General features: G+C 39.6%; 2 protein-coding genes across 2 annotated transcripts; both read left to right on the forward strand.

The window, feature by feature from the left end:
- The first annotated feature begins 16842 nt into the window (after nt 1-16842).
- tfpia (tissue factor pathway inhibitor a) lies at nt 16843-36036 on the forward strand. Its single transcript, XM_078795273.1, has 8 exons — nt 16843-16912; nt 17012-17201; nt 25086-25289; nt 31680-31856; nt 33831-33899; nt 34459-34521; nt 35386-35574; nt 35663-36036. The coding sequence occupies exons 2-8, from the start codon at nt 17120-17122 to the stop codon at nt 35728-35730; spliced, it is 852 nt and encodes a 283-aa protein (XP_078651399.1). The 5' UTR covers nt 16843-16912; nt 17012-17119; the 3' UTR covers nt 35731-36036.
- Nucleotides 36037-38596: 2560 nt separating this feature from the next.
- calcrla (calcitonin receptor-like a) lies at nt 38597-60702 on the forward strand. Its single transcript, XM_058082515.2, has 13 exons — nt 38597-38764; nt 52395-52500; nt 53761-53914; nt 54013-54123; nt 54371-54483; nt 54682-54773; nt 54862-54988; nt 55126-55279; nt 55351-55411; nt 55577-55643; nt 56376-56594; nt 57954-57995; nt 58527-60702. Exons 2-13 carry the CDS (start codon nt 52420-52422, stop codon nt 58746-58748), a joined length of 1443 nt encoding a protein of 480 aa, XP_057938498.2. The 5' UTR covers nt 38597-38764; nt 52395-52419; the 3' UTR covers nt 58749-60702.
- The last annotated feature ends 246 nt before the right edge of the window (nt 60703-60948 follow it).

The raw sequence follows: 60948 nt of genomic DNA on the forward strand, positions 1-60948 counted from the left end.
AACAATTTATTTCATTGAAGCTTAAAACGGGTTAAAATATTGTACATTATTGTCATGAAATGACAAATATGTTAATGAATTTATTGTGTATGTTTTCGTTGTTCCCATGGCGGAACTAAATATTCTTGTTTGTGCTGCTAAGTGGCAGCATTAAGTGAAGGACAAAAGAGGAAGTTATAAACGCACAGCACGTATTTTGCACGTACTGTCTAAGTGGGAAGCTAACAGTCATCCGGATTTCCAAGACTTTAAGGACCTCTTTTCACGACCAGCAGCCAACGAGGTATATATTTTAAGTTGTTAATTAGTCTTATGATATTAAGTTTCATTTGCATATGTTCGATATAACGGGATCATTTGTGACATGTACCGTTTGTATCCGGTTGAATGCCGTTCTCACGACGTGAAGGCATGGATGTATGAGAAACAAGCTCATATATTAAATGCCCGTTTCAAAGAACCGACCTGTGTCTGTTGTCGTGTAGAGAGCTACATTACTAAAACAAAATTACTTGTGTTATTCTGTGTCTATTTCCTCCTTCCAAATAGAACTCAACGTGTTCTTAAATTATTCTACTAACCTGTACGTGAATTGCACACTCCCCACGAAATGCTGCAACCCATTAATCTCTGCAGATGACTTGCTAATAAAAGAACCGTGTGCAAGATATCAGCTGACCTTGTGTCAGAGGTGTGGGAAGGTTAACGCAGACAAACTGATCATGCATTACTCAGTCACAGGTCATTCAGGAAAAGGCGAGGCAAAGCAAAACACTGTTGATTGGACTTCTGAGTAGTGATGAATGGAGGAACCACTGTAAAAGGACAGTCCAATATTTGTCATGATTCATTTTGTGAACCAGTTATGACCTCAGTTGCTGGAATGTCTTCAATATGTACTGATGAAGTTGTTAATGGAAATGCAATTTTTGGGAGAATAGGTAAAAAGCTTTTTGTCTATAAGATTTTAAAATGCATTACAGTATATCAGATTAAGATCCTGTATTGTCAGGGGTTCTCCACATGTAACAAGGTGGGTTTGGCCCTTATCAAAATATTGTATTTTTACTGTGAGAGAGAGAGAGAGACATGCCTTTATTAGTCCCACAATGGGATTTTTTTTTAATTCTGCATAACTTTATATGTTATATTTCCAATTGTAGGGGTGTAGGGGTAAATAATAATTCCTGATGTGTTCTCTCTATGTTGTGTCAAAATATGGAGCTTAAATGTCAGTGTGTACCCCTATGGCACTAATCAATGCAACATATTCCCATTACAGGTTGACGGCACGTCTGACAACTTCCCTTTTTCTTTTTGGTCACCGTGTGAGATGGAGGTAACATTGTGGCAAAATGTGTGTTTCTTCTTGAATTTTTTTGTAATTACTCTTTTCGCATCATTTTCATCTGTGCAGGTGCACATTAAATGGCCACATATTAACTGGACAATTACTTTGTGCTGACTTTGTCAGATATGCAATGTTTGTTTCCATACACTACATATAATAAATTGTTAATGCAGCAAGGGACACATTAAATGGCTGCATTTTGACTGGAGAATTGCTTTGTGCTGATTTCGTCAGGTGCTGCAATAAAAAAAGAGCAACTATGAAGCAACCCTGGTGTGCCATATTAAATTAGAACACATTACCCAGCGCAGAGAAAAACATCACCAGTTGGAAATGTTGCCGTTTGTACTCGATAGCATAGGAATTATTGATACTTCAAATATTTCAACTTAAATATGTCACATCTCTTTCATGGAAATGCATTGCTACAAATGCATTGCAAACCATGAAACTTCACAGGGCATTATTTTACCATCACAACAGTTTCTCAATATACTCCAAATCAAAATTTTGAGACAATAATAAAGTATGAGATGAGCACATCTCATCATTATCCAGTCTTGTTTCAAGAAAATGCTCATAATATATTCAATCTTCACACTCTGTGATTGGCCGGTCACACACAGCGACTGCCTCTCTCGAGACTGATTCTGCAAGTGGCAGCCAGAGGAGCACAGCAGTGTCTCATACACGTACACATACATTGTCACAATGCATTGTCTTCTTCAGCTCGCCTCTACTTTTGGTTTATATCTAAAGTTACATGGTAAACTTGTTATGTAACATGCACGGTGAACAGCGCTGTGCAGACACTCAACAACTCAACTGGGGTTGCATTGCCGCTTTTTCCCCCTTGAAATAAGTTTTTGTCTTATTCTATGAAGTTATCATAAAACAGGCATGCTACCTACAATATAAGAATATTGTACATTTTCAGACAGTGGTGACGGCAACCTGCATTGACTAGCCCCAACATTAGAGACACTTGGACAGTAGCACAAGCACGGCATCAAGCATTCTGCATATAGGTGGGTGAACAGATACACATACAGATAGTGGTGTACTCGCTTATCCCTAGTCTGGAATTATTAGCCTTTTTCGCCACAATAGGTGTGTCTACCCAAGTTTTTTTATACATACGTAGGTAGTCCCTCAAAAAACATGTAATGAACACATTTGCACTACCGATGGTGTCTCAAGATTGTCTGCACATAGTAAACATGGACCTACGTTACCACTCCTTGAGTTAATTTATTATCGACTCCTATACTCACAAAATTAGAAAGTGGGGTTCGGTTCGTCGTGTGACCAATCAAAGCAAAGTTGGCGTGCCTGGAGGTGGGCACAGATTAGGAATAGGTACAGATTCTGGATGCTATAAAGCAAAAAAAATGTGCATAATAGGTCCCCTTTAACATTTTTATTAGGAGTATATAAAAAGTATTTGATGAAAACATTCCTCTCAACCTGTTATTTTTCTGATTTTGTCTGCTTGTTGGGAAGGCAGCATGTTGAGGGAAAACAGAAAAAAATGGCTCACATTAAACCCTTAGTGCCAGTGGGAGAGAGGGATGTTGGCACAAGGCTCTGAAGTGCAGGACTGCTGCAATACCCTGGACTATGAGCAGCATCCTGACACCGCTGCCTCCAACAACCTCAGACACTGATTCCTGAGAGTGTGTGTGTGTGTGTGTGTGTGTGTGTGTGTGCAGTGAGGTATTGAAAGGGACACACAATGACAAAGTAAAAGAATATGTGCATGTCTTTGGGGACATTGGTGTTAATGAGATAAAAAGAATTGGCAAAAGGGATATTTCTTTGTAATCAAACATGTTTGCACAAGTGTCCTGATAAATTGCATCATATTCTCAAGTAGCAGGAAAATCAAAACAAATGTGGTAGAGAAAGTCATCAGATTAGAAAGTATGACTGAGCTCTCACAGCTACTGTTATAATTCCTACAAAACACACCAATACACAGTTGAAATGTGCATTTTGTAAATATATTTTTCATTACATTTGTTTCAAAACTACACATACAGGTTTCCGAAGGCAGTGGTTGGTTGGACTGTGAGACCCACAGTTAGTTAATGCAATCACTGCTCTTACAAGTTAATAATAATCTTCACCTTCAGGGAAATTGACGTAATGCAGCAGTATAGAAAGACGTGTTCGGTGTGAGCGCTGTTACTGAGGGCTGAGAGAAAAAGGCGGAACGTTGTGACTCATGCAATTAGACTTCAAATCTTGATATGTAGTGATAGACTTGTGGTTTCTTTGACACAATCCGCTGGCGCTGTTACCAGGCTTTGTTTACCTCAGTACCTGGTTCACAGTCACCCTTTTGACTTTGGCTGCTTCTGATACTCTACAGGTGCTGCTATAACTTTTATTTCTTTCATTACACAACACCAACAAGGGATGGTTAGTCAGTAGAGGGTGCTGGGTCCCCATCCATGTTCAGACAGAAAAAGAAGAAATGCAAAGGGTACAGGCAGGATCAACATTTTGTGTTGTGGGACAATTATCATCGTGTAGTCCACATCACATATGATCCACATTTTGCCAAGAAAGGTTAAAGGGCACCTGTTATGCTTTTTCCACTTTTATGGTCTCTAAATGTAGTTAGATTGTTGTTTTATCGTGTTAAACGATGCCAAGGTTTTGGCTAATGAGGTTTGCACATTTGGAAGTGAGCCCTAAAAGAAGTTTGGGATGGCTCAAAGTTGGCAGCACAAACCAGAAGTGTTTCTACACACTCGGCAGTGTGACCAACCACAATCGTGAATGTGCAGTGATTCATTGTCAAATGTATAGAGTATGTTCTTTTAAACACAGTGGAGAAAATACAGTATTCCTTCCCTTAGTTGTTTTTTGCACTCCTCATTGTAATTCTTAATATGGTGGCACCTAATGTTTGCAGGAATGTAAACTGGGTTTTAATGTGATGCATTTCATGTTTGATTTGCAGATGTGTGTTAGTGAGGCGTCTGCATCTCATCATTCATGCATTCATTCATTCTACCGCTTTTCGCTAACGAGGGTCGCGGGGGTACTGGAGCCTATCCCAGCTGTCTTCGGGCGAGAGGCGGGGTACACCCTGGACTGGTGGCCAGCCAATCACAGGGCACATATAGACAAACAACCATTCACACTCACATTCATACAATTTGGAGTGGCCAATTAACCTAGCATGTTTTTGGAATGTGGGAGGAAACCGGAGTGCCTGGAGAAAACTCACGCATGCACGGGGAGAACATGCAAACTCCACATAGAGATGGCCGAGGGTGGACTTGAACCCTGGTCTCCTAGTTCTGAGGTCTGCGCACTAACCACTAGAGCGCCGTGCCGCCCTTGCATCTCATCAAATTATTTCAAAAAGAGATATCTAAAATAACAAAAGAAGATAGAGCAGACAGCAGCATACAGTTCTGTTTGTTTTTATTTCATTTTATGTTTACCCTCCAACCACACGAAGATACTCATAGAACATGAACAGTAATTGCAGCAAAGCGTTTGTGCGTCTGTTTTTGTATGGACTCTGTGTGAAAGTCCCTTTTGCCTCCTTTGTTACCCAACATACAGCCATTCTTTTGTTGTGGGTCTAGTTCACTTTTTCTTTTATTGTGTCCAGACTTTATGCACTGCATTTGGCTAAATTAATTCTGCAGTGTCTAGACAAGGTGTATATGCATGCAGGATGCGTTTGTGGTGCGTGATTAAACTAGCAGGACAGTGTTTAGACAGGTCTCCGAGAAATTCGATATAAAGGCATAGACTTTGTTTTGGGTTTGAATTACTCTAAAGCCGGAATAGGCCTTTGGCTGCTTTTGAGCTCCTGCCAGAACAAATGCGAGCTTTATTATGAAGGCCAGATTGATTTTATGCATAAAAAGTATAATAAAATAAAGTCAACTAGAGTGATTTAGAGACGTTTACACCATTTAAACAATAGTAATACAAATGCTCAAACTCCTCAAAGTAGCAGTGATGTTTGGTGTTAGTTTTCTGCAGAGATGTTTTTGTATAGTGTGCACTGTCAAACATTGTAGCATTCAATCTGCCTGTAACATCATGTAACATCTGCAACATCATGTCCTGTTTCTCACTCTATACTGTACATGTTTCAACTTAAGGAGAGTCTGCCTAAAAGCAGATAAAAATGGGAGGCCTTCAGCAACAGTATCAAACTGCGACTATGTCGCAGAGTGTATCCGACAACAGTCGCAAGGAATCACCTCTCTGTCTCTGCAATGCGTGTTGACTCAGAGCCGGTGAATCAGGCCCCGCCTCTCCGTCCTGAGTTGAAGTGCTGGGTACCTATTTTTGAACACTTTATCTCCATGTTGAATTTGTTAGATATTGGACAAATGAATTCAAACTTGTGGTGGGGGAAATCATCAATTTTTTGTAGCATCACGATGCGGACATTGACAATTATTAGTTGATTCATTCATGTCAATAATTCATGCTGAAAAAAAAGTTCCGCCTCAACAGTTTATGGTTTGTGCACCTAAGTGTAAGATACTACCAGAATGGCTGAGTATAACAGGATGTAAACTCACTTTGGCTTTCACATAACTGAAGGTAAAAATGAGCCAGACAATCTGCAAGCTTCATCATTTAAACGTAAAATATTTTGGGAACACCACAAATACGAGAAACCACATAACATGTTTCCACCAGAATGTGAACGAAAAACAGCAAACTGAAATTTCTGCCAACCAGAGGACCAATGAGCAGGTGATAATTAATTTTCCCCCACAATTTTTATTGTGAAGGATTTGCGGCCACCTTCAGATGTTGAGAACCTGGGCTTATGTCACCGTTACAGCGCACTTCATTACTGATGACTGGATGCTCGCATCAAGTTTAATACAAGTTAATTTTTTACATACTGCTACAAGCACACTTCACTTTTCACCCAAAAGAAGTGCCCATGCCACAAGTAGATCCCAGGTTACCTGGGCAAAAGCGAGGTATCCTAAGTGCTCAAACATACAGTATGGACTAGTTATGTATTAGAGGTGGATGGCCTCACTCACTGTTGTTCCTGTAACAATGAATAGACAACCCACAAGCGCCTGCACAATGTGTTGTGCATGTGTGTCTGTTCTTGTGCTTACGTACGTTTCTTTTGCCATATCAGTCCAATGTGTTCCCTATGCCTTATTGTATAGTAGCGAAGCAACTCCAGCTTTCTTGTGACCCTGAACACGTTAACGGAACAAAAAGTTAATTCGTGCTAGGGCACCAACCACTGCGGCCAAGAAAGTAACAAGGTTTTCAAGTGTGGGTGGGTTTAGTCAACAGGAATGTGAGCTGCTCATTCACTGGCCATTGAGCCCCAAAGCATTAATAAGACTGAAATCAGTGAAATAATGAAGCATGCCTGTCACTTACAACAAATAACTAATAACTGGCAAGATTTTGCATCCTGCTACTGTGCTTGTACACAAATATGTGTGTAAGTATATCAAAAAGAAAATATGTGCCTGGTTGTATCAATAAGTCAAAGAGCCTCGAGTACTTGGAGTACTCTTATAATTAACGACATTGGCCATAGTAACAAAATGGGTCCTTAGGTTTGGCCCAAACCTGGCAATGGCTCTTGAGCAAATGTGAACATCAACAATATTGCCTTTGGACTGCCCTTAATCACATGTAGGTCAACTAATTTGATACATGTAAATACAGTACGTCTCGACTGATACAAGTCATGTTGAGTCTGTGCTGTTTCTTGTCCGTGATCATAATGGTTGCATACTGTCAAACAAATCAAATATGCCAGCACAGAATGGTTCTAGGTGATGTCTGCAAGTCTGTACAAGCACTACACACAATTCTGAAGAGTCAGGTTTGCACCACTACCAAGACAACCAAAGTAGGTGAACTTGTGTTTTCATGGCAATGGCAAGTATGATCTTGAGAAGACAGTTGGCAGATACTACATATTGTTGCAGTCATTTTAACACATTTTTCATCATCTGATAATTGCCTTTCAAGATCATGCAATATCCATCCCTGCACTACTAATACTCTGAAGTAATTATCAAATAAATTGCTTTAAAAAAAAAAGGGACCGCACCTTGATACATTACATCATACCTTCAATGTGTACTGAAGAAATCACGGAAATCTTCAGATCTTTACTGTGACAAATCTTGAGAACGAAGGACACAGAATAACTTCTCTTCTGGAATGAACTTCAGAAATCTCAGCAGACTTCTCCTGCGTCTTTGAGGTCATGATATTGTGGAAAATGAGCTCACAGGAAATTGCAGCCAGCTTTGCTGCAGAATTGGTCATTGTTACTTTCTTGAACTTTTTCAACACAGATGACGGAGTGGCCACAGAGGTACTGTTTCCCTGAACAACGTGAGTAAGGGCGGTGCTTGAATTATCTTACAGACAAGCACATTCTTGTCTGACAGCCCTCACACATTCACAACCAAGCACAGGAACACACACACACACACATAGTATATGCCTATGCAATTCACTGTTGTTTTACATTGCGGCAAAATGTCATTTGTGATCTGTCCACTACATTTTGCTGCAGCCTTTTCATTTGTGTAGTGAAGCTGTGTGATAAAGTACTGTATATTTGTGTAGTGCTGAACTGAACCTCGTCTGAGCCTCCTTTACTTGAAAGGCAATGCCATGAATGTTACAGAAAACTGGTAATGATACTACTATATTGGGAACCTGCTGTTTGTGTTGATAGTTGTATATTGTCTTTAAAGAAACTGTCTTTGTAGAAACCATCATGACCTCATCCCAGCATCAACAAATCATGATAGCTCATGCTCTCTTAAGAAAATAATCTCACAGCAATGTGCAGTAATGGTCATAGTTTACTCAGGGTGTGCTTCACTTGACTCATACTGCCACCTTAGTTTTTTTTCTATGATTTCTAAATCTTTATTTACCAAAGGAAGAAAAACTGGATATCTATCTGTTCATAAATATTTGTGGAATAGTTAGAACCTCTAATTTACATAATTTGTTCTTGATCTGACATACAAAGACACAAAAAGTGCATTGGAGGGGGTAGGATCTGGTTTAAAATCTATGTATTCTGTTTTCATTCACTGACCTGTGGCATGGTGGTGTATGTGGTAATAATTTTGTTTATTTCAAACATTAAAGGACATCACATGTTCACCCTCTGAAAAAACAAGTCATATAGTATTCTAATGTGATTGTCATTTACTGATACATAAAAAAAGAATATAAGAATATTTGTGGAAAGTTCTAGGTAGTTACTTACCATTTGAATCCAAAAAGACAAAACACCCAACTTCTCTCCGCATACAACAAACACCCAAGTGTTGTTACTGTAAAACAACCCTGGTATAAAAAAAACCCTGGTACAAGACCATCCATTGTGTCTGTATATGCAGTCACCATACTGCATAATACTGTATAATTCATCAATGCAAAGAACAGCTGATGTGTCAGTCTGTGATTGACTCATGGATTCAATAATGTACTCTGGTCAGCTGGGATAGGCTCCACACCCAGTGACCCAGAATGTGAGGATGGAGGAGGTGCAGTGTTGCTGTCAAACAGTTTTACAGCCAAGACATAATATTAACGTGTCCCCGTATCCCACGTAGCTCTGCTATGATTTTGAAAACAATATCACAGCCAGTTATAGACATTTGTTCTGATGTTGGCATCAAAACACCAGTAAAGAGGTCTCTGTGATCGTAAACAAGACTTTCCCTCAGTGAACTCCATATTGTCTTCTGTGCTATAAACCCAAACATTATAAGTACTGAAGTACATTTTATCCAGCATTCATCTTGTGTCAGTGTGGTTCTGAATAGCCTAATGAATTCATTACATTGTGAAATGAGGCAAAAAGAGGATGGCAGTTCAAATACAGAATATGTCACAACCACATGTCCCATGGAGGCTGAAGAGGTGATGAAGAATGATGAAGAGTTAGGATAATGGCCTTCAGATATGCATTTAGTTTAGTATTTAGTATGTGGAAACTCTGAGGTGTAGTGTGTTTTAAGCTTCCTTCTTTTCAGACAACATGAGCGCATATTTATGTATATAATAAGCAGAGACATCTTTCGCTTTAAAGGTGAGCAATTATGCAAATTTTCACTAACCCCCACAAAAAGCTTTCTAGATCTTCTAGCATCTACACCTATTCCAGCTGTATTTTCTAGGATTTCCAAAACGGTCGGTTTTAATTTATTCCACCCACGGCGTGCCTCCAGGCACAACCGCTTCGCTGTGATTCAGCTTGTACAGCAAACAGCTTGTACATCTTATATCCGGCCATGCCCATATAAGGAAATTTGGCTCACTGTGATGTCACAGTGAGATGGTGCTACAAAAAACTCTCTGAAACTGAGCGTTAAGAACCTACTTCTTTCAGGGCTCACTTCAAAATGCACAAACCTCATTATTTGAAACTCCGGCATCGTTTTACATGATAATAAACCATTCTAACACTTATAGGTCAGAAAATGTTAAAAACCATAATGGGTCAAACTTTGTTCTCTTTTCAATGAAGGTAAAAGTTACATTCTTGCCAATACATATTTCACCATTTTGTTAATAGAAATGAAACACTAAATAAAACAAAGCCTTCACTGATTCAATATTTAATGAAAGTGTGAGGGAAGGAAAAACATTTGATCCTTCTGAAGCATTAATTGACTCGTTCATGGTCTAATGCATGTGCTGTTCATGGTCACAGGGTAAGCTGGAACATTTCCCGGGTGACCTTGGACAAGAGGACACAAACATGCATGTGAGGAAACAGTAATGCCTGCAGCGAATCGTAAAAGAGCTAACATTCAAATCCAGAGCCACCCAATAATGCCCAGTTCTGATTTTTATGTTAAAATCCAATTTTTGATTTGCTCGTTTATATTAACAAAAATAAAAAAAGGGCAACGTAAAAGCAAAGCGTCTGGGGAATGAGACATACTCAAAAGCACATTGTCATACGCATTGCTGTGTGTTTACACAAGTAAATGTTGCTCAAATATTAGGCTAAAGTTATTATTGTCATCTGAAAATGATTTCCAAAAAGTGTCAGTGAAGCAGCTTCCATCACTCCTGGCTCTAATATTGGCCTACATGCTCCTGGGTGTAGATGTCCTGTTGCACACTCCTTGTACTAACTACAAATGGGCCAAGGAGAGCACAAATTGAGGCAATATTACTTCAGTGAACACACGGAGGAAGCGTGTAATGTCGTGCTTTTGTGCAAGTGCGTCACAGACGATTTGTCAAGTCTTTTGACAAGTCACATTTTTGTGGTAATGTGAAAAACTATATTAAAGATCAGATTTTAACCAAAAATCTGAATTGGGCATCATAATCGCAATAAGGCTGATACAGCAGACGTGTAACAGATGTCACTGCATCCATCCATCCATTTTCTATGTGGCTTATCCTATGTTGCTGCCTGTTCCTCACAAACTGCCATAGTCAAAGTCTTGCGGTCTTCTTTCTTAATTTCTGAAGTGAAATAATTTGTTCAAGAAAATGTTGACTCCAGTTAAATGTGCCAAGACCTGGGCCATATCTTTGTTTTTGTAAATATATTGAACGATGTTTGTGCGCACTTGCCAGATGCATTATGTTGACTAAGAACTCAAGCCAGTGAAATGAATCAAATTTCCCATTATTAATTCCAGAGATTAGAGTGGAAGTGGTATGTTCCTCACCAAATATGTTTTTGTTGTTGAAGTTGCATTTTACAAAGAAAATCTAAAAAAAAAGTTGCTCTGTTGGCATGTTGCTGTGTTGTTTAGCCAAATGTAAGACTTGAGATGTGTGTTTTTCTTTTACTAAAGGCTTTAGTACAGTGTAACTTACTTTGAAATATTATTTAAGTTCATCAACATTTAATTTTTACTATAATAAACACGACAGGGACCGGGAGGACTGAGATATTGGACACATTTATTAGACAAGTTGCTCTACTGACCCCCAAGTTGTGCTACTGCCCTGCAAATTTCAGTTAATGGTTGGGTAACTTATTCGCATAAAAATGCAAGAAATAATATTATGCACCGTATAATCACTGGAATCAGAGAGATCCTCAAAGAACAGATGAAGTGAAAGCATAAGAGGATGGAGACAAAGATTTGTTAATGCAGACATTTATGAATGCCTTTTAGACATATTTTAATAATTGTCAACGATGATGTACTGCTGGTTGAAGCTGAATCACTTTGCAGCTAAGTCTGCATTTTAATGGCATAGTATTGTGTAAATCAGAAATGGGACCACACTTTATTTGATTGGTATTATGATCCTGCTGTGCTGGTGTAATGTGGTTCTGCCACACAAAATTGTCTGGAGCGGTTGTGTTGTGGCTGTGTTGTTATGGTAATTACTCAACATCAATCAACATGTCCAAACTACTCGAATAATGTCAGCAAAAGCAATCGTGACTGATTTTAGGACAGTGCTTCTCAAGTAGTGAGGGTGAACTGTCAGTGAACAGTGAACTGTCGGGGGGGGGGGGGGGGGGGCTGATAGGCAGGACTTTCAATTTTAGTACAGACTTGTGTGAGCTGGTGTGATTGTGTGTGCGCGACTTGGGCTCGATGAGTATATTTTCGGCTTTAATGTAAGGACAAGTTTTACAGTGCCCGGTGCCAATGTGCAATTTCCAAGTGAAAAATATGACTAACACATTTATTTTTTAACGTTGCCCATCTTAGCTGCACATTCTCCACACACAGAACATCCCTCTGTGACCTTCCTTCAAAGTAAGACCACTGTTTGCAGTTTGTTAGACTTAGTCGCAATGTGTGCAGAAGCTGTTCATCCCATTAGAAAAGTTAGCAACTTTCTTACCAATAAATACATGGGCCTTATTTGAGACAAGTGTATTTCATTACTTTTTGGCTCATTATGTGGTGGATTTATATGGTAAATTATATTATATAGATTAGCTGTGTGAAGTTGGTGATTCCTGCAATAAATATAACGATAATGTGTCAACCTTTTGGACTGTATTTTTCTCAAAAGCACCACATTCAGTACTACAAGCAGTTTTCCAATTTATATCATGAGCCAAACCACCCAAAAAAAGCCGAAAAAAATTCAGTGTCAGATGCATGATCGTGCCTGCTGTAATAAAAAAATGCATTGTGTAGTTATGAAACAAGTTTAAGATTGCAAGGTGCACACTGCAACATATTGTAGCAACCCTGCTGTGTTCTTGTCGGCATGTTGTGTTCCAGAATGTCTGACTGTTTCGGGTGGCTGTGAATGCACCAGGGGTGTAGGCGTGTCGTTCAGGGGAACCAGGAAGGAATAATTTGTGTAGTCACTTGCAGTAGCCATTATTGTGTGCAACAAAAAGGTTGTAATTGACCACAGTCGTGTGACAGTATTGAGAGGGGAGTAATATTTTATGTATGGCTCATGTGCCCATACACACTCTTGTGCTTGGGTGCAAGTATACCTAATGTCCTAACCAGTCAATGCAGGTTATATGTATTGAGTTTGTGAGTGTTGCAGCACCGCGCAATCACGCATGTTAGGGAACACGTTTACCAAATAACTTTAGATACAAACCAAAATAGAGGTGAGCTGAAGAAAACCTAATAAAGTGGAGGAATTGCGACAAACACTGAGCCATTTCCATCTTCCCAATTGCAATGCTGAGCCACTGCCACCATCTCGGTAGAGGCGGTCACTGTGTGGGACTGGCCAATCACAGAGCGTGAAGAATGAATACGTAATGAGCATTTACTTTAAACACAAATACGGATAATGACGAAATGTACTTGTTTCATACCCGGCAAAAATGCATTATCTGTAACGCACACTCGTTTATAAGTATCCGGCTCATCCCTAATGGTGCAAGGTGATAGATGGTGGGTGTTTTGGCCTTTCAACACTAGACACCCTCATCAAATACAGAGTGATTAAGCCTGGATGGAGCGGGTTGCAGTGAGCTTGGCAGTGTTGATGATAGGTCCACTAATAGCCAATGACACCTCCAGAGAGTTCATCAGCAACACCAGGCGTCCAAGAGAGGCACCCCCTGCTTTGAGTCCAGCAAGGGTCCTTACGCCTTTCTTTCAGCCATTTCAGGGACTGATCTTATTGTCTTTCGCAGTGCCTGTCCATGAATGTCAAGGTCTTTCATGAGCCTGGGGGTAGAGGAAGCCACAGAACCTCTGCATCCTACGTCAGCTGGATAGACCTTGCCATCAGCTGTCCGGCTATCATTCTTCGAGCCACACTGGGGAAAACACAAGCAGGGACGATTTTTTTCTACCAGATATACTGTATTATACGGATCTTAGAATAATCATAATATGGGTCAAGCCAAAATTCAAGGCTAGCTAAACAGCAATCGTTGGTCACTCACCTTGTATCTTGCAGGCTAGAAATCACTGCCAGTCAAACAACATACCTGTTGTGGCTGACTTTTTCGTGTGATATTATTCTCATCACAACACAATATCAGTCATCCATCCATCCATCCATCCATTTTTCCTCCGCTTATCCGGGTCCGGGTCACAGGGGCAGCAGTCTTAGTAGGGAAGCCCAGACTTCCCGTTCCCCGGCCACCTCCTCCAGCTCCACCGGGAGGACACCAAGGCGTTCCCAGGCCAGCTGTGAGACATAATCCCTCCAGTGTGTCCTAGGTCTGCCCCGGGGCCTTTTCCCGGAACACCTCGCCAGGGAGGCGTCCGGGAGGCAACACCTCAACTGACTCCTCTTGATGTGAAGGAGAAGCGGCTCTACTCTGAGCCCCTCCCGGATGACTGAGCTCCTCACCCTATCTCTTAGGGTGAGTCCAGCTCCCCTACGGAGGAAACTCATTTCAGCCGCCTGTATCCGTGATCTCATTCTTTCGGTCATGACCCAAAGCTCATGACCATAGGTGAGGGTGGGAAATTGAGAGCTTTGCTCTCCGGCTCGACTCTCTTTTCACCACGACAGTCCGGTACGGCGACCGCATTACTGCCGAGGCTGCACCAATCCGTCTGTCGACCTCACGCTCCCACTTTCCCTCACTCGTGAACAAGACCCCAAGATACTTAAACTCCTCCACCTGGGGCAGGACCTCATTCCCGACCCAGAGGGAGCACTCCACCCTTTTCCGACTGAGAACCATAGCCTCTGATTTGGAGGTACTGAGTCTCATCCCAGACGCTTCACACTCAGATGCAAACCGTCCCAGTAAACGCTGAAGGTCACAGCCCAAAGAGGCCATAAGAACCACATCATCTGCAAATAGCAGAGATGAAATTCTAAGGCCAGACTTCCTCAACACCTTGGCTGCGCGTAGAAATTCTGTCCATGAAAATTGTGAACAGAATCGGTGACAAAGGGCAGCCTTGGCGGAGGCCAACATTTACTGGAAACAGGCTTGACTTACTACTGGCAATGTGAACCAGACTCCTGCCCCGTTTGTACAAGGACCGGATAGCACGTAGTAGCACGCCACCAATCCCGTACTCCCGGAGCACCCCCCAAAGGAAGCTACGAGGGACACGGTCGAATGCCTTTTCCAGGTCTACAAAGCACATGTAGACTGGTTGGGCAAACTCCCATGCACCCTCAAGCACCCTTGTGAGGGTGTAGAGCTGGTCCAGTGTTCCACGACCAGGACGAAAACCGCATTGGACCTCTTGTATCAGAGGTTCGACCAACGCTCGTACCCTTCTCTCCAGCACCCTGGAATAGACTTTCCCAGGGAGGCCGAGGAGTGTGATCCCCCTATAGTTGAAACACACCCTCCGGTCACCCTTCTTGAAAAGGGGGACCACCACCCCGATCTGCCAATCCAAAGGTACTGTTCCCGACTTCCATGCAATGTTGAAGAGACGTGTCAGCCAAGACAGTCCCTCAACATCCAGAGCCTTGAGGAATTCTGGGCGGAACTCATCCACCCCTGGAGCTTTGCCACTGAGGAGCGTTTTAACCACCTTGCTGAGATACCTCAGCCACGGTGATGGCACTGTCCACGTATGTGTCCTCAGACTCTGCTTCCTCTATGGGAGGTATGTCAGTGGGATTGAGAAGAAGTATTCCTTCCACTGTCCGACTACATCCCCAGTCGAGGTCAGCAGGCCCCCGTCTCCACTGTAAACAGTGTGGACTGGGCACTGCTTCCCTTTTCTGAGGTGCCGGATGGTTTGCCAGAACTAATCTTCGAGGCCGACCGAAAGTGGTGCTCTATGGCCTCACCGAATTCCTCCCACACCTGTGTTTTTGCCTCGACAACCGCCAAAGCTGCGAACCATTTGGCCTGATGGTACCTGCCAGCTGCTTCCGGAGTCCCACAAGCCATCAATGCTCGATAGGACTCCTTCTTCAGCTTGACGGCGGCCCTGACCTCTGGTGTCCACCATCTGGTTCGGGGCCTGTCGCCACGATATCAGTCATATTGTTGTGAATATTACACTTTGTTCACTTTGCTGTGCATTTATGGGTCTGTTTGGTTGAGTCCGCTCCTTGGTGTGACATCACAGCTAAAATGGCGGGGGTTGAGAAACTTGTAAAAATAGGGACATTTGTACGGCATCTCCTGGGTGTGCCTCCTCATCTGCTGGGACAAGGAGCTGAGAAGGGCTCCTTGTCCCAGTGTAAATCGCAACTTCGTTTACCACTTATTTTATTGTTGTTATGGTTGTTTTTCCGAATTTAATTCTTCATTTTGAAATGTTTTTTTCCAAACATTTTTTGGTGACAGCAGCACTCTAATTAAAGCAAACAAAAGAGAAGACCATTCGCTCAAATACAGCCAGCAGATGGTTAAAGTCATTTGAAAGTGTTTGACTGTGTCCATGACTGTGTCCTCATTAGGGGGTATGCTGGAGCCTATCCCAGGTGACTTGGGGCGAGCGACAGGGTACACACTGGACTGGACTGGTCGCCAGCCAATTGCAGGGAACACATAAACAAAATACCCATTCACACTCACAATCATACCTACAGACAATTTAGAGTCTCCAGTTAACCTAACATGCATATTTTCGGAATGTGGGAGGAAACTGGAGTTCCCGGACAAAAACCCACACACGCACAGAAAGAACATGCAAACTCCACACAGAGATGCCATCACAGAGACTCAAACCCAGATCTTGCTGATCTTCTGACTGTGTGGCCAACATGGTAACCACAACGCCACTATGCGGCACATTAAAAATGTGTCATGTTATATGTTACATCAAATAAAAAATGTGTGATGTTCCAGGACACAAACAAACTTTCACACTCATATTCACACTTATGGGCTATACAGACTCTTCAATTAGCTTAACATGCATATTTTTGAATATACATCAAATGTAACTATTAATAAAGTTAATAAAGTTAATAATTCAATTTTAATGTAACACATTATATCTGCTATTCGGCCTTCAAAATAACTTTTAATGGCAACATTTTTTCTGTAAATAAGATAGGTTACTTGACTTGCTGTCATTTCGGGGAAGCCGCTTCCTGGGGTTGTCACGTGACTGAAATAGGACAATCACTCACTTAGCACAAAGCTGTATAGGGCATATTTTAAGATATTTGTGGTGTGTACGTATTTTTGAGACGGTAAAGTATTATTGTCATGTATGTATTAATACAGTATCTATTCCTCTTCCGAAAGGAAACGACCGTTAATTTTTTATTGCACTATCTTGGTGCTTGCAGGTTGGCACGGCTCCATCAACCGGAAGTACGCGCCCACAAGTTGAAGGGGACAAGTTTTCCGAACGTCCAAAGTGTCAGTTTGGACCAGGCTGCCCTGCTATCACCAGCATGTTTCTGTCCAACGAGTGTTGCGTTTTATCTGTCTTTTGGCTCCCCTGCCTTTTTGGGACCTTCGGCAAAGCCAAACAAGGTAAGAAGAAAAAGAACGGACTTTTAATTTTAACCGCTGCATCATGTGGAGCCAATGTTATGTTTACGTCCTGGAAGTTGCGCATAAAGTGTCTCCAAGTACAAACTACTTTCTTGTGATTTTGCAAAATCACAAAATAATGGAACGATTTTGAACATTTTCAACGAGTACAGGAAACACTGCCACTGTGTTTACATATAATTGTATCACAATCAGTCATCATGATCCTATACATAATGACGTTTACTCGACTGTATAGTGTCAATTTCAATGCATTTATGATAATTTAAAATGTGTCTCATTGACACAAAATCCACATTTATATGGGGCAGACGATTCTGTACACTTTACTAACAGTGGCGGCATAAACATTGAGTCGCAATATATATAGAGACATGCAATTATATAGATGTTCGCTTGCAGTTCAGGCATAAGGACATAGACAACAGGAAAATGGGTTCATTTCGGCTGCTTTTACAATAAGCAACAGTCGTTGGCACTGTCAAAAGGGGATACAAAATATACAATAAGCATGCATGAATGCTTCTCTGTCAGTTTAATTTTTAGGTTAATGTCTTCTTCCATCACCCACATAAAATGCTGTTTTATGAAATATGATCAGATCTGTCCCTGCATGACTTTCACCTCTGAGCAATGTTGGAGTGCAGTGTAGTGGTTCTCATTTGGGTGTGACACAAGTGTTGTGATACAGGTGATGGATGAGCAGCATGAATGTGAGTTGAGTCATATTTATTGTGGCCATATCAGTTTATTTTCTAACCTTTGATTACTCTCAACTGCTGTCTCTTTGTGAGTGTTTCTTTCAACGGTTCTAAAAATTGTGAATCACAACTTTGCGTACATTGAGATTTATGTATTTGAGTCTTTGAGTCTTTGAGTTTGAGTCTTTGCTGTTTTTCTCCGATTTGATCAGAAAGCTATTGCTTGCTCAGATGGACTGCTGTTTAGTGTAGCAGCCTACTATGCTTGCATAGGAGCCACATTTATGCCTACTTCAGATGCATCCAGGGTCACCTTGAGAAAAACTTAATTGTCTTCTTCAGTTATTGTATTCTTACATTATAAAAGAGTGGAGTAGACTACACGGTCACACCCAGTTCTAATATAGTGGTACATTAGTTTTCGTATGCCACCGGATTTGGTGGTTTGTTGTTTTGATTAATTGGTTAGACCAAATTAATATGAAACATATTCAAATACTCTGTTTTCATGGATGACATAGGAAATTAAAAAATATTCACCTTTGAGAGGCTGAAATCAGAGGTTAAAAAAATATTCATATAGTTCTGAATTACTTGGATAATGGATTAATCATTTAATTGTTGCATTTAATCTTGGTTTTCACCAAAAACCTGTCTTGATTTTTGTACAATGTTTCATATTGCGCCGAACAAACTAGTCTCTTTGCCATTCAATCCATGTAATCGAGTGCCCAAACAAAGCATCTACATGTTGGGGACTCACTCTCTGTGAAGAATGGATAGTGGTACTTTTAGGGTTGGTACACTATGGATATAATCTGGCCAGGGAATCCTTTAATCATCTTTCTTCAGTGTGTATCTCTGTGTCTGTTTCCTTTCTTCCTGTTAAAGCAGGATCTATTAAGCATTGGATTCCCTGTTGACATACGGAGCTGTGGGTTTTCTTTCCCAGAACGATTCAACATCTTGACCCTTTTAAACTGGGGTTTGATGAAAACGGACTCATGCCTGTATCTGTAACTTAGTGAGGAGTGAAGTTTACTTTGTAAGTGATTTAACTCCTGTACCATTCGTAGCTTGGAATTGCTTTTAAGCACTCACTAGTGTGACCAACTACAGCGGAGTGGGCATGCCTGGAGTTGGGTCGTGGATGGAATACATTAAAACAGACCATCTCTGGGAGCCACGAAATCCAAAGAAATACAACTGAACAGCTGCACATTCTGGAAGAACTAGAAAGCTTTATGTGTGGGTGTTTTTTGTAGCTGCTCTATAGGAATCCCCAACTCAATACAAAGGGTCGAAAACTGAGCATAATGGGTCCGCTTTAAAGTAATGAAGACACTGCCCTGTCACATAGCTTAATGACTCATTGGAATTTGCTTTTCTGATAGTGGTATCTTTTCTCAGTCTTCCGGGGCTTTGGAAGACATTTGACACAAGCTATCAACTGAAAGCAGTTTCCTGTCCGAGCTATTATGGGAATAATTCAGAGCTTTGTTGCAAAAGCTATGGTCTTTACAATGAGCTCTGTGGTTTGCATGGTGGTGCCCTGCTGAATTTGTAAGTGCACCCTCTTTCCAAAAAATATGAAAGGTACATATTTTTTTTTAAATAACAGACACAATGTAAAAAAAAAACATCGTGAAAAAGTAAAATTGAGCTAATGTAGGGCTGTCTTTGACCGACGATTTTCATAGTCAAATCTGATTTGTTAGCTCATGCCCATCCCTACAAATAAACTCATCTCATTTACAATTTTTTCCACCTCAAACAAAAGGGCTCAAACACTCAGATACTTTATAAACATAGTAGGTGCGCAAAAAAAGTATCTTAATTTATTTGGTGACTGTTAGAATAAAATGTAGATGAATGAATGTAGCATTAGAATGTATTGGAATGTAGCATTAGAATGTAGAATGAATATAGCATTAGTTATGAACCTGACAGTGACAGAGATAATTAGATGAACAAAGTGCACATCAAATTGGAACAACATGGCTTGAAAAACGACAGCTTGCCAAAACTCGCAGTTAGCAGCCTAATTTCTTGGATGGAAATCCACAGTGGGGATGTAAAATGAAGCTGGCATCACAACCTTACCTGTTTTAAATGATACACCGCGTTGGTTGTTGTGGTGTGCTTTGCAAGAAGCTATTGACACTTTTGGTTAGTTTGTTGTTTGCTCTGCTTTCTCTGCCGCCGCTGGACCATTCTGTGGTAGACTTGAGGTGCTAATACGTCTTTACAGTATGCCGCGGCACGCAGTCGGAGGAAAAACAGTTCCATCAACTCAATATTTTTTTGCTTATTATTTATAAGGGTATAAGTCGTTTTCTTTTCATTGGAGGAATTCATACTGCTATACCGAAATATAAAAATGATTGCCCAAAAAAATAGCAAAGTGGCCCTGCATCCTTTCATTTTTCAGTACGGACACGCCTGGTTTATGTGGTCTGCTTGTTCCTCATCCTTTCTCATATTCCCCTTATTGTATTAATGTCAAATATTTTGCTTTCCAGATTTTATTTAAAAGTGCTTGAGAGCAGCTCCCTGCTATTGAAATCACATGTCTACTGGTTTGGTATCGCAGAGATCTAGTCAATTGTCATAATTAATGGTTTACATACTGTACATTTTCAAAAGTACAAAAGAGTCACAAGCACGTGTTTTTTTGTGGGGGGGCATGAGGTTATTATGATAAGTTATGTAACCCAAATGTACATGGAGCAATTTGTGGATTAACTGTAATGCTAAATTATTATTAAAATGTGATTTAAAACCCTTTTCTGTATTTTTTGAGTGGGTGGCAAGGCGATAGAATTATTAAATACTATGCCTTTGAAGTACACACAGTAAACATAGCATGGTGTATGGCCACATCATTTATTTCCTGACACACACAAATTCAGAACCAGAGCTGCTGCTGAGAAACTGTTTATTTGCTGAAATCTTTGAATTTTTGATATGACAGCTCCTGATAATACGCTGACTGAAGACACAGTCTAGCTGTGTCTGAATATATGCAGTTATTAAAAATTTGAGCCATTAATGTTGTTTGTAAAACGAATCACATTTGTAGGTTTCACTAAGAAAAAGGGACATCACACCAACCAAGGAGAAAAGGTGCAACAGTTTATTTGTGGTTACGGTCTTTTGTTTGGTTTAAAAATATATATTTCTAAACTGTTTCGGTTTTGTTTGGTACAGTCAGTTTATCATTTGGAGACATGGGGACATTTTCCTTGTGAGTCATTGAACTGGAGTTTCTTCAAAAACGATAGTGTTATCTTGACTGAGCCTGTAAAGTTTTTCCAAGTGCCTATCTGTTGAAGGCTATGACAACATTTCCTGCATCTTTAAGTCTTTCTTAAGTGAAGTGGTTTCGTCTGTGTCATAGGATCTGAATTTGCTAATTAGAATCTTTCCAATTTAATATTAATCACAATCTACAGAGATTATCCAATCACATTTTTGTGTTTACTTCAAAGGGATATTTCTACAACAGTAAAGGAGTACAACTCAGAAAAGAATGTATTCCTGAGCGTTTGCTGTCTTTGTGTGTCTCTTTGGAAGTGCCATTCAGACCTCACTGTCTTAATTAGGTGGTAATAGCTTTGCCTGTGATGAAAATGACAAAATTAAGTGTAATTGGTGTCATTTTGTATCTCGTAACATCTCAGTTCATTTGTTTGAACTTTGTCCCCTTTGCGCACTGGCTTGCATTTCTAATGGTCTTCGTGACGCAACCCTACCCTGTCTGTGGCCTTATTACCGAATAAAAGCATTCTCTTCAGAGAACTAGTTCGGCTGTAATAATTTACACGGCAACAATACAGTTCAGGCTTAATGATCATTTTTGAATCTTTTTTTTCCAGCAGACAATATTGCTGTACTTTCTTTAAAATGAAGGCACAAAGCAATATTAGACTGCCAACAACAACAAATGCAGATTGTAATTGGTCATGATTTTGACCTGTAGTCTGTGAAACCACAGAGATATAATCAGTTGTTAGTGTTTTAATGTGTACCCAGATAAATCAGAAAATTTCTTGTTCAGTTCCTGCGGTGCACAAAGGTTGATGTTTTGGTCAGAAGTAAAAGTACATGGCAGCCAATGGAGACGCTTGCTAAATACAGTACGTGGCATGATAAAACATATTATTTGAGGTTTTTAACAGTACACAAAATGTATTTTTTTATTTCAATTGCAGCAATAACACCAGGTATACATTACCTCAATTATATACATGATGAAAGTTGTAAGTGTTTCACTACCCACTTCAGTACCGACTTTGTTTTACATCTGCTTTATACAACCCTAGTTTCACAGAACAGAATTTTGCGACACAAAATTCAGATAATCTAACAGTACATTACAGAACAGACCCACTTTTGCATTGTGCTAACAGCTAAAAATCAGTAAAACTTAAGAGCTTTATTGTACTTGGTTGTTAAGAGTGGGCTTCTGGCAATAGGTCTCGACTTAGATTTAGTAAAGATATATAATAGTAATACAAAGGGAGGTGTTGTTGTTTATCTTTCCAATAAGAACAAGATAGGACTCTTCTGAGGCCGTGGAAGTAAACACAAACTGTGATGAATGTTATCTGATTTGGACAAATAGGTCGACAAAGCCTCTCGAGCGATAATGCAACAATCGACTCAGTCTGTGCATTTCGCCTCCCTCATCACCTGCCACATTAGCATGCAGGTTCTGATTAAAAATGAATGCATCACACATTTTTCTGTGATTTTCCTGTGGCCCCTTCTATTTTGTGCAAAACCGTGACAGCTGCTCTGGCACTAAACAATCTTCGTTGTATACTACTCACAAGATGTTAAGGATATTTCACATACAATTCACGATTAACCTAAAATGTACTAACATGTTCAATGATTAAGGCGCTTAACACACAACTTTCTGTTCTCTAACATAGCAATTATGCATATCTCTAACTTTGTGTGGGTAGCGTACTTTGTAGCCAGATATATTCATAGACACATACACCATCATCATTATATTGTACCTTGAGGAGTCATTTTTTTCCCAGTCACAAAGACTCAAAAAGCTTGTATTGTTTAAAGAAATGCCTACAGATTTCTCCCAAAGGCGTGTACTTTTGCTGTCAGATTATTTAATGCCACTGAGAAGGAGTACGCCAGATTTGATCCTCCAGTAAAGTACTGTGGAGGATCAAACAACAAATAGGTTTCTTAGAAGCTTACATCCGTTAACATTTTCTTCATATATTTTTTTCCCCTCTCACTATAGTACCTTTTTCATTTAGACTGACCAAACACGCTTCTTGTTGAGTGTTTGTAGTGAAATTGAGAGGTACGTATCCACTCTTCTGTCTGTGAATGACGCTGCGGCAAGCAGTCAGCGATGTGTTGTGTTAGTACTATTACATGTTATCATCACTGTATGTGTTAATGCCTGATCACAGCATGTATTTTATATCAAACAATGCAACGTTGGTAGTTTTTTAGAAGGCTTCATAGTCGAAATAGGTGTATCCCAATGACAGCAGGATTGTGGATGATGGGCAAAATTGAGATGTGTATTGCATGGCTGTACAGAGTGGGGCTTACTTCCACATGCCTGCTTTGGGGATGCTTTAACTCTTGTTGATAGCTTGTATGTACAGTAATTACCAAATACTTGCTAAATTGTCTACACGGATCTCTACGCTGAGAATGCAATGAGTGTCAAAAGAACAACTCGATGATTAAGGGTGCAGTGTGCAGACAAGTCTGAACATGTACATGGTTTGATCTGACAAATATTTAAAGTTGATCAAATGTAGTATTACTACAGCTTCTGCTAGGACATCAGCCACACATCACAATGATGCTATGAACATCAAGGTAGGTTTCATTGCAAGTTTGTCTGAAGCACTTAATGTGCACTTCCAATTATGCCACACTGCCACTTCCCAATCAGTCCAGGGTGGACCCTGCCTCGAGTCCAAAGTCAGCTGGGATAGACCTCCAGCATACCTCCGTGACCCTAATGAGCATAATCGGCATAGACAATGGATTGATGGCCACTTCCATATTGCCGTATTATTCATAGTAGCGAGGCCATAGTTCAATCTGATTGGGTTCTGGCTACTCTGTTCTCATGATACATTTTTCCTCAAAGAGAAATCTTGTCACACCCTGGTATATCTTCTCACACCCCCGTTTTCTGCTCCCATCCCACCTCATGGATGCAACACTCGTCAGGGGACCAAATACTTCAGCACACGTACATTTGGACAATTTGATAAGTGTCCCCCAGTCCACGGTTATAAATTAAAATCTGACAGATTGCAGTGGTAGGCTGCTGGCCTTCCTACCCTGTCAGGCCACGATGGTCTGATTGTTTCGATTATAGCAGTTCCAACTTGTATTAAAATGTGTACCTTGCAGGAAGGAAAACTCCATTTCCAAACTTTTTAATGCATTTCTTTAGGGTTGTACGATAAACTACATGAAAAAACACATACTCTGCAAAAAATCCAATCTTATAATGGCAACAACTGAGAATACTCAACAATGCCAATGGCAAGAAATTTCATTATAAACAGCTTGAACTGATAATATTTCTCTAAAAATACTGGCAGTGCAAAACCTGCTGTTTTAGTCTGACACAACACTCTGTTGTGCAATTTGTATACAAGGATCATGTCTACCATCATCTCTACCAATTATATATATCATGAATCCAAGGGATTTCCGAGGGTCTGTTCTCGGCCTGAGACACTCAAATGTTAACACAACACACTTTAATAGGTTTCAAATCATAGTTTTACATGCAGAAAACTCAATATAAATGACGAACAAAAGGGATAAATTAACATTTAACGTCACTTTTACTTTGATTGTTGACAAAGTTGACAAATGTTTGACAAATTATTATTATGGTGCCATTATCTTACTCATTAGTATAAGACACACGAACAAACTAATACAACACTACTGTTAATACTTCAACCTCAGGGGAGACGGACATCATTGTGTTAATATAAGAACTAGCTGTGAGAAGATAGATATGTAAGGAGTGACGCCTTCTCTCATCGTTGAAGTAAATGGGTTTAAGAATGTCAGACCACTGACATTAAAGACACATTTTATACAATGCCATGAATATTTTTTCTTTTTATTTGTTTTTCAGAAGAGGGACCGTTACCTGAACTGTTCATCTTCAAGGAGCTGTGTGCCCTTAAACAGGACCCAGGGCCTTGCAGGGCCATTAGGGACAAATACTTCTTTAATGTTGACACGGGCCAGTGTGAGCTGTTTGAATATGGAGGTTGTGGAGGAAATGCCAACAACTTTGAAACCTTGGAGATGTGTGAAGAAACATGCATTGTCTCAGGTGAGTGCATGATAGTGTTGATTGTTGACTGTAAAAACTCCAAGGCTACGTATGATGCGCAGTTCGGATTTGTTGTTCAAATCACATTTTTGGTTGTTCACATTACCAAACAAATGCAACATGTTAATGTGAACGCAGAGTGTCTGGGAAGTGACGTGCATGTGCAAAAGCACATCACCACTTGCACTTCCATGTGTTTATCAAAGTAAAGAATAAAAACAATAAAGAATACAATACATTGGCCATTTATTGATGTATTTTATATTGAGGTCGTGGGGTGATTTACAATATGGCCAAGCTAAAATACATAAAAAAGACACAATAATATAATTGGTATATCAGTTAGATCAGTGGAAGACAGGTGTGCTGATAGACGAGTATCTGGAAACATTTCATTACTCAAGGCAGAAGTGCAACTGTCTGTAGTCACTGAGGCTGTCCTTTTCGGATAGGGATGACGGTAGATGATTTCAGGCAGGATGGGGTGATGGCTTGTGAGAACATGCCATACTGCAAAATGATATGGTGAGTCAAGTAAAGCCAATTTTTTCCGTTTCTTCCAGTGCATACAGCTGTGCTGTTCAGGTGTTTGTGTTTCATCAAACCACTAGAATGACGCTGTTCCGAAAAGTTCATCTCCCATCAGCAAGACACAATCAGCCTCATCGTGAGATAGAGACCACTGATAATTTGAAAATGGAACGATTACATTACATTCGATTGCCCTCACTATGGAGCTTCATGCATGATCTCACCTCGTGGATAAGGATCATTCTGAGAAAAGTGAAAAAAACATTGGTAGAACTCTTTCCTGTGCTGGATTAAGATCCCACACTGCCTGCAAGGCTACACTGCACAAAAGGGCACATGTACAGACTCATCTGAAGTTTTCCATTAAACATCCGAATGACTCAGAGGAGTGAATTCAAGCGTTCTCAAAAGTTTTACTTTTCAATGTCCAATCCTTAACAAACAAATCATGGTTAATGCAAAACCCCATTTTTGACTGAGCGGCTGACATCATTTCATCGACCGAAACCTGGGGTTCAGTCATAATACACCACACTGTCACTGTCAAGCTTTTGTGTAATTTAACCTTCCTGAACTTCAGAAGTGCTGAGAAGATTGTAGATGGCTCTTTATCAACTCAATTTTTACCACACTGTCACTGTCAAGCTTTTGTGTAATTTAACCTTCCTGAACTTCAGAAGTGCTGAGAAGATTGTAGATGGCTCTTTATCAACTCAATTTTTTTTTTTACAACAGATGTACATTAATAGCATCATTATCGTTGTAAGCATCATCATAAACTTCTTAACTATTAGTGCTGCCGTATGGTATTTAAAGGAGGCCTATTAGGCTTTTTACACTTGCGCCTTTTGGAAGTGAGCTCTAAAAGAAATTTGGGAGGGCTCTGAACGCTCGGTTTCAGCTGGTGACTTCCTTATATGGGTGTGACTGGGTCCAAGCTGTCCAAGCTATTTGCTGTACAAGATGAGTGTCACCAAACACACTAGAGTGGGCTTGCCCGGAGGTGGGCTGTGGGTGGAATAAATTCAAACAGACTTTTTTGTAAATCCAAGGAAATACTGCTCCAATAGGTGCACATTCTGGAAGATCTAGAAAGCTTTCTGTGCGGGTTATCGTGTGTACCTACTCCCTAGGAGCCCACAACGCAATACAATGAGCATAATAAGTCCCCTTTAAGATTTAACAAGCAAATGTCAGTATGCACTCTCTGTAACGGTCCTCCAGCTTTAATGGCTACAAAAACAACACCCAAGGTTGATTACAGAAACACTTTACATATTGAGTATATTTCCCTGATTAGCTCTGCCAGTGCTCATATGTCAAGGAAAACTGCAGTTTTTTATTTTACCCATCATCCACAAACAGAGACACACATGTGTTTTCTGTGTGTTCTAAAGATATACAAACAGATAAATGAGGCTGGTAATTAATGCCCAGAAAGCAGAGGCTTTGGAGTTTTTTTCAGAAAGCTTTATAGGCAGAATTTGTGTGTCCCATTATGTGCATTAATTACCTTTGCCTTTTTTCGGAAGATGTGTGTTCATGTCTCACATAAGGATTGTGGATGACAGGGTGGGGGGCGGTTTGTGTCAAAGAGTTCAACTAAATTGGGTTGCCCTTGTATGGTTTCTGTGTACTCACTTAGATTTTGGTGAGTAGTCACTCTTTCTCTCTGGTTACATCCTCGCCACTTTCTGTCTTCACCTGTAATTGCACTTGAATGACCTCCTTAGTGGTATACATTCAAAATAAAAGCATTTTCAGCTTAGAAGTCATTGTATTTCAACACATTTCTTTTACAAACTACAGACCTGGTTAGAGGAGCCACACTATTAAGAAAAAACCCTGAATTGTCAGTCAACTTGGCATCTTCAGCTCAGATATACAGCACATGCATGAAATGGAAAATGAACAAACAAAGTACTTATAGTCAAAAGTTGTAGTCGCAAAATGAGTCCAAATGATAAAATGTCTTGTACCACTAAGTAAATTAATGCAAAGGTATTTGGTTGCAGTGAAACACTGTTATTCTTTATGGAGCCATAAATCCTGAACTGCAGGGTGCATACTTTGCTATGTCAAATTACACCTGCACTTACTTACCTATTCTTCATGCCCTATGATTATTTAAATCATTTACATGTTATGTACTCACTTATCATCAAAAGAAATATCAACTACAGTATAACATAATTAGATTTGTTTATGAATATTTATCAACTTTATTGATATTGCTGTAATAGCAATCTACAAACTCTTAACTCTACTCTTACACATTATTACATCTTTACATTTTGCTAATATTTTTGTGTTTCTGGAATGGTTTCATTGGTTTGACATTATTTCCTATGGGAAAAATTGCCTGTTTTTTTTTTTTTTTTTTTTTGCATGTTTCAGTTTTTGCCTAACCTCTTGAAAGGAATTAACAACAAAAAACTTTCCTCTGTACTGGCTTATGGATGTCATCAGCTATGTTTTTGGTTTATATTTCAAAGTATTGTGAGATTACTGTAATTTATGATTGTGATGTTTATTACTGTCATTATCCATCCATCTTCAATGCCACTTATCCTCGGGTCGCAGGACTATGCTGGAGCCTAGATTATTATCATTATGATTTTGTTAATACTATACCCCTTATTCCACCTCCACATTATTGTTGACATTTGCTAAGTAAGCTAAGCCTCATTGTTTTAATTTCAGAGGGGATTAGCTGCTCAAAGCCAGTCGTGCATTAGCCGACTCCTCACACAAAATATATTTTAGAAGCAGCACCGCTTCTTGAATGACACATTATTTTTTCACTGTGTGTTGAACTAGCACCCCAGAATGATAATTAGTCAGTCACAGCTTGTGTGGTTCCATTTCTTACAACTGAAAATATTTTGCAAATAGTGCTGCAAGGTGATGCATTTCATTTGGCATAAAGTGTCATTTGTCTTTGCTTGCTTATCAAATAAACAGCAGGCAGCAGACAACCCTCCATGACACTTCCGTCCCGTTTACCATCAACTTCTACACACTAAGAAAGGGCAAGCAACCATGTAGATTGATAAAGGAAAACTGCACATTTTTGCGAATTTCAACTTTTGGATTTTACATAGGAACATGGAAACGAACACCTACACATAGCGTTACATTTTCCAAACTCAAAACTAAAAACACAGCAGCAGGGGAGGCAGCTCTAATATGTAGCCTTACCTTTTTGGTTGTGGCCCGAGCCATTGAGAGCGCGATGCAGACGAGTGTATGGTGAAAGCCGGTGTGGTGTCGCAAGGTGTCAATACAGTAGTAATGCAGTTTGGCATAACAATGTTAATAATAATAATGATAACAATGTCACTGTATTCGTTAATACACATGTCACATTATACATCGTTGTAGCATTGTTGGTTGGTTTTCTGGAGGTTTTCTCACAAGGCTTTACAGGCGGAATACATGTTTCCCATTACATGCACTAATGAGCGGTCTCTTTTTATATGTTTTTATGTCTGTAGAACACACAGAAAAGAGAGGCTTATGTGTTCATGTCTCACATAGAAGAATGGACATGGATGATAGGCAAAATTCCACAAAAGTGCAGAATAAATACAACCTGAATTCACTTTGGAAAACAGATCCAGTTATCTCCATTTAAATTATGTTACACCCTCTTATTCAGACATATAACAAATAGCAAGCACACATCAAGATTTGGCCAATGCTGACAATGTATAGTAGTTTTAAATAAATCCTGTAGACAAAATGGGAGCTGAGATGCTGCACAAGACAGCAGAGTTACACAAAGGGAACATAAAGATGTTGTTGTTGCCCTTTCCATGTCCATGGGAGTGGATCTGGGAATCAGATGATATACATAGCTGTGGAGACAGGAAGTGGGCTTGCTGTGAGCAGGTGGTTAGTGACTGCAAAGTGGGTCTGCAGTTCATTTAATGCATCTTGCGTGCAGGCTCGGGATCTAATGCCTTATGTCGATATTTTGGGGATGATGAGTTTCTTGCTTGCTTTACTTTGCTTTCCATAGGTGGTGTGGCAATCACTCACTTGGTTTTGCGAAGGCTTGATGCATATGAGCTATGGCACTGCTGTTTCCGATGGTAATGGTTTATTCATTCATTTTCTACCGCTTTTTCCTCACGAGGGTCGCGGGGGGTGCTGGAGCCTATCCCAGCTGTCTTCAGGCGAGAGGCGAGGTACACCCTGGACTGGTCGCCAGCCAATCACAGGGCACATATAGACAAACAACCATTCACACTCACATACTCATACAATTTGGACTGGCCAATTAACCTAGCATGTTTTTGGAATGTGGGAGGAAACCGGAGTACCCGGAGAAAGTACCGGAGTACCACGCATGCACGGGGAGAACATGCAAACTCCACACATGGCCAAGGGTGGGAATTGAACCCCGGTCCTCCTAGCTGTGAGGTCTGTGCGTAACCACTAGTCCGCCGTGCCGCCCTGGTAATGGTTTAGTGTATTTCAAAAATGCTGAACTGAATTAAAATTAAGGACCAAAGTAGTCAGAAGAAGCAAAGCATTTTTAATCTGACTCCTCCATGTCTCAGGATTTATTGATCTGTTCAGTCTGCTCACGACTTGTGTTTAACTTGTTGATTTTAGGAAAAAGGGCTTTGTGTGTTTTGTATGATGGATTATCCCTTTTTGCAGTGTGGTTAGTGAGTGGAGTGTGCTTTTATAATTACTTCCCTGTACCGCCACACAATAGTTTAGATATGATAGCAGTGCTTCTTACCATTTTATGTTGCATGTATTTTATCATCTATTATGACACGTAAAAGTCCTTGTTATTTTTTTGACACCTTACTAAAAAGGGCAGGGTCACATCAAGTATTCCACTTGTAGACCATCTCTGCTTCCCAGCATGCCTCGTGGCACTTGTTTTGTTATATAGAAAGTTGCTAAAGTTTCGTGTTGAGAGTGGGTTGTTCAGGGTGTTAACGGTACATTTATTCAGAATCAGAGTTTTCGCCGGGAAGTTTTGATTTTGGTCTGTATTTGATTTATGGGCCACGGTTTTGTTACAGTTTTTGTAAAAATAAATATTTATTATACAGGTATATATATCATTAGCATTAAAATGCAGTTGCCGTCTACTGACAGGTAATTCTCAGATAAATGCATTTCTCAAAAATTTTAATATTTATATAGCATACAGAACAATTTAAGGATTTGGAGGCCACTTTGTGTACATTATAGATACTAAAACACAAGTCAGTATATTGTACTATAAGCTAGATATCCTTTGTTAAAGGTGACAAAACAAACTGCCGTAATACCTAATAATATATTTCATGAATAACAAGTTACATTTTACGAATAAGCCCCGGGCCAATAAAGAACAAGTTACATGCCAAAAATGGACCACAGGCCACACTTAGGACACCACAAGTTTACGGTCTTGTTTTGGGGTTTTCTGGAAGGTACAAGTGCAAGAGTAAGAGTTTCAACAGAATGATGATTATTTGATATTTAGTAATGTTCCTTACCTGAAGTGCAGAGTTGATCCTTGAAGCGTCTATCACTGTTCCAAACGACAGCATGCTGCTTTCATCTTATGCATTCATTGTGGTACATTTTCATATTTCATGGGAGGTAAAGTGTTCAAAAGCAGGTGCACTGCACCTTGAGTAAGAGGCCAGGAGGCAGGTGGCCTGGTAGCTGAGGAGATCCGCCAGAAGGACCTGGCATCCTGAGTCGCCTCTGTGCCATTGTCAAACATGTCACGATAATATTTGTTTACAAAGCAGCATAGATTTCTTAGGTTTCTGCAGCTACACGTTTCTCCATTGTGACATGATCTTGCTCTCCCTCTCTCCTTCTTTGTTCCGTTTGTAGATGACAAGAGCCCCTGTCATTTGCCAGAAGCTCCAGGTCCCTGCCGCGGGTTGCTGGCACGTTACTTCTTCGACAGCAACAGTCAGCAATGCAAGCGTTTCTTTTATGGGGGTTGCTTTGGCAATGCCAACAACTTTAGAAGCATGGCAGAGTGTCATACAAAATGTCAAAACCAAGGTGGGTCAGGATCAACTTTTTACAATATAAGACTGTGATATCAACAAGCGGATCCTTTTTCAATTCTACAGTAGTGTGAAAAAGTGTTTGCCACCCTCCTGGGTTCTTTTTTGTTGTCACGTAAATGTTTCAGATCATCAAACTATATGTCTTAATAGACTAATACTTAGTCTATGACAACACAATTGAACACAATGTGCAGGACTTGCTAGTGTGTTCTGGATCATTGTCCTGCTGCAGACTCCAAGTTCGTTTCAGCCTGAGGTCAAGAACAGATGGCCGGATATTCTCCTTTTTTGGTAGACAGCAGAATTCAAGGTTCCATTTATCTCAGTAAGTCTTGACTGGACAGGAGGAATGCTGCGCTGTATATTCACACTGGAACTGTGGCATTCGACTTACAATCTCCTTTGTGCCTTCATTCATATCCGTGTCTGCTTGCTAACTGCTTGCACTCGTGTAGCCCAAAGAGGCTTAATAGCTGAGAAGGTGCTCACCCTCTTCTGTGTTCATTTCATATAGAGCCAGTGCACACAGGCACATGCAGAGTGAACTTGTCTCCAGCCGTTGTAGCACAGAGAGACTGATGGCGCAGACGCGCATTCACTTACTGTATATGTCAATTTATTGAGGGCTCATAATTACCGACCTGATTTTTTTTATTTTTTTATTTTATCGTGACAGGCCTAGACACACATTTTCCAAAATGTTTTACTCATTCGACCGATATTTTCCCAAAGGTCTTGGGGATCATCAAGATGTTTGCTGGCAAAATTGAGATGAGCCTTAATGTTCTTTTTGTTCAGCAGTGTTTTTTGTGAGGTCTGCAGTTCTTTGAATGCTGTTGTGGGGTCTTTTGTGACCTCGTGAATGTGTCGTTGCTGCGCTGTTGGGGGAAGGTTGACCACTGCTCCATGTTTTCTCGCCATTTGTGTTTAATGGTTCTCACTGTGGTTTGCTGGACTCCCAAAGTTTGAGAAACGACTTTACAACCTTTTGTAGACTGATAGATCTTTCTTAATCTCAGTTATGTTTTTTTGTCACCCGTAATAACAAAAAGTTTCATTTAAAAACTACATTTTTGTGTTCAGTTGTGCTGTCACTGAGTATTGAAATTGGTTTGATGATCTGAAACATTAAGTATGACAAAATCAACACTTGGGAAGGAAGCAAATGCTTTTATATACCACTATATATCTAAAATGAAGACCTCCATTTTTAGCCAGAGGTTCGTCAATTTTTGTTTCATCGGCTTCTATTGCATGATACTTTTATTAAATGACAGTAATCCCTCATCGATCTTGATTAATTGGTTCCAGACCCAACCATGATAAGTAGACTTTCCCAAAGTAGGGTTTCTCATAAATGGAATAGTTATGCTATTACATCATAAATCTTATATTGGTAGTTTAGTTTTGCAATTTGACATTTCTATTCTTGAAAATGCTTTATGCTTAAAAGGAAATACAATTTGCTTAAATACACCCATTTTCAACAAATGATAGTCAACCACGAAACAGTGAGGAACAGCAATATAATATAGAGTAATACAGTGAAGCCATAGTGGATGACGACTGAAATATCCAAAGAGAAAATAGTTCTACCTCAGAGAACTTCCTGATAAATTAAGGCTGACCATGAAATTGCATTCCAAATGATTTAGCATTTAAATGATGTCAAAGTGCATTCCATTATCCCAGACTGAGGCACAACTAAGAAGTCATTTGGACAGTAAAATTGCCAAAGAAAATAACAGCAAGTTGTTGGACTGTGACCAATTCTAATGGCAGTCTCGTTTGTACTAAATGCATGCATTAAAAAACCTCCCTATTTAAGGTTGTCTGTCTGTACCAATTTTAAAAAAAAAGGATAAAACAGCTGGCCTGGGTTAATGAGACAATACTCTACAGAGTAACTCAGCTTTTGTAGACTTGATTCATGATTTGTCTGTTTACCCCTCTTTGGGCTCACTAGAAAAAGTGGAAGTCCCCCTCCAGACCAGTTCTAGAGACATCAGTGATGTGCAACCAACCATACTAACTGGTGAGACTCCGATAGTATTTCACCCTTGAGGTGTTATATAATGTTTCTGAATGCCATTCGTAACATTTCCAATATATTAAAGTAATTTTTGCTTTTTGGCAATTTGGGGATGACGACGTGAATCAGTTGCTGTTATATACATAGATATACTATATGTATTATGGATATACTCAGTGTCTTAATTAAACAATTGCGCTGTCTAAAATATCTCTCATTTCTCAATCCACACAGGTATTATATTATTATACTGTAGTTGCACATTAGTTACAGACACATCTGTAAAACATCTCCAAGGAAGATGTGTGTTGAAAAGTATTCTGTAACACAAAGCTCTGTATCATTCAATTTGTGTGTCTTACCGCAACACAAACTCAACCCAGTCAATTATTGCAGCCACCAAGTGTTGTCAAAAACTCACCCACCAACCACACTTTAATTTAAAGGCAGTCTATGTCAAATTAACAATATACAAATATATACGATATACAGCCAAACTATGGAAACAGTGTGAAAATACAATGTCTACCCTATTCTTAGATGTTTGTCGTGTATTTCTCAGATGAGCCAACAGCCAACAATGCTGTGGTGCAAATGAATGATACTGATCCAAGCCCATCAACAGGTAAGTGGCATGCATGCCAAAGCACAATGTCACATGCATTTCCATGTGTTTTGGAAGTAAAGATTAGGGTAGAGTGTGAGTGTGCACTCGTGTGGCAATTTCAAGGATTTTGTGCAACAAGAGTCAATATTTTCTTCACCAAATGATTCTGTACAGCAGACTAAGAATAAAGGGCAACAATTATGGCTATGGCAGTTTGTGGCTACATTGAGTTGCCTGTTGTATTTCATTGTGGTAAAGAAATTCCAATGAAACTTGGTGTCGAAAAAAAGTTCATGCTTAATTCTGAGGGAATCCCCATATTACCTGGAGGAATTATTAAGGAACTGGGGTAGAGACTGTACAGATGTGCACTTGTCTGTGTTAAAGGGTGAAAAGGAGCTGGATGCTTTCGTTTGTCAACACTTATTACGTGTCTGCAATGAACTCACGTCCTATGCTATTCCAGCAGGAGTAAGATTTATACAAGATTCATGATTGGAATATGTATTTGGGCTCCTGAATGTCCAAAACACAACAGCTATTGTCCTGGAATACCCGCCAATCCATTTTATTGCATTGAGTCATATGGTGTTAGTATGTGACCTTGAAATGCTGCACCTTTGAAATCAAACACTGACACCTTGTGGCAACAGCGAGATGCACAGCTTTACAACCTGCTTCCCATAAGGTCGAGGTTTTTACTACCCGAGACCCAAATTTGAATTTTGCTTCCTCACCAGCAGCCAAGCTAATTAAACATCTGTTGTAACAACATGAACATGCAAGTCGCTGTCTTGCAACTGGCTGATTTCCACCTGTCATCATTGTTTGCTTAGAATACCTCCAAGACAGAATTGTTTCATTTCCAATTGTGACTTCCAGACTCACATCTGCCGGGCCTGTGCTTCAGTCCCGTGGACAGTGGCGCTTGCCTCAGCCAGGAGCGCAGGTTCGCGTACAATCCCAAGACCAAGAGGTGCCACGTGTTCCACTACAGCGGCTGCGGAGGAAACAACAACAATTTTAAACACCGCAGACAATGTGTCAAGAAATGCATTAAAATTCGAAAGGGTATTTTTCTGATGATAATCTAGAAGTGCTTTGTTTTATTTCAAAAGTCTGTGTTGCACATTTGACACTTGTTTTTTTCGTTCTGCAGATCGTGGAATGAAGATGATCCGAATGAGCAAGGAACATTTTCACAACATTCTTAATAGCTCCACCTGAACCCTTTTTTTTCAAATTTGGCACTGGATTCCGCATTTCTCAGCCCCCTGTATTTATCTGCATATTGTTTCAATATTTGGGCCTTGCAGTCGGTTTGATAATACACTGTAATCATATGTACTGACCACATTTTATAGTGCAATTTTATTATGCTCACGATTTCACCAAGTAATTGACACATTTGTTTTGCAAAATTTAACTGTGTTGGAAAGAAAATGTATTTGCTTTTATATTTGACAAGTAACTTTTATGAGCACAGAATGTATATGCAGCTTGTATTTGCACTTTATTAAATACTGTACCTTCTATGCAGTTTGTTTTTCCACAGTAGTGGAGATATCCACAGTCTTAATTGCTCTCCACAGTACAATAGTCAGTTTAATTAGTTTAAAGACGAAGGCATGGGACGTGTTTATTTGTACAATATACCACAGCACAAACATTCTACTGCTAGTTCATATTACCGTCAATTTTAAATCTTTAAAATGGTGATGCTTTTACAAAGCACTAGGTGGCAGTGTTGACTTAAATATTCATGTTTCTTCAAAATGTAACTAACGCTTCATTGTTTTCATTGTTCTCTTTTCATGGCATGAAGACAGCAGGGAGGTGACATACTGGAATTTACTCTTTGGTTTGGTATATTGTGACTTAAATTGACAAGAAACATTATGGCATTATTATGGTTTATATAAGTCAAATATAGGAGTTCCATAATTGAGCATAAGTTCCATAATTGAACGACAAAAAACAGAATAAAAAAAAAACAGTTTTACAGCCTCCCCTGGCAGGTCAGAGTTAGGAGTTCAGGGTTCGGACGTGAGCTGGGTGGAAGGTTTAGGAGCTTGACAAGTTGTATCAAGAATATACTTTGCTATCAATTTCACCACTTCCTATATGAGAGGTGTTAATTTTGTTTACCCTATTGACCTGACATTAATCGTTTTCGATGAGCAATCAACGTGTGTCGGCTGTGTCGCCTTCAAATATATTTTTATTCATCTATGACTTGATGTACAGCAAGAAGCAGAACAATCACAGGCTTTACTACTGGCATACTGTCGTAATAATTTTAGAGTCTCGCCCGAAGACAGCTGGGATAGGCTCCAGCATACCCCCGCAACCCCAGTGAGGATTAGCGGTATAGAAAATCGATGGAGTCTAGAACCATGATGTTTTAATACTGGATATTAAATTAGTAGAGGGCACTGCCCCACCTGAAGCATCAATTATTGTTATAGTAGTAGTAGTAGTAGTAGTGATTTGATTGTGGAATGTTATAAGCCTTTTTATGTTAAGCAGTTATTACTTTTGAGTATTGTCCTTATGCAGGGGTGTCCGAAGACCACGGCACATTGTAGAAATCAAATTGAACAGAAAAAATGTGAAAAATATTGATTCTAGTAACTAAAAACGCAAGGCTTTGCTATGTATGTTTGTGTGTGGGTTCAAATCTCCATGAGTAAGCATCGGGAAGGGCATCCGGAATATAAAGGGCCTAAACTCAATATGCGGATCAAAAGATCCGCTGTGGCGACTTCAAGATCAGGAAAAAGCTGAAAGAAAACAAACATACACACAGTATATATATATATATATATATGTGTGTGTATATATATATATATATACGTATATGTGTGTGTGTGTGTGTATGTATATATATATATATATATATGTGTGTGTGTATATATATGTATGTATATATATATATATGTATATATATGTATATATATATATATATATATATATATATATATATATATATATGTATATATAAAGTGGTGTGAAAAACTGTTTGCCCCCTCCTGATTTCTTATTTTTTGCATACTTAAATGTTCCATCAGAAATCAAACACATTTAATTATTAGTCAATAAAGCCATTTTTCAAGCTTTGGGACTTGAGCGAACCACAGTGAGAGCCATTATCCACAAATGGGGAAAGCGGTAAACCTTCCCAGGAGTGCCCGGCTAACTAAAATTAACCCAAGAGCACAGTGACGACCAAGAGGTCACAAAAGACCCCACAACAACATCCAAAGAAATGCATGCCTGACTTTCCTCAGTTAAAGTCAGTGTCCATGACTCCACCATAAGAAAGACACTGGGAATAAACGGCCTGCATGGCAAGAGTTCCAAGAAGAAAACCACTGCTGAACAAAAAGAACATTAAAGCTCATCTCATTTTTGCCAGAAAACATCTTGATGATCTCCAAGACCTTTGGGAAAATACTCTGTGGTCTTTTGTTTTGTTTCTTTCGGCTTTTTTTCTGATTACGGAGTCGCCACAGCGGATCTTTTTGATACTGATTTTTGGCTTGAGACCTTTAAATTTCCGATGCCCTTCCTGACAAATACCGATGGTGCTTACTTGTGGAGATTCCAACCCGATGTGTCCGCTCCGAAGTCCACAACGCTAACGCATGTCTGACGAGATAAAACGTTTTTGGAAGTTGGTTTTCCCATTACAGTACAGTACGTTTGGATTTTTTCTCCTGTAATAATAGTTTCATTTAAAACTGCACTTTTTGTTGTCGCTGACTAATGTTTAAATCTGTCTGTGAAATAAATAAATAGAAATCAGGGTGGGGACAAAGTCTTTATATCATAAGTATGTAAAATTAATTTTATATTAAATATATAAACATTACAAAGTGGCCCAATGTATACTTTGAAGATACAATAAATAAATAAAAGGTTTCATTTTACATTTTTAGCAAGAAACCATCTTTTATTTACTTGTGCAAAGTGTGTGAGGGTTTCATGAATGAGATAAAAATAAACAAAATTGTGGAAATTCAATCCTGCAAGTGTGTGTGTGCGTGTGTGTGTGTCTCTCACTGCAGGCTGGCTGTGACGTCACAGGAAGCGGTGGGTTGCTTTGCAATATCAACCTGACAGCCTTTTAGCAGCGCTCAGTGTGAGCTGGGACTCACCCTGTCAGACTGCTACGTCTTCGTCTGCATCGACCATACCGAAGACTGGAGATTTTGTTTTGTGTGTGTGTTTCTTTTAACGGAATCGGACTCACCTTCCGGTAAGATGCTGTCGTCGTGACGTGTGTGTGTTATTCGCCGAGCGTCACAGTGATGTGTCGTGCAAATGAATACTCGGTTGACGATGCGGTTTGCGCAGCCGTGCGTGTTAATGTGAAATGCATGTCCTCAATCCTTTAGAAACCATCACATAACAACATGGAAGTAGCGATCATGACGCTGATGGTTGAGACTTTGTCATGGATTGACTCTTTATGATGTTTTTTAATGAATACTGTACTATACAAGCTTAATTTCTGCGTTTTGTCTTGTGTTCGAACTGTATAAACCACTGATTGCTCCCATACAGACTACAGTCAAGTAGATGCAAGCACTTCATTCATGTTTTTTTTGTTAGGCCCAGGAATGTGAGGCTGTTTGAAGCACAATGCCAAACTGATGGTGATCATGAGGCTTTTGATGTAAGGCATGCCCATGGTTTGCTAAATCATCTGCATGGTTACATAAGCTGCAGATTTGGACATGCTGGAAGTTTGCGGGCTGCCAAGAGTGGACAGAAACATGCTGAATGATGTCTAAGAGAGAGTAAGATATGACGAGGATGCTAATACACATGGGCTTTGAGTTTATTGCCCTTCAGGAAAGTTGGATGACATAAGCGAAGTCAATCAATGACATGGCATTTTAATGAAGATGAAATATGAACACATGGAGGTGACGGGTCGGCTTTTGTCATAAAAGCAAGGAACTCCTACATATGGGAAAATGTGGACTGTGTGTCATGGTTGGAAATAATCATGACAAAACAGTCTTCAGATATACGAGACACGACAGGAAACCATGGAGTTGTGTTTGCATGGCGTTAGTGATGACTTGTCACATCTTTGGAATACCTAATTCAAACTTGAGAAAAACCTGTGTAAAATACTCAATTTTTGTACTTGCACTGTCAAATTTGAAATGGGACTAGGTAAGAACTCAAGCGATTATTTTTTTAGTCTATATCGCCAAATTAGTTATTTTGAAGGCATATTTTTCTGAACAAGTACACTACTAATCTTCCTATTCAGTGAATTCAAACAATCACCTAATCCTCTGTCAGTAGCACATAGACATTCTGACTGTTGGGTTTAAAACTCATCTTATTAGACATGACTCTACTCAGAATGGTTTATTTAAGGTATGACTATTTGAGAAATTTGGCCAAAAAAAGAAATTTAGTGGGAGTAACGGGTTAACCTCCAAAGTTGAGGCCATGGTTCTCCGATGGAAAAGGGTGGATTTCACTCAGCAGCTTTGGAGTTAGATCCTCTAGGGCCTTCTACCTTTTCATGGTTGCAACCCATCATTAAACTAAAAGAGGAAGACATTATTCATACCCTTATTTTGCTTACAAGATGCAGCAGTGCTCTTATTTTGAAAACCGGACATTGTTGTGTGTGTTGGGAATGTCCATTGACTGTTAAGATGAGCTGCTTGTCTTGTTAACTCACAATTTTCACACTGTTATTATATTATTCCAAACATGCAATAAAGGCCTGTTGTTCCAGCAATCAGCATTGCAGTTACATTACTGATACCTAGTGACTAGTGTAGAATGCTACCTATCATCACAATGTCTTATATATGTTAATATATAACAATGTTAATAAGAAATATGTTAATAACAGGCTGTAGTCAACCATGAAACCATTAGCGTTTTATTAATATAGTCTTGGAAAACCATGATAGAGTGAAGCCGTGAAATTTGAAGCGTGAAGTGGCAAGAGAGATTACTCAATCAGTAAGAAAGGCAATACTGAGCATCTTTAGCTAGCGCGCAGACTAGGAGCCCTGAGTTCGATTCCACCCTCGGTCATCTTTGTGTGGAGTTTGCATGTTCTCCCCCTGCGTGCGTAGGTTGTCTCCGGGTACTCCGGTTTCCTCCCTCATTCCAAAAACATGCTAGGTTAATTGGTGACTCCAAATTGTCCATAGGTATGAATGTGAGTGTGAATGGTTGTTTGTCTATATGTGCCCTGTGATTGGCTGGCGACCAGTCCAGGGTGTACCCCACCTCTCGCCTGAATACAGCTGGGGTAGGCTCCAGCACGCCCACAACCCTCGTGAGAATAAGCGGTAGAAAATGAATTCATGAATGTTTGCGTCACAAATGATTCTTCCATTCTGCCAGCATTATGTTCCCCTACTGTAGCCAAAATGAACCAACCCTTGACCTTAAATCGAGGTACACCTACTAAGTGCACAAGCTGAGTGCATTGGGTATGGTGAGCATGCCGTCACGTCTAACACTCAAACTCTCACGCTGCGTGTTTAGTGTCCGAGTCTAAAGGCAGCCTGTACATGTAGGCCAGACAAAGGTCTTGGCAGCATAGCTCCCAAAGCCTTGGCGATCTCAATGGCCTGGTGGATCTGTTCCTAAAGCAGTGGCATTTACAAAGTGTGTCAGTGGAATCTCATTCACACCACAGCTGAATGGTGTACAGCAGTGGTTCCTAAAGTGAGGTGCGTGTACCCCCGGGGGTATGTCAATTGCCATAGGAGGTACGTGAATAAAAATGAAAAACAATTTGCGGCAAAATGATGAGTGAGCCTGAATGCTTCACAGTGCGAGGAGACTGCATCAGGGAATAGACAGCAAGTTGTTCCTTGCATCATATCAACAAATTAATAAGTTTGAATGATTACTTTGTGCATCAAGAGTGTTTCATCTTAAAGAGTTCTTAAAATTCTTTTAGAGTTGGGACACCATGGAATTATTCCAATCAGATAATGGACACTCAATACTCAACAAGCAGGATCAAAACTAGCAAACTGCTGTCAGTGCTGCTCAAGCTTTCTAAAATGGTGCTTTCAGGTGCATCATGTGGTCTCAATTTATGTGATCTTTCATATTACCAAAAAACATACGACTTGTCAATGTGAATGCAAAGCGTCCAGGAAGTGACATGTACGCGTGATGCCACCCGCATTTGCATGTGTTTACCGTAGAAGTGTGTGTGTTTGTGTGTGTGTGCTCTCTGCACATTTGTGGCAAGGATTTTGTGCAAAAGAGTCAATATTTTCTTAACCAAATGACCATGCGTGGCAGATTAAGAAGAAGGAGGGCAATAAAAAAAATTGCTGTGACGTCTGTTCTGAGTGTGTGGGTAGATGTCGGAGCCACACTACTCCACATGTCGGTGCTGGGACATTGCCGTGAGCTGCTTCACTAATCCAAATAATAATAATAATAATAATAAAATAATTTTGGAGTGCCAAGTAGAGCTTTTGCCGACATCAATGTCTACCCATATCCAAGTATCGTAAGCCAAAAGTCGTTTGCGACCTGACATTGGGTTTATATCTGCATACGAATGAGGCATAACTTGTCCCATTAACACTGACATGAAATAAATCAGAATAGCCGTAGTGAAAAAAGATCCAATTAAGCAATTTCCTATATCTTTAACATAACAGTAATTGTCTGTTGTATTTTTTGCCAGCCATCATGGACTCTAACCCGATAAGATAGGAGCAAAAGCGTTCTTCATAAAAGCTTCATAAAGCTTGAGTGATGATGATTCTCATGAAACATAACCACATCATAAATCATTGAGGTGCAGTGGGCTCCTGCAGCCTTCCTCTTATGGCCTAATCCTTTGTTCCCGATGCGACGATGCAAGCATACAGTACATTTAATAAGGCACCTGGCAACACTCATTTGTGTTAGCGTCTTTCAGAGACATTCAAGTTGAGCATTGATTGTATTACAGGTTCAATTCAATCAGCAACTCGGGTGAAAAACAATTCTTTATGTCTTCATCTCAGTTTCCAGTTATATTAACATGGAAGAACAGTATACCCATGCATGAGTATTAAAATTCCACCCTTGTGTTCAGTTCAGTTCTGAAACCTTTTGATGTAGTAATTCCGCTCTTTCATGATGTTTTCCTATCCAGTTTTAATTTCAGCACACAAGGTGCTTAACGAGAGCTCTCGCAGGCTAATGTCCTCCGGGGAGCTTTGTCAGTGTGCAATGGTGCACAGTGGAAAGAGGCCATGGACTCTCTAAAGGTGTTCCGTGTTTGCGTGAGCTAAACAAAGCATCGGGCTTGACACAAGCTTCCTGATTTACAGTGTGGGAGGGGTCATCTGGCGTGCATGTAGAGGAAAGGGGAGGTTCTGTGTGCATCTGCCCTCCAAAGGTGAGCATGCAGTGCCGCTGCATGCTGACATTTGAATTAGTGAAATTAGCTGGCCACACATAAGCATAGTCAAAACCTGTTTGGTGGTGTATCATCAACAAATTCTGTATTTGTGATGTAACGTGTCACACAGTACAACTCCAGCACAAATACACACGTAGATTACAATTATGCAATAAATAAATGTGCTTTTATTGCATACAATGATTGCAACATCAATCAAGATAATTATATTCTCCCCCAAGTCTTCCTTATGCAAGATGGAAATATGACCGTAATTCAATTTTACTTTTTGCTCTGGTACTAATTATGTCTGCCTCTGGACTTCCACCATTCAATCGATACTTTACATTGTGCAGTGCTTCATGTAATATTATTATTATTAAAAACAACTTCTATTGCATTTCATGAGTCAGGAACTTTTATCTATGTCGTCACCCACCAATATTACCGTAGTTTCTAGCCCACATCATGGATAACACACAAAGAAGTGCATATGATGCAGCTTTCAAGTTAAACGCAGTCAATTTATCTGACACAATGTCACGCTTGGTGTCACAAAAACAAAAGCAAGGAAGAGTGAGAGGGGCTGACAAAGTGTGTGACAATGAAATTATGTGGCTTTTCAATTCTGATAGTAGAGAAGACAACTTTAGTGTTTTTAATTCCCAGGAGGAGAATGAAGTGATGAATGACTTTTCAGGTAAGCTAGGTTTAACTAACTGTGTTACACACACCGTTTAATTTGACTTTTGTTCTGTGTACTAAATATCTTATGTTATACTTTGCACACCTGTGGCTTATAGACCGGTGCGGTGTATATGTGTACAAATATTTTTTTCTTGAAATGTAGTGGATGTGGCTTACATATTGGTTGGTTCTGTAGTGCAGAAATTACGGTAATTGTCCTGTGATGGAGCAATACAATCAGTGATTCGTATCTAGTACAGGGTTCACATGTGCCCTGGAAAACCGGAGAAATAATTCCCGGTTCAAGTCATGCAAATCATGGAAAATGAGGGGGGGGGAATGCTCAAATATGCTGGAAACAGTGAAATGATTTATCCTCTCTTTGCCTGATGAATGTAAACGGGTTATAAGTTCAGCATGTCTGAAGCAGTTCTGCAAGTTAGTGCTTCTGATTGACTTTGTTGCTAGATTTAGCAACTTTTCAGACCCCGTTAAGAACTTTGCACCTAGAGACAAAACAAGCAACTGTAAGCTAAAGCATCTCCAGCATTGATTCATAGGACACTAACTTGTCTCGGTAGAGGCTGAAAAAGTCCTGGAAAATAATGTTGGGGACAGAATGTGAACCCTCGAGTATTATTTGGGATGTTCAATAATGTCAACCAATATAAGCATAAAAATGACATATCAGATAATATTGTTGCAGTTTTTTCTGCTGATAACACGAATGGTGTGTCTTACCTTTGGGTTGAAAATACAATACAATTTGCAATGAGTGTTAAAGCACTAATATCTACTATCACCCCTCAGGAAGAATCACTCAGACTAACATACAGCACTATGCCTCAAAAAGATGAGAACACTCAAGCTATTTATTAATGATGTGAATAGCTCAGTTGGAGGGGTGAGTGTAGCGTCTGCTTTGTTGGAATATTGCTTGGATACCTTCGTCAGTAACACAAAGTCGTGGGTGGTGGTGTTTGTATTGGCTGGCAGAGAAGAAGGGAAAAAAATATAATAAGATGAGGATATGCACAACCGTTTAAAAATATATCCAGTATTTGTTGTAGATGGTTGTCATTTAGTCCTCCTATTTCTGCACTTGACAAATGGAATCCAGTGACCTGTGAAAGTATCAGTGCGTGTAGTGGAAGGAATTGGTGGAATTAAGTACGTTTTCCCACCAGACTGCACTGCATGCCCAAGGTTAAGGACGTACAGCACATACTTAGCTGGTTATGTCATGTTTTGCTTGAAAGCAAAGTAAACGTTTTATACGAGGAGAATTAGAAGTAGCTGTGCAGGTGCAATGCATGATGGTGCTGGCTGGGTTTATTTTTAACCAGTGTATTTTTATCAAGCTATTTGTACAATTTTCCCTTGCGCATGCAGGAGGCCCCTGGAAATTGATCCCTTTGCTATGATAAAGCCCCCAAGTACCCTTAACCCTCCAAAGTCAACTCTCGATCCGAAATACAGAAATACAGAAAGGGGAATGTGCAAGTGCAACGACTGGCATGCTTGTTATCATAGTGCACCGTCATCATCTGTGTTTTGCAGCTTATTTTATTCGGGAAGGAATGTATTTTCCTTCTACTCTCTGTAAATGAGAAGGTACTGGCTTCGTGTTTTGGTACAGTAATGGAATGTCCACATGTATGTCAAAATGGAAAGGCATTGTTTCACTTTCGGATATCAAAAGTTGTTTAAAAATAAATAATATTATATGTGTTATTATTATTATTATTATGCAATTTAAATAAATTATTTCAATTACTAAATAACAGCAACCAATCCAAAAAATGTGCCACTGTGACGTTTGCCGATATTATTCAAGCTTACAACAACATTACGGCACAGACTTGGCTCATGGATCGGAAATCTCAGCAGGTGGTATTGGAAATTTTCTATACGTTACATTGGTATCGGAACCCGATATGGATACTGGATCGGATTTGCTCCATCCCTACGTCTAACAACAATCCCCAAAGCTTGATTTATGCTTCTGTGTTGAGGCGAAGGTGCACAGGACTCCTCCTAACCTGGACTTTCTGGTCTTATTGGTCTGATTCTAGCTCATACGGATAACTTTTCTTCCACGTTGATTAGTTCCAGCTCAAGTAACAGTCTGTGTCTCTCTTCAGTCACCATTGTTCAGTGGCAAGACAGGAAACTCAGGAGATAAATAGTCGATGTGTGTTGTGTTTGCTTGTTGAGTTGACTTTCCGGAAAACACAGCCTTTAGCATTTCAACAGAGCACACGTTCAACCCTGAGGGAGTCAGTATGATTCGTGCCGCTTGAAAATGTCAGAAGTTTACATAGTTGACCTTTTACATTGTCCATCACGTACACGTTGTTTTGGGTATCATTGAAAATTAACACTGTCCGTGCATTTGGCAAGATCAATAATCATCAATAATCCTGATCCTAGTCTAATGTTGTTGTAGAAAGGAACCAGGACTTGTTCAACTGGGACGTGTTGCTTCACGGTGGTCAACATTAATAGATACCGCTGGGGCTGCAAATAATTTATTATGATTTATTATTCTCTTTGTTGAATAATCTGAAGCTAACTGTTTTGATTAACCAAGAAATCAGATCAGAGGACCAGATCATTATGAACCAATGCAGTGGTTTGGTCTCTTGTTTTCCCTGAAACACAAAGAATTAATCAAATAGCAAAATTAAATAGATTCAGTATCCACATTCTCCCAGGAGCGAAACTAATAGTGGAATCCAGTCATCCTGTTCTTCCATAGCCACAGTTCTGTGCACGTCCACATGCTTGCCCTGGGAACACAGAAATGTGGGCAGCAAGTTCATGAATGCAGTGACCCAAATGTTTATGCATCTCATGTTGTTGCCACGTAAACGAAACACAACTTCACCGACATGTAAACGCACACAATATTGCATGCATCGGATGTAATGTTTGAGAGTTGAGGAAGGCTCCACCCCCACATCTGTGTGGGAATGTTATTGTACTCTATGACATCTGTTAGTGCCTTTGGCGAATGCGAGGTTTTTGCAAGGGTGACTCTTATGTCCTGGGATTAGTAATGTCACTATCTAAGATGATAAATTCTGATCCATATGTTTTTTTAAACTCACATGAGACAGATTATCTAAATGTACAGCTGATCCCAGGGGAAATGTCCACTAGCTATATTTGGTGTGGTTGACTGAGAGAGGAAACCCTTGGAGGGAGTGTGTTTCCAAGCTGATCCTTCCTGCTCTGGAGTTCCTCTTGAAACCAAGCTCTTTTCAAGCACAGATAACGACATACAGTTTGTAAGCTTTTAAAGATTTCTGGGTTTATTGACGTGTGTACATATTAAGTCATTAACGACCAGACATTTTCCAAAAGACATCTTCTCCAGTACTGACCATTTTAAAGGATTTTGACTGATCCTTCAAGGCCATAGAATATTGGGTTCTAGCGCTGTATAAGCATGGTATATACCAAAAGAAAGATCAGGCTCTCATCTTTCGTCATAAATAGATGGTTTGTTTCTCCCTTCTTCCGTTCTCTATTAATCAGCAGTAGAACTAAGGTAAGTTTCAGCAAGATAGGAGTTCTCAATAAAAGAGAAAAGGTGATTTTTGTCAACATACATTTCAAGCATAACTTTCATTTTGAAACATATTTAGCCATATATATCCATCCATCCATTTTCTATACCGCTTATCCTCACGAGGGTCTCGGACATGCTGGAGCCTATCCCAGCTGTCTTTGGGCGAGAGGCGGGGTACAGCCTGGACTGGTCGCCAGCCAATCACACGGTACATATAGACAAACAACCATTCACACTCACATTCATACCTATGGACTATTTGGCGTCACCAATTAACCTAACATGCATATTTTTGGAATGCACTCAAGAATGCAAACTCCACACAGATATGTTCTACCACTACTCATTTTTACGGCTTAAAACTGCACTAAAACAAGATCTAAACAAGATCTCTTCTAGTGTGCACTTGCGTCATCACCTCTTTGTGCCTCTTGTGCAAAAAAACATATAAACACGCCTTAGGTAGTGAAAGAGTTAAGTATCATCTGATCTGATCAGGAAACATTAACATTTCACAAACACTATGGCTTAATTCAATTCATATACTGTAGTTTCATTCACCACATGAACACCTGCACGCCGCAGGTGGTTTCCCACAGAGCATGTTTGATGTTAATACGTCATAAACTGCACTTTGAGTGAGGTGTTGCATGTGTTCAATGCAAAGGGAAACCGGGCTAGTATCCAACATAAAAAACTGTAAAAAAAATAAAATAAATCTCCATGATGTAATTTAGTGTTATACTGATTATAGTCCTGCAATCACCATGTGAGAATGATCAACACCCTTGTGTAAGGGTGTAACTGATTCATGTTTGTAGTTCTTGTGTTGCATAAAGTAAAGATTGTATAGAAAGTGAATGGATGAAACTTCTTTGAGTCATTCTTGGATTGTATGCAAACAACAAGAATGACAATTAAAGAATAAAAGGATTAACCTTTCTCTCTCAATGATACGACTACTACATGGCACTGCTTGGTTATTATGGTTGCTTTCAGAGACTCAGACCTGGCAATGTACTGCATTCTACTGTGTACTGAGAGATTAGTGTGATTTCCGACCCTCTGTGAACATGACATGTCCTTACTGTGTGTGTGGCTGCAAGCAAAGAGGACAGTTGAGTTTGCTGATGTTTAAGCGTTGTGCAGCCAACAGTACCCTGTTTTTGTTTTTGCAATGAAGACATTGCCAATCGACCACCCCCTCCTTACAATGTCCGGGTAGGCATTACGATTACAGCTGCAACAATTAATTGATGAATAAGCAATTGTGCAATGAATCGACGACTATTTTGGTATTTCATTACCGTATTTTCCACACTATAAGGTGCACATAATTTTCTACAAAGATGACAGTGTGCCTTATTATTAGTTCCGAAATCTGCAAAAATGTTGTTGTGCTACTTTGGTAGGCGCTTTGCTTGATCGACTGTGAGGCCCTTCCAGTAGGATTAACTAAGGAACTAGATAAGGAGACCTATTTTGCTCATTTTTCTACGCTTTGTGTTGAATTGTGGACTCCTATCGAGCAGCTACACACAATAATCCTTGTTCTAGATCTTCCAGAATCTGCACCTGTTCCAGCTGTATTTCCTTGGAAAACGGTCTGTTGTAATTTATACCACAAACGGCCCGTCTCACGGCACACCCACTCCAATGTGATTGGTGACACTCCCAAACTAGTTCCTGACTAGTTAAAACAACAGTTTCGAATTTAGTGAGTATAGGAGTTGATAATAAATGATCAGCGACTGGCAGCTCATAATCTACTAGCTGGAGAGGAGGCGCACTCATTGTCGGACACACTTTGTCAGAAGCATTACTAGTGCCGTGAAACTCAGAAGAACCGGGACGCGAGAGCGCTGCATCCACCTCGCCTGCCCGAGAAGGAGCACTCATTGTTGGACACACTTTGTCAGAGGCATGCACTGGTGCCCTGGAGCTCCCCGAGGGCGCCCCGTTTACTCATTACAGACATTCTATTAGTGCACCTTTCCTGGCAAGAGCGCACTGCTTCTGTCTTCAGCAAAAGTTCGGCAGATATTTCACGTTTAGTTCAACAGCCCTGTGTGAAATTGTAACTACATTTGTGGATCAGAAAAGTGGAAATAGCATAATAGAGCCTTTTTAGGGTTTTTAATTCTTGGAATATAGAAAAATATACAATTATTGAAAATGGGGGGTTGGCTTTGAGTTTTTGGCCCCAGACAGGATTGAGTTTGACACCCGTGGTGGATTTAAGTACTTTTGGAAACATCATTAAACTACAAACATGACTTTACCTTAACTACTACCTATTGTTGTGAAGATAGATGTTTTATGATTATTAAATAAGTAAATTAAGTAAATTTAACGTAGCTAAGAACTAATTCCTGCTTCCCACAGTTTCTAAAAAGGACAGCGGGTCAGCACAACTGAGCTATTTCCTGTATGGAATATTTTCATGTCCCATGTTGATACAATAAGCACAAGATACTCACCACTGTGCCCCAGCCAGTCAACTTTGTTTGTTTTTTTTAAAGGCTGATAGTGACACAAGAAAAAAATTGTGTGTGTTCCATGTTTATTTTTTTAGACTCATAAGATGTCAATTAATCCCAGTTAAATTACGTTTGAATCCAGAAGCAATCGCTTTTTCACGCACCATGTAGGGCTGGATCTTTTCACATTGATAATAAAAAGTTAAAAATGTTGTGTACAGCTGAAGCTGTATTGAATTGCTGTTGAAATGTTTGAAAGTTGAAATGTAGAATGAATATGGACATATATTGGAGCAATGTAGAAATGTGTTGACATATAGAGCGACTGTAGGAATGGTTCCTTGCACTTTCAATGCTTTCAGGTGGATAACTTTTAGGAGGTTAGCGTATGCATTTGGTCAGATCATGGGGGAGACTTTGAAACGTTGTAGTATAAATCCAGTATATCCGTATTGCATATTCGATGAGACAATATTTCCTTTATTACTATGAAATATACAGTCTTCCTAGCTTGCCTTATCTTGTAAAGACGACTCTTTGGAGGGATACCAGCCGAATGAACATGTGATTTCCACAAAGCGGAAGCTGGGAGTGTGTGGTGCCAAACATCCTGAATCACTGAGAGATGTTTACAATGCAGTATCTCTTTAGGGATGGTGGGAGTTGATAAGTGCAAGCTGAGCTCTGGCACAGGGTTGGAAGACAACAGCTGTTTTGCTGAAGCTGTTTTCCAGGTATCAGATGCAATAGTTGACGTCAGCTCTTGATCAAACTGTACATGACTAACCACTTCTGTGAGACCCTACACATAATGGTGCACCACCCACACTGCTTTGTGGTTAAGTTAAATGGACCTTCAAAGATCAACATTCAAGTGTACAATAGCTGGTATTAGCCTGTTGAGAATAGTTTTTATTAAAATTTTGTGGAAATTATGGGATCGCATCTGTTGTTCTATTGAATTTTCAAAGTCTTGGAATGGATTTGTTTGTAGTTCCACGAAAAAAGATTTTATTTGTAAAAGTAGGTCAAGAGGTATTTTCAACAGTGACAAGAGTTTTTTTTTATTATATTTAGGAAATTCAGCCCCTTTGGTACCTCAACAGTGTATTTTTTCAACTGAAAATGTGACCACTGTAGTGATTATTGGAGTTAAGAGTTATGTTAGTCATGTTTTTTTATTTTCCTGGGGGTAGCCGGGCATTTTAAAACACTCCTTACATTAAAGTGGTGAAAATATACTCATATATCGGGTTGAAAAAAAAAAAAAAATATATATATATATATATATATATATATATATATGTATATATTCACTAACTTTTGCCGGTGTTATCGCTATTTCGACCTGTTTAGTTCTGAACAATAATTTGTTGACTAAAAGATGACCTGATTAACTGATTAATTTGAGGGAAGAGCAGCTGCCCATGTTGGTATTGATTGATATGTTTATCTGGAAAGAAGTATTGGACAACATTGGTAAGAAAGCCAATATCAAGCATATTCAGTTTATTTTCAGCTGCTTTTTATAGGCAGCCTAATATCGGGTTGAATTTCTTTGCATTATACATATTTATAATGTCACATTTGCTGGTTTGTACTCCATAAGGTGGAAACTAAACCAAATGGTTATGTTCCATCAAAAACGCCGTAAACATACTTTTGTTAAATTGTTGCATATAACACCTCAGAGCAATAATGGTGTGTGTGCTTTTTAGAAGCATCTAGGGAGAGATCACCTTTTGAAAAACTCACTTGCGTAACATCCAGAACTACTTTCTCAGCGTCAACATAATGAAATGTAATACTCAAACCTTTTGAAAGCAACATACTAGATTACTTGGCAATTGATGGTGTAGCACAGGGGTGGGCAAACTACGGCCCGGGGGCCACATCCGGCCCGCCAAGTGTTTGAATACGGCCCGCCCAAAAGATTGGACGGGCCGTATTTCATTTAAACTCAACATACAACCTGGCATCATGGCCTGAGCCAACCTTTTGATGGTTTTATCAATTTCGTTTTTTGACATGGTCTGTTGTTTACAAAGTGCTCCTGAAAAAAGGGACACAAGCACATAATAATAATAATAATAATAGTAATTATTATTATTATTAGATTATTATTAGATTATTAGATTATTATAATTATTATTAGAACTGTTATGATTATTATAATTATTATATTAATGCTAATTATTATATTAATTATATATAATATTATTGTTATATTTGCATATTTTACATAATAATAATATAATAATTATTATTTTAATTTTATTGTAATTATTATAATATTTTATTATTTTTAAAATATTTAAATATAAATATAAAATAATAAATAATAATAGCAGATTGCATGACAATTTTACAGATACAATAATACCAGGTGGACTGTTACGTGTAAAATATATAGTCTGGCCATATAGTTTGTCATATCAATGCGGCCCGTGAGTCAAAAAGCTTGCCCACCAATGGTGTAGCAATTGACGTACCCCACTTTGTGTTTAGGTTGGTTCTAGCTTCATCATCCACACCTACATGGTTGCAAATACTTTCACGTAAATGTTGACATCTCTTACCTGCAAACCCCCCCACCCCACCACCCTATTAACTAAAAAACCCAAACATTGATTGGCACTATCTTTTTAATAGGAACCACGATGCTTGTCACCATCTCATTTGTGACTGCAAATGAATTTTCCTCTCATTGTAATTTTTCATTTCTATTCTGTTCCAGATCTGCATTTTTTAACAGCCTCTGCATGGCGAAAACGAAGATGGAGAGTGTCTGGAAGAATGGAGTAGTAGTAGTTATGCTGCTGTGCTCTCTGTTGGACTGCCAAGTAAGCAAAAACTATGATTAATGATGTATACACATCTGCTCTGGTAACAAAGCAAAACATCTGCCTTGTAATATTCCAACAGCGATATTTACGTATTTCTCATTTTGATTTGGTTGTGTTGTGTTGATGTGAATTCGGCTTCGGCCGTTAACCCAGCGACTTATGCAGCAGGGCACCTAATTTAAATTCTAAATTCTTGACATCCTTGACATTCTTGACATTCTTGACAACCGTTACTTCAGAACTACTACAAATGGTTTAAATACTGTGCCTAGGAAACAGTAGCTGTTTTTTTGGCAGGTGTCAATCATGAGCTGTCATTGCACTCAACAGGCTTGTCAACCCATCGGAAAACGTAGGAGCTCATTATATATAACAGCATAACAACAGTTGATTAATTGGGGCACTGCAATGACATCAGCCTCCCACTGGGCTCCAGGTCCTCTGGCTCTCTCTAGAGGACAGAGGCGGCATTCCAGTGCCATCCACCAGTTGGTATGCTGCTTGTCCTCCCATGAAATAGTTTTCTCAAACAAAATGCATGATGAGAAAACTTCAAAATGTTTTTTCCTGTCTTGTCTAACTTGTATTGGTGCATGTTTGCATATTTTTGAGGTATACCTTGTTGTTAAGATAACACTATGAGTCAGATGGTATAATGACCTCCTGCAACCAATCGGATGACAAGCTCATTGAACTCACTATTGACTGTCGCATAAAGAGCTGCCTGGTCCTCACAGACCCGTTCGCGGCTTATACACCAACACGGCTTGTATATGTACAAATCTGTTTTTTCCTCAAAATTTAGTGAGTGTGGCTTACACACCGGACTTATATTTATCTTACAGTGCATGTACTGTCATAACTAAGGCAGGACAAACTATGCAAAGAATGTTATATCACTGGAAAGTTCTTTATGATAGGTAGTGTGCTATTTATACTCTGTGACATGCTGTGTAACCATAGCAAAAAAAATTGATGAACACAGACCCTTTTGAAAAGGAACTCCCACTCCACATGTTACATCACTAGACAGTGGTGGTGGGAAGAGCCCAATTTTTATCTGGTAACATTTTGTGTAACCATAGTAATGTAATTGACGTCTAAATTTGAAAATGGCTACTTTATTAGGAACCTATGATTCAGGCCATACTGTGCATTTAGCATGCTAACAACCTACACCGATACTACAGCGGACCAGAGGTTAGCACCAGGCAGGCCCGTTAAAAATCTTTTTTTCCCTGTCCATTCTTTTTGCAGATATGTGTGTGGGCAAGTCTTGATGTCAATGAAACTCAGCAGCACCATCCCGCTAATGTGTACCATGACATGGGACTCACCAGGAACAAGATAGTCACAGCACAGTTTGAGTGCTACCAAAAGATAATGAAGGACAACCCTTCCAACAGACAAGGTACAGTCGTTTGCCGGGTTTAATGGCTCTTCACACTTTTTCCCCGCTGATGTTTCTCGATGGGCCTGAATATTTGAACGCGGTGTGTGTGCTTTTAGAGCCCATGTGTAATCGCACTTGGGATGGGTGGTTATGTTGGGATGACACCAAGGCAGGCGTCAGCTCAGAGCAGCACTGTCCAGACTACTTCCAGGATTTTGATCCTTCAGGTGAGCCATGAACTGTGCTTGAGTCCATTTCCATGTGTCGAGCTGTAGTATCATTGGTGAGTTCCATTCATACTCAACTTAGGTGCACCAGATGCATTAGGATGAAGTAAACCTCAGATCGGGTAGCAGTTGTAACAGACATATTTTGACATCATTTATTCAAAATGCCTAATGAATACTGATCAAAGTCAGGGTTACACTACCTAATATGGAGAGTATCATTGTCTTAACCTCATCTTATGTGCAGAGATGGTTACAAAGATTTGTACAGACAGCGGCCAATGGTTCTTGCATCCCGAGAGCAACCGCACATGGACCAACTACACTCGCTGCAATGAACACACCAGCGAAGGCAGAGTGGTAGGATAAAGTTCTGTATGACACTAATTGGGTCAATAGTGTGTATACACAGTAGATAGCTAAGGGCTAGAGTATGTATGTAATTATAATATTTGAAATGAAATGCAGAAATATGCAATGACATTTTTTAAAATGTATTTTTTCTTGTTTTATTTATTTTATTTCCAAGTTAATGATGTCACTTTTCTCTTCCTGCAGACTGCAATGAATCTTTTCTACCTAGCTCTCATAGGACATGGACTGTCCCTGACCTCGCTATTTGTCTCTCTCGGAATATTCTTCCACTTCAAGTGTGTGATCGTAGCTTATTTGAACATAATCTATTGATAAATATTTAGGACTCATCATCTCATCTCATGTTTTTTTTTCTTCCTGCAGGAGTTTAAGTTGTCAAAGGATCACACTTCACAAAAACCTGTTCTTTTCCTTTGTGCTCAACTCTGTGATTACCATTATTTGGTTAACCGCAGTTGCAAACAATCAAGAACTTGTGCAGAGGAATCCAGTGAGTTTTTGTTATTGGTTTTGCATATTGCACGATAATTGTTTTGCTTACCATTATATAATATATGTGTGAAATGCAGGGGAAAGAACATTTGATACAAGCTGTCACAATGTCTCTACTATGTTGTTTTTCTTTAGACAAGCTGCAAAGTGTCACAATTCATTCATCTTTACCTATTTGGTTGCAATTACTTCTGGATGTTGTGTGAGGGAATATATCTCCACACACTTATCGTGGTGGCTGTGTTTGCTGAGAAGCAGCACCTGATGTGGTACTATCTTCTTGGCTGGGGTACGTCAGCAACACACACTGTGGACAGTCAACAAAAGTAACTGCAGCCAAGTTTTTTTTTTTTTTTGCAGGCTTCCCTCTCATTCCCGCTTCCATTCACGCAATTGCAAGAAGTTACTACTACAATGACAAGTAAGGAACACAACACATGTACCTTTTTAGATTGACAGATCGATGCTTTCAGCGTACATCTGTACTTGCTAATTAACTCCCCTTCAATCCTTGTGAGCTGTTTCCTCATGTCAAATGAATCCTGAGTTATGCTTTTTCTTTGTTCTCATCTTCTCCCTCTGTTAGCTGTTGGATTAGCTCCAAAACATCACTCCTCTACATCATCCATGGCCCCATCTGTGCTGCTCTCCTGGTAAGAAGGTTTGCTTTCTGTGAAGTAAAGCCACCCGTCAATTTTATTGCACAATGTGCAACACTTGGATGATATCATTTCATTCTGTTTAGCTCGTGGAGTCTATATTCTCCCCATAGACCCGTGCTGCTTTATTGAAATGAGCCTGATGAGCACTCACAGCCCCCAAAAGAACAGCATCGACTCTTAATTTGTCAAGAGTCAACGTGTAGCCAGTCAGCTATGGTGTGTTCAAGCAACCGAACAAAGTTTGAAATTGACGAAAAACACATATAAACGTGTAAGAATTGTGGCATTTGACCTGCTTTTTTACATATTTTAAATGATTACTGTTATACTGTATATTATTCATTCATTTTCTACCGCTTTTTCCTCGCGAGGGTCGCGGGGGGTGCTGGAGCCTATCCCGGGCCATAGGCGGGGTACACCCTGGACTGGTCGCCAGCCAATCACAGGGCACATATAGACAAACAACCATTCACACTCACATTCATACCTATGGACAATTTGGAGTCGCCAATTAATTAATTTGGAATGTGGGAGGAAACCGGACACGGGGAGAACATGCAAACTCCACACAGAGATTGCCGAGGGTGGGAATTGAACCCTGGTCCTCCTAGCTGTGAGGTCTGTGCGCTAACCACTAGACCGCCGTGCTGTATATTATTGTAAAGATAAATAATGCTAGTTATATTTTTACCCGGTTACATTGTTGTGGTTTGTTTCCCTCAGGTTAATCTGTTCTTCCTGCTTAACATTGTGAGAGTGCTCATCACTAAGTTAAAGGTGACCCATCAAGCAGAGTCAAGCCTCTACATGAAAGCAGTGAGAGCCACCCTCATCCTGGTGCCGCTTTTGGGAATCCAGTATGTCCTGCTTCCCTACAAGCCAGAGGGACGAGTGTCCTCAGAAATATACGACTACATTATGCACATACTAATGCATTACCAGGTGAGATGACAGCTTTTGGGGAAATATCAGGGTGAACCTAAATGTTGACTTAATTTGAGCCTGTCTAAACATTTCCATCAAAAGGCAAAAATGGGGGAGAAAAGAGCATTACTTTGAGCACAATATGGAACTATTGGGAGAATAGTCACAACATGAAAAGGAAATAGTTTGAATTTTATCAGGGAAAAAAATAACTGCTAAATATTAAGTCATAATCTTATAGATTAAAGAAAAAACATAATTTTATAAAAGTCATAATGCTATGAGGAACAAACAAAACAAAGAATGCAATTTCAAAAATTAGAATGGGAAAAAGTTTTTTGAGAATTACCATAACTTGCGGACACCTGACAGATAAACAGATTTCTTTTTTGTACAACTGTATAGGCCTCACTTGTCTATAAGGCGCAGGTCTCTGTTTTAACTTGGTATTTTTACACAGAAAGTCACACTATAAACCTTGCAGTCCTACCTCCCCATGTCAAGTGTAGAATTACTACTGGCTGTGTGCTGGTCACTTGTTAGCCTCACTGTTACGCTAATGTTTTTAGCATGTGCACCGGCTAGCTCTGCCACCTCTTGGAATCGATTTCATGTCTTATGAAACTTTTTTTTTTGTTTGACTGAAACCTATTACTTGGATTTTATCAGTTTTTGCGTCAATGTTGGCCATTATACCTCTCATGCCTATAATTGGACCATTAATCAGTCCGGCCTTAGAAGAAAAATTTCATACCAATAAAACGCTGTGTCACCTACAGCATAAAACTTGCGATGCACATGCATGCACATCTTCACAATATATAACTTTGTGGGTTGGTTTACAACATGTAAAATATAAAAGTGCCCCCACATCCATAATTTTTCAGTATGTAGCCCCGGCAGGCTGGAAAAGGTTCAAACCTTCTAAAGAAAAATATTCATATGATACATGATGGTTGTATTATTAGAGTAGTTTATTTTCCGTTGCATACAATACACTTGCAATGTTGTCCTTGAAACATGATGTGTTATGTGGCTGACTTGGAACGCCAGCAAGGCGTTTACTCAATGGGGTGTGTCTTGTTTCATATGTAGTATTAATACTCTGCTTTAAGCAAAAGTCAAGTATTCCTGTGTTTATGTTGTTGGCAGCCCGGAAGGAAAGTACAAATTATCAAAGCTGAGAAGTGTTGAAATCGCCAGGCTCTTGGCTATGTTGTTATCTGATCCCCAGTTTTTGCAGGAAGGGCAGGGCCGTGCAGGAAGAGGCTCCTAAGCAAGCTCACCAATCTTTCAAAGAACTCCTTGTTTTGATTAGACTTTGGTAGAATATTGATGATTTAAACTGCATGATAATGATGATTGTTGACATTTCAGGGTCTACTTGTGGCCACCATCTTCTGCTTTTTCAACGGCGAGGTAAGACAGGTTTTTGTTTCCGTCAAACTTCCTTAGATATGAATTCAACGCATGCACAAACACATTGATCGGTATGTTACCTTTGACACTCTGTACACTCTGCATCATTTTCTTATCAGTGGATGTTGATCTTGGCAGGAAAAGAATAGGATTTTTAATTTTGGCTTGGGATGAACACTACACTGCTCAGGTGGTAAGAAATACAAAATATGCAAGCTTGTCTGGAATACTTTTGGAATTATAGATACAAATATAGATTTGGTCGTGTGGAGTTGGGCAAATGCAAATAACCCTGAGGAGGCGCAATATGGTCATTACCTGCCATGGTTTATCTCACAAGCAAAATATGCAAGCTTAAATACAATGGAACTTCCAAAGGCAACCACAGGACATCCAACAGTGCGAGAGGACGAGAAGTCTAGTCTTCAAGCACAGCTTGCCGCAGCCCTTGTCGATATTTCTTGCAGTTCCTTATTGACCAATGAACAGCAGACTTACTGACTGTGTGCCTTGCTGTGGTCTCTCTGGCAGGTGCAAGCAGTCTTACGGAGGCACTGGAACCAGTACAACCTCCAGTTTGGCAGCAGCGTAGGAAATCACTCGGATGCTCTGCGCTCAGCCTCCTACACAGCTTCCTCCATCACGGAGGTCCAAGGCTGCTACAGCATCGACGGCCACTCAGAACACATGAATGGCAAAGGCTGCCATGACACTGATGCATCCATCTTCAAATCGGAAAACCCCTTCGACTGACCGTGTGTTCTGTACTCAACCTTCAACAGGTTTGACACCAATACCTTCCAAGGCACTCTTCATCAAGTTTTGTCAAGTCAGCACTGAAGGAAAAAGACTACATACTCAAAACACTTTCTCTGAATGCTTTTATTGTTGCGGTTAAAGTACATTACAAAATGCTTTTGACCTGTTTTGTGCCAAACTTACCCTTACCCTCCTCATTTTTGTTGTTGTTGCTATAATTATGATATAATAATGTAGTTAATACAGTGTATTCTATTCTGTAGGCCATTTAACAAACAATGACAAAGCATTTTTTATTTGTTTCATTTGTGTCTATTGTAATGAACTGTAGTATGATGGTCTGGAAACTGCATTGTTTGTTTTTTTTAAGTCAATGCACTGGCAAGAGACAAATGGGGTTGCTTTAAGAAAAATTTAGCATTAGATACTCTTGAACAAAATCTTAAGATGGGTAGAAAATTTTGGATCCACACGTTGGCTCGTTACAAAAGATCCAGGTCCGCGTCACTGTCGATGCCGCAATCCGCCGGTCGATCTCATTCCATCTTCCCCTGACAACTGATCCAGCGAAAGCTGAAGATCACTGCTTGGTGAAGTAAGCAGGACCACATCATCTGCAAGAAGCAGAGATCCAATCTTGCAGCCACCATAGAGATCGTATCAATGCCCTAGCTGTTGCTAGAAAGATTATGAACAGTCGGTGACAAAGGGCAGCCCTGGAGTTCAACCCTCACTGTTTCGTAATCAAAGTTCTGGCACTTTCGTAACATTCAGTTACAAAGTGTACTTGAACACGCATAATAAAAATGATTAAATGTTTCCCTGGCTGTGAATATAGAATATAATGTTCCAGATCTAAAAGAACCATTCTTCACAGAGACCCCAACACGTCAATGTTTTCTTTAAGCACTTGAGGCGCACTGGTTGGCCTGCCGATAACTGAGTCAGTGTACAAAAAACCCAACAATAATTTATGTTGAAAACCCAATCCTAGGTTCCACTGTGATCAGATTTTGTGATTGTAAGATTGAATGATTATTTTTTTTTCACACCAAAAGTGGGTTTTGAAAATGCCCCTAATTTAGCACTCTTAATTTGTTCTTACATACACTGTCCATAGTGCTGGCAAGATCAGTAAAGAGGCAAAAAAGAGTGAGACATCTCTTTGTGTGTGAATGGTTTATTTTACAGTGGAGTATAATATACCCAGAAGCCTTCAAGCATGAAATATTATCTGACTTGGACAAAAAAAAAATCGACAGCGGATAACGACACGGACCCCGAACTGTCTGGCTTTGTTTTACGCTTTGTAGTTTCTCACGTCTTTGTATCCTTTCTATGAACTGCCATATTATCCAAAAACTACGTCAATTTTGTAAATAGTTTCTTCCACCCCGCACTGTGAAAGTATTGTTCATTTTGCCATCTTTTTTTCCTTATTTTGGACACAGTAACTCTTGTTCTACGTTAGTAAAAGCAGAATTTTAAATTTTAGCAGTCTCAAAATTGTGTACATGCTTTACATACAATGACGGATCATGGAAGTTCCTGGAATTGGAGTTAGTGTGTAGAGCCAGGGACATAATGGTAACTGATTTATGTACAGTTTGACATCATTTTAGGATGCTACAAAGATGTTGTGGAGGTGGAAAGTGACAAAAGCATTTCAGACAATGTCTTGTCATTTATTTTATAAAGTGTACTGTATTATACCGACGTAATCTTAGTTTGACCTCACTCTGCTGTTTGAATGTAAGGATTTTGTTTCAACTGTTTATGATTAAATAATTTTGCTACAGTGTATATATATTCATACTAGAACATTATAGGACAGCACTACACAACCTTGTTGTTCTTTGCATTTTTTTTGTTACTTTTGTTATGTTGAAGGAATATAATGCACCACCACTTTGTTACACCAACCTAATAAAGGTAACTACAATATTGATTGTTGCTATTGATTTGATGTTTGAAGATCATTGAATGGGCACAGTGAACAATATAGCAATATCTAAATACATCAACATAGGCTAAGGTAACAATAGCAACAAAATAATACAATGGTCCGATTGTTGTTTGAGGAAAACAAAGTAGTGAAAAATAACAAAATAAAAACAAACCATTCCCATTGACTTGCCACCAAACCCTTTTTTTTGTCCTTAAGACCTTAAATCCCCAGAGTTCGATATGAAGG

This window comes from Doryrhamphus excisus, linkage group LG12 (assembly GCF_037039965.1).
Source record: "Doryrhamphus excisus strain RoL-2023G ecotype Guam linkage group LG12, RoL_Dexc_Guam_v1.1, whole genome shotgun sequence".
NCBI classification, from domain to species: Eukaryota; Metazoa; Chordata; class Actinopteri; order Syngnathiformes; family Syngnathidae; genus Doryrhamphus; species Doryrhamphus excisus.

What these genes read in the sequence shown, in the direction of transcription:
- tfpia (XM_078795273.1), top strand. Translation starts at nt 17,120, where the DNA reads ATGTTTCTGTCCAACGAGTGTTGCGTTTTATCTGTCTTTTGGCTCCCC. An exon ending in CTTCGGCAAAGCCAAACAAG is followed by an intron (nt 17,202 to 25,085) that starts GTAAGAAGAAAA and finishes TTTGTTTTTCAG; the next exon opens with AAGAGGGACCGTTACCTGAA. An exon ending in GCAACCAACCATACTAACTG is followed by an intron (nt 33,900 to 34,458) that starts GTGAGACTCCGA and finishes TGTATTTCTCAG; the next exon opens with ATGAGCCAACAGCCAACAAT.
- calcrla (XM_058082515.2), top strand. Translation starts at nt 52,420, where the DNA reads ATGGCGAAAACGAAGATGGAGAGTGTCTGGAAGAATGGAGTAGTAGTA. An exon ending in CAACCCTTCCAACAGACAAG is followed by an intron (nt 53,915 to 54,012) that starts GTACAGTCGTTT and finishes GTGTGCTTTTAG; the next exon opens with AGCCCATGTGTAATCGCACT. An exon ending in ACACCAGCGAAGGCAGAGTG is followed by an intron (nt 54,484 to 54,681) that starts GTAGGATAAAGT and finishes CTCTTCCTGCAG; the next exon opens with ACTGCAATGAATCTTTTCTA.